Raw genomic sequence first — 72,089 nt, forward strand, 5'->3', positions numbered from 1 at the left:
GTGGAAGAAAACGTATACAGCCGCTCAATCCAAGAAAATGTCTACAACCATCTAGTCAAGGAAGACGTCCACAGTCATCTAATCGAAGACAACACCCACATCCGCTTGGTCAAAAAATACCAAATCCACTAATTAAAGTACCCAGACAAATTAAGGCCACACATTGTATTAGGCCACACATTCAAAACAAACCTGAATCACACCACTATCATCCACATGTACATCTTTCTCCAGACAACCCATATCCATCTCCCTTCATTCCCAGCCTGAAACCTCAGGTGCAACCAACTAGCAAAGTGGTAAGCACCAGAACCCAAGTCTTAAACACAACTCCGTTTGCTGCCATTGCCACCACAACTCCCCACTACACTATCAGCTCCAACACAACCTCAGCTACAACCACAAACAAAATATCATCTGATCTCATCTTCAAAAGTACAACTCCTTCTGATATCACAGTTTCCAGTCCTAAAACCCAAGTTCCAGTTACCATTCCACTCACTGCTGCAACCACGTCTAATGCTCCAACTACCGAGATTTCACCTCCCCTTGTTACTGCCACTACTCTTCCTGCCACCATGCAAACAACTCCTTTTACCATACATACCATACTCAAGATGACCACTGAGTCAGGATATGAAACAACAGAACTTCCCTACAGCAGCACTAACCCTGATAATAACTACATATATGAAACTACAGAATCTTATTACTATGATGAATTTGATGTCTCTAATTCTGAAGTTACAGCATCCACCTATACCACTCCAAAACCTGCCTCTACCACCAACTAAATACCAGTTTTCTAAAGTATATTGCTGTTAACTTCATGATTATATCTTTTTCTTTAAAATAATTTTCCATAGTATTTAAAAAGACAATAAAAATGAAGCAAGTGAAATTATGAAGTATTTTGTGATTTCATTAGAAAAGAACACCCTAGGTAGTCATTCTAAAGTATTACCCTCCTTTTCCACCTCCGCCACTGAGTGCTCTGAGTCCACCAAGTCCTCAGAGAATTAGATAATTTAAAGTACAAATAAAAACACTTCTAGAATCATCTTTAAGACTGAAAGCTTAGCATTGGGTTGAAGAGGGGAAAGAAATTAGTAGACTTTCAGGGATTTCTTTGAAAATTGTAATTTAATTTGCTCTAGTAGAAAAGGATAAAGGAAATATTGTGAACTGCTTAAAGGTATAGTGGCAGTCAGATTAGTATTGAGTCTTATTCCTCTTCAAATTCTTCATCTATTAAAATGATAATAATGCCTTATCTTATAAAATAGTTGAGAAATTCAAAAGAAATGATGAACCTGACATAGGTACCTGGCACCACTTTAGAGTAACCATTTAGAGTAACCACTAAATGGTTGTTATTGTCAGATCATGTGAAGTTATTCTTTACACCTAGACATGAATTGGAACTTTCTCTGCTTTTTTCATTGCACATTAGCTGAGCACTTGGCAGGCATTATTCCTGCAGTGGGACAATGTTGATGTTGGCTTCTTTAGAACCCATTCATTCTGATCTGTCACACCTTGGAAAACCAGGCTACCTTGCTCCATACAAAAAGTCAGGTAGTTCGATTAGGTAGATAGGCTCTTCAGTCCTTATTAGCTCTTGATTTTTATCATTTTCTTTAGTGTGTCTTTCAGAGATTCAATGCAAAATTGGATATTAAAGCAAAATATCACTTAGAGAATACAGATTATATGAATTTAAGCTTCACTTTTGAGACTTATACTCTATCAAATTTGCCCTCTAGGTTGATTCTGCTTTTGAGGAAGGTCAATAAAGTGAAATATTTTGGAAAAGATTTGTGTCATGTTATGTCACATGCTGTGTAAACTGGATGAAATACAGTACAGCAAAAGAAATTTTTCTAAATTTTTACAGAATTTATTTCTGAAAATAGGTGACTAAAATGTCAGTACATACATCAAAAGTACCACCAGGCACTGAAAAAAATCACTGTTGACATCTTTACCTAGTTTCTTCAAAAAATACATGTAAATTCTCCTCTAATTAGAGAGACATTTTTATTTTTGAAAACATGTCTCTCTCCTCTGGGTTATCTGTATTTAAAATGTTCTCTTCTTGGATAGTGCTCATTTAAAGTGGCAAATTATTTTGCTTCCCTTCTAGAGATTGAAGTATTTCTCTTTTTTATGTCAATCAATGAAAGATGTCTAGGACTCCCAAATTATTGATCACCATCTGGGCTTTTATCCCCATATGGATCTATATATGTCCTATTAAAACCAGATCTCTCACCCTCCTGTTGGCCTCTACCTTTCCACTGTGCTCTCTAAACTCAAGTGAAAGTCAGTTGTGAGCACAATACCATGGGTTTTCAGTCTCTATGCAGAAAGTTCCTGTCATCCTATTTCCCTAACTGGGACTAGGTTCCTCGAAGTAGACTTCCCAGCCTTGACTACTTTTTTCTCATACCTCCATGAAGCACAGGACCTGGAGATAGGATATATGGGTACCTCATAGCCATTCCTAGATTATTTCCATTCTCTTTCCCTCAAAAACCCATAATTCCCTTAAAGTGTGTGTCATCAGAGTTTACAAATACTACTCTCCCTTTTTGTAGTTACCTGTTCTGCCTTCAATCACTCTTCCAGTCACTGAACATTTTACTTCCCAGATCACTAACTTTTTCCCCACCATTGCTTTTTCATGCTTGGGGACTCCAACGATCGCATAGGAGATTTGCTTAAAACCTGGCCTCACTTCTTTCACTTCACATCCAATGATTCTTCCCTCCACCCTTTCCCATGGTTAAACCCTGGGAATCAATTACTGGACCTCTGCCAAATTCCCAATTCCAAGCTTTCTATTCTGTAATCACCATCTTCTATCTTTCCAGCTCCAGTACTACCAATCTCAATAATCTTTGGTATATCTGGCCTTTAATCAATTCACCTCCCCAGCTGGGCCAAGCAAGGTCCATCACCTCCCTTCTGTCCCTTTTTCTCTTCTTACATAACTGTAGCCCATTAATATTATATTTTTATTTATACATGCTGAACACCTTCTTTTACGTATATGTATTTTTACATAAAACTCTCACTCTGCACAAGCATAAGGTAAACTTCAACATCACTGCATATGCCCTTTTCTAATTCACAAAATTCCAGGCATATATACATTATAACCAGAGTGTGATGAAACATTAGAATAAAGGACCTAAAAAAATAAAATCTATCAAGATATTCTCTTGTGTCTGTAACTTGAACCTGGTGGTTGTACCAGGCTTATTGCTTAATTTCACTAAAGGTAATATGTCCACAAATGTTGCTGACCCATGGATATCAGTCAAAAAACAAGTATAGTTTTAAACAGGAAAATAATGTGGAGAAAATAAGGCTTGGGGTTAATAATTCTACCACCTGAGTGCATTTTAAGCTATAGTATGGGATGATAGTAAAAGTATTAACCAAACAAGATGAAAAGTAAAGTAAGATTAGAAGAGCGGAAAGAGCACCAAAGCACAAAACAAAGTCTAGAACAAGGAAAATGTCAGAGGAAATTAGCAAGACTGAGGTCAAAGCTGAAGATGAAGAAAGAAGGACAAAAAAAAAAAAAAAACCCTACACCTTTCAGTAAACCCGACAAATGCATGGTAGTTCCCTGATGGATACAAGTGCTCACTTGTGGGAGAGTTTACAAAATTATTTTTAGTATTGATGGTATATCCAAATGGAGATGTTCACGGGAAGCTAAAGAGCTGAAGTTGGAAAGAGAGATAAAGTTTTAGGAAAGAAAATGGAGATTCAATCTGTGTAAAGTACATAAAACCATGAGAACAGATTAGCTCCTTGAGCATTATTTGCAGAACAAAACAGGGATTGTTACTCTCATAGTAACTGTTATTTTCTCACTAGCACTTACCAGAATTATATATATTCTTAATATAATAAAAATATAGTTGTAGATTTTTTGGTATGTTTACTTGCTTTGTCTGTCTCCTTCACCTGTCTATAACCTCCACAAGGACAAAGAACATGTTATTTTCTTCTCTACTACATCCCCAGTGGAGCAGAGCTGAATCTCAAGAAATTTTTGTGGGTAGATAGAATGTAGATAGATGGATCCATGAAGAAACAACATGAGCTTTGTGGGAAACCCCTCCAAAAATTATTTAAGGCAATGAAAAATCAGCTTTCAAATGAATACATACCTAACCTGATCATCCCTTCTTCTCAGTCTTCCTGGGATAGAATGGTACATAAACTCTCCAAGAGAAAATATTGAAACAACTAGGAAATTAGGAAAACAAGATGTGCACTGTTACTCCTTCTACACCCTCTGAATCACCATCTTCTTCATTACGTTTTCCTGCCAGAAGCCAAGACTGTCTCCTTCTCTCTATCTCAGTTCTCAATCAAGATACCCAGCACCTTCTGTGGTTCAGACCCAGGGCCAAAGGAACAGGTCTACCTCAAATAAGCAAGACAAAAAGCCAAAGCCTCATGTTGATGTTGGACTCTTTATGTGATCCATACATTTCACAGAATCACAGAATTCCATGATGAAAGAACATTAAAATACATATTTAGGATTACTCAAATTTACTGTTGAATTTACTTGTTGGAAGAGGTTACCAAGGGGATATGACAACTCGTTGACCCACGAGATGGACGTGGGCCAATTAGAGACGCTTCACCCTCTCCCCTGTCCTTGAAATGTGTTTTCTGCTTGACTTTTCCACACTTGAAGCTGATTCAAGGACACAGCCTTGAGATACTGATGGCTTGCTGCAAACACCTTGACAGTGTACATAGCTAAACCCAGTTAAGATCTCTATAGAAGTTTTTAAGATCCAGGTAGGTTGGCATGGTGATATCCTTGTCTTTCAGCCACCCAAGATAAGTCCCATATGTAAGTTCCCTTATGAACACTGCCACCAGCAGTCTGGAAGTGGCCTGACTTTCTTTGGTTTTTCTTTGCCCTCCATGTATGGGGGCCAGTCTCAGATTTCACCCAGAAAGCTCCCAAGGATGAGAACCCATACTAGTTCAAGAGCACATGTCACACGTGAGTGCACTTTGAAATTAAGTCACTGTTGTAAAAGCAAGAAGAAAATGGCACATTTAAAGATTTAAATCAAGAACACTTTGTCTTTGACCTTCTCCGCCCTATCCCAAAGAAACTAAATGGGCAAATAAAACTCAGATCTCCTTCCTGACACAAAAGAAGACTAATGTCAGTTGAAAGGTTAATAGACTGAAAAGACTGAAAATTCTAAATGAGCCATTTACTATAAAGCATGGGTGTTTATCTAACCTTTGTATTAACATACTCACTGAAGATAATTGAAATGCCAACATTCTTTATTGTCAGTCCTTTAGACCTGTTTTGTCAAAGATAAGGATTGATCTTCCTTTATATGTTAAGGAAAATCAGTATTTGCGCACATCTTTTTAGTTTTCAATTTCCATTATAATTTGGGACACCTCTATCCCACAGTTAAGATACTCTAAGGAAAAAAAAATAAAAATAAAATCTAAAAAAAGATACTCTAAGGAGACAACAGATTACTGTGTTATCATATCAAATTAGTAACCATAAATCTTACCTACACAGGGATTACCAGCACATCATCTTGAACTTCTTAATTAAGCTATTCATAATATGTACTTAAATAGGAAATGTCTAAAATTGTTAAAAGAGTTATTAAGTCAAGGATTTCTTATTTTTAGCAAGGAAAATTTTCTCTCAACCCCCAAAGTTTCAACTGGGTGAAAGAAGTATTAGTAATAAAAGCCATTAGCAATATGTATAGTAGACCCTATCATCAACTGTGTTTTCCCCACCGAGAGTCTGGGCAAATCATGAGGAGAAACATATGGGATTTTGCAAAATGATAGCGTATCTAGCAAATAGAACTTTAAAAACTTTGAGTAGATCATGACCTACCATTTGAATTACCTATTTCAGCAAATTGTACTTAAAATAGTTATTTGTACTTTTGCATCGTTACTTTTTTCTAATAATATTTACCTTTACGTTTAGCCAACCCATTCAACCCACTTTGAAATATGCAGCAGAAAAATTAAAGTCTTTCTGGTCAAATAGGTTGGAATTACCCACTAGTTATTTAATTACTTTGGACAAATTGATTCCTCTGATTCAGAAATCAGAAAAAGAGGATAATAGTACTTAAATATCCTAGAATATACTGACACACAGTAGGTGTTCATTTAATTTTAGATCCCTTCAGCTATATATAAGTAAAGTGTTAATGCTGTTATCTATAGACTTTAATATGAAATCAATGCAAAGCCATACATTTAAAATAATCTGAAAGAAAGAGTCAGGCTTTAGCTATTTCAAATAAGTTTTCCAAGACATGGTAAAATTTAAAAAAGCAAGTTTAAAAATAATATGTGTACCATAATCTTATATTTTGTTAAAATATCAATGTTAATATTGTCAAAGAATTGTAAAATATGTACAAATATATATCAAATTCTTAAAAAATATCCTGAGGCACCTGGGTGGCTCAGTCAGTTGTCTGACTCTTGATCTCAGCTCAGGTCTTGATTTCAGGGTTATGAGTTCAAGCCCCGCTCTGGGCTCCATGCTGGGCATAAAGCTTACTTAAAAAAACATATCCTGAGAAGTGGAGGTGTTTATGGAGGACTTCAACTTTCTACAACATTATATACTTCCCTAATATCCAGATTGTTTTAAAAGTAGTTACTATGAGTTACTATTTTTGTGTTAGAGAAATTAATAATAAAAACAGATTTTAAAATAAAAGCATTTTAAAGAGATTCATTTTTTGCTCATCCATCTATGACCAAAAGAAACTGTATGTAGATTCACAAAAACCAAGTCTCAAGTTAAGCTTCAATTTTTCCAGAAAATCTATTCAACCTTCTAGTTTTAATTTTATCCCTCCCAAGAAATTTCTGAAGCTATCATAAATTCATAGTTGAAGTTCAAGAAACTGCATTTATCCTATCTTTGTCAAAGATCACTTCTTTAAAAGAAATTAAGAAATCACCTAGCTAAGCCATCCTCAGAGAACAGGAAATATAGATAATTCTATGCTCAAACTACACCCTTAGAGGCTCTAGATTCTTACACTTTTTTTTTGTCTATCCTGTGCATGTCCTGAAGTTCTATGTACTATAAGTCAATAAATATTTTGATGGTGATAAGGAAAATTATTATGATGATAATAATGATGATGACTAAAATATCAGAAAACCTGTAAATATTATTATCTTTACTATTTCACCTTTTGTTGGAGGAACCTATCCTCAGATGCTCAGTGAGTTTGTTATCCATGACTTCTGGGTACATCTGGAAAATTAACCCTTGTTTAGTTCAATAGCAAGTACCTTTTAAATTGAACTTGGATGAGGCTGCGGTAGTCTGAGAAGGATGAGGTGGATGAATGAAAAGTTTACTTATTACTGAAGGTCTTTGCATTATATTTTAGAGTGACATTAAGGAACATTTAATTTAGATGATGCTGGTCCAGGTAAGGCAGTCTCCACATTTATCCATGCTAACTATATAAAGGACTAATTCGACATTTTGTATCTGTGTATACATCTAGACTTAGAAAAATATGAACAAGTTCCCAGAAGGTGGATACAATTCCCACTCACCAGCATATTATCATCTGTACATTCTGCCCCTGCTGTGAAAGTCTGTGGGGATGAAGATGGCCTTAACATTCCACTCAGCTTGACTAGACTTTTGACAGATTTTTCTGTCTACAGGCCTTTGGCCTCCCTCTACCTGGAGCATTTACTCTACTACACTTAAAATTGCCAATTCTTTTCCTGCCACTTTGAAAACTAGACAAATTATCTCATGGTCTTTTGCCAGTTTTACAACCCAGGGAATGTCTTTCTCTAGGACCTAGGAAGCATCTCTTTGAAAGGTAATTATCCAGAATTAGAGTAACCTTATCTCCTAATTCTCTATGGGAAAGTAGGAGCCAACCTCCTAAGTACCTAACAAGTCTAACTACCTAATGCCAATGAACAAATACAGATGGTTAATCACATTGACCAATCCTCCCCTGCTTCAATGTCCTCCAATACTTTTCCACTGGCTCACCCCAGGTCTTAAAAACCCTCCCACTCATTGTCTCAGTGGAGTTGAGTTCAATCTGTCCTCCTCTTGCAATACTTTTGAATAAAATATTCCCTGCCTGTTTAACTCTTCCCAGTGCAATCTTTCCTCGACAACCAAGTTCATATCTCTCTTAGAGAAAGCTGCTGCCCTCTCTGCTTACAATCCTGACTGTGCTGACTTCCTCCTATAAGAAACACTGCTTGAACTACACAATGTGTCTGTTGGGTCCTTCTATCCGTATCTCATGACATTTGTTGGTTTTATTTTCAGAAAAATGTAATGCAGGAAAAGTAACATTCAGGAAAAATCCAGTATGTTTAAATCAATCTATATATTTTATATAATACATACAAAAGAGCTATGATTTTGCTCACACTTAAAACTGTGATTTATTAAAAATGTGAAATTCATGTTTCAGTCATTTCTAAAACCTCCTAAAAAGCTAAAAAGCCAACATAGGACCACTGGGTGGCTCAGTGGTTGAACATCTGCCTTTGGCTCAGGTCATGATCCTGAGATCCTGAGATCAAGTCCTGCATCAGGTTCCTTGCAGGGAGCCTGCTTCTCCCTCTGCCTATGTCTCTGCCTCTCTCTGTGTGTCTCTCATGAATAAATTTTAAAAATATTTTTTTAAAAAAGCAATATAAACTGATAAATTATTGAACACTACATTTGAAACTAATGTACTATATGCTGGCTTGAATTTAAAGAAAAAATAAAATAAGATTCACATTTATTAAAAAAAAATTTTTAAAGCCAATCTAAGCTAAAAATAAATCACTCAGGATTACAAAAAAACTAAATTTCAAGTGATCATGTGCTTTGTACTTCTCAAAAAGTACCCCATAGAAAAGTGTCACATGAAAATAAATTTTCCAATCAGATAAATTTGAAGTATGTTAGAGGAGACATATTCATTTATTACAGGACTTCTGGGAGCCTCGGACACACTCCACAGTGCTGTGAACCTCCGGAAGCTTTGTAGTATGCAGCCACTCCTGAGCTTACCCTAACCATGGATCCCTTCTTTACTGAGCATCCTGTGGGAAGAGTAACTATTGACTGAAAAATGAAAAATATTACAATCCGTTCATTGCACACTTCCCATGAGACTAACATTGCAGTGGGCATGTAAAGTTATGTGCTCTGCCCACAAGGAAATTTGCCTGTTTCGAGATACTGAAAAATAAATTTAAAGAGGCTGCTCTTGTGGCTTTTGAGCTTTAAAACCAAAGAGTAATTTGCAGTAGAAAGTCTCTGAACAAATTAATAATTCTAAAATATGTTTGAGTAATCTATCCTTGATATTTTGGTAAATTATCTGGTTTGGGCTTTTAGAATCAAGTTTGTTAACTACTAAGATTTAAAAAATAGAGAGGGACACCTGGGTGGCTCAGTGGCTGAGCATCTGCCTTCAGCCCAGGGTGTGATCCTGGAGTCCCGGGATGGAGACCCACATCCGGCTCCCTGTGTGGAGCCTGTTTCTCCCTCTGCCTATGTCTCTGCCTCTCTCTCTCTTTCTCTCTCTCTCTCTCTTTGCCTCTCATGAATAAATGGATAAAATCTTTTTTTAAAAAAATAATAGATAGGTTAAAAATAATACAGTACATTTCTAATCAAGAAGTTCCAGAAAACCTGATTCGGGGTCAGAAACCATTACAGAATATTGGTAAAAAGATGACTACATTTTCCTTAAAAAGTTAACTCTTTTCAGCATCGTTTTTATGTACAAATAGGCTGATCACTATTCTTTTCATTTCACTTTTTGTAGAGAATTTTATTTCTGACCATTGACAAGAAGGGAACAGGAGGTGTTCAGGGCTTGAGAAAAAGAGCACACCAGCTTCTCACCAAGCAGAGCCTTGACAGAGGCATCCTCTGCTGGCAGGCTTTCTGAAGTGCAGATTCCGGTCTTGGGTGGGTGGTTTGCTTATTGGCTCATTCGCTTTTACTTTATTTGCTATTTTATTTGAGGAGTCGCTGTCTCTCTTTAAACTGTACAATCTAAAAACAAACAAACAAACACTAGAAACCTGCAGTTTAGAAGTGATAACAAACAGCATGCCGCATCATATTTTAAGTCCTTGTGGCACAGGATGTATTTTCGTTTCATTCTTTAATTTGCTAATTGTATGACTAATGTACAGTTGCACCTACAAAGACATAGAAGCGTGTGGTTTTGAAAAAGAGTGTGGATATCATCAGCAGAGGCTTAAACAAAATAAAAAGACATTATCCGGACATGATTTCTGAAGATCAACTGTGTTAGGAGCAAGGTTCTCTTTTCCAGAGTGAAAGCAGAAGGTCACAGATAATCTTCCAAGACAAACAGATCAATTCTAGGAACCATTGGAGGGTAAATAGTCCTTTAGCTTTACCAAGGACAATAAGAAACATCCTGAACAAATGCCACAACTTTGTCAGGTAGCTTTCAAACCAGTCCTAGAGAACACATGGATTTTTTACTGTTTTTCTTCTCGTTTTCTCCACTTTACTCTAGTGTTGGGCATGTATCAGGAACAGTATTCATACGGATTGATAAATTTTATTTCTTCATTGAATTACAAATGTAGAAGGGGAAAGATATGCTACTTTCAACTGGCTACAGTGTGATCCTTAGAGGAAGTAGCATTCCTTTTAGAGAAGGAACTGCTGCTTCTTTTAACACTCTTGATTTTGCAAAGATAGAATTGAGAGCTAATCTGTGTACTGGGATGTGAGCAAAGAGAGGGAAAAATTACATATTAATATATTAGAAACATCAAAATTTTCTGCTACTAGTCAGCAAGAGAGAAAGGTTGGGAACCTGGAGAGGAGTTAGCTAAACTACTCCCAGTATCATCTAACTACCATCTAATCTGTGCATGTTCTCTAGTGAGTTTTTGAGCCCCAGGCAATACAGGAGTCCCCAGTATAACTGACTGGTAATGCTGACAGTTTGTAACCCACACATGCTTAGAACACAGACATCTGCAAACAAAAATTGAAGAGGCAGCAGTGGTAGGGGATGGAGGGAGAGAGCTCTTCACTCTTATAAAGAAGTGACCTATTATTGCTTAAAACCAGCAGCAAGAAGAAAAAAAAAAAAAAAAACAGCAGCAAGGGGACCCAGTGAACATGCCCTTCCCACAGATGCCAATCCACTGTCTGCTTAGCCTTGGGTCTCAGACCCTAAACAGAAGATAAATACTAAATATCTACTATGACCAAGAATAATGGTAAATATTCAGAGCCATAAAAATTTTCAATTCTATAAGGTGAAAACAAAAATGCTTGTTTTATAGAAAAAGTATTTAAGGATTAGCAATATTCCTTAATTTGCCCGAGGCAATCCAGCCAGCAAGTCCCAAAATCAGGATTTGAACACAAATGTGTCCAATCCTGATACCCTATTCTAGTCAGAGGAATATGCAAGTAAGTAGTAGGTCATTAATAAGTAGTACAAGGTCATTAGAAGTGGAGGTTAGTGCTGTGAAGGAAATAAGCAAAGTGGTGTGATGCAAGGTGATGGAAAGCGCTTCCTTAGGCATTAGTGTTCTAAAAAAGGCCTCTCTGAAAAAAAGAAATATAAGCCAAATGGTAAAGATTGAAAAGGAACCAGCCGAGAAAACATCTAGAGATTAAGGATTCGGGAAGATGGAAAAGCAAAGGCAAAAGTTCTGACATGTTTGTGGAAAACAAAAAGGAATTCAAAGTGGCAAGGACATAATGAACCATAAGAAGACTAGTACTAGATGAAATTAACTAAATTATTTTAAGACTTTTTCTAATTTAAAAAATTTTAAACATTTAAAAAGATTTTATAGACCATAGTAACAAGTTTATACTTCACTCAAAATTCAATGAAAGTCTGCTAAGGATTTTAAGTAGGGCAAGACAATATCAACATGTTCTCTAGTAGCTGCATGTAGAAAGAACAGGGGGATCAAAGTGGAAGCAGTGGTTAGTGAAAAAGCTATTGCAGTAGTCTATGCACAGATATTGGTATCTGAGACCAGGAGGCAGAGGTAAGAACCAAGAAATTAGTTTGGGGGTTACCATATCAATTCATGTTAAAGATAACGGTGTCTTAGAGTAAATCAGTAGTTCTTAACTGGGTACAACAAATAATGCCCCCATCAGGAGACACTTAGCAACATCTAGACACATTTTTGTTTCACAACTGAGGGGATGCTACTGACATCTAGTGGGTAGAGGCCAAAGATGCTGCTGAACATCCTACAATGGACAACATTGTGTCCCTTCAAAAAAGAATTATCTAATCCATGACGCCAATGGTGTCAAGGTTGTAAAACATAGAACTAGATGAGACCTGAGGGGGAAGAAGAGGACTACAGGAAAATCGAGAGATTTGGGATATATTTTTGAAGTAGTACTGTTGGTACACAACAAAGTAGGTAAAATAAAGTACAAATCCTAGCTATTTGACCTGGAAAACTGGGTAGGTAATGGTGGCATTTACCAAGATGACAATGATTTGGAAAAAACAGTTTGGGAGGAAAACAGAGGGCAGTCAAGTAGTCAGTTTGAAACATTATGTTCAAGATAACTATAGATATCCAGGTAAAGATCTTATCTAGACCATTAGGTATAAGGGTTTGTGCTCATAGGAAAACTCTAAGCAAAAATATAAAATTGAGAGTTATCAGCATTTGAATTGTATTCAAAGAAATAGAATTGAGTGAGAATACAGGAGGAGGGAGGTGGGAAGAGATGAAAAGAGAAGTGAAGGGAAGACAGTGAAAGAGAAGGCAAGGGAAGAATGCTTAACACTGAGCCTTGAGGCACTCTAACTTTTCTAAAGACAACAAAGAAAATTACAAGGAACAATCAGGGAGACAGCAGAAAAACCAGAAGAATGGTATCATGAAAGCCAAGAGAGGAAAGGAAAGTATTTCAAGAAAGAGGCAATGGTTGATGATACAAATGCCACCAAAAGGCTGAATAAGATGAAGACCAAATACTGCCCCTTAGCACTAGAAGAATAAGGGTCACTGGGAAGAGAGAGAAGTTTCAGTGGAGTGTGGGAATGGAAGCCATTGTGAAATGAGTAAATGGAAAGTGAAGTAACAGAGACAATGTAAACAATTTCTGTGAGAAACAGTCAAGAAATAAGGCAGCAGCTGAATGGAGATGTAGAGTCAAGAGAATTGTGCTATTTCTTAATGTGGACCATGTTAGTATGCTGATAGAAATGATCCAAGAAAGAGAGATGGAGAGGTAGCTGGAAAAGGAAAGTCCTTAAGAAAGTAAAAAAAAAAAAAAAAAAAAAAAAAAAAAAAAAACTAACAACAACAGCAACAAAACCAAACCAAAAGTAGAGGAGTTGTCCATTAGCTGGGGTATTGTAACAAGAATCAAATGAGTCCAGGTGCAGCTGTGTTAAGAAGATAAGAGAGTTCCCCCAAAATGGCTTTTATTTTCTCCATGTTGTTTCAGTCCGGGAAGGTGAGGTTGTCAGCTGGAAGGAGTAGGGAAGAGGAAGAGATCAGAAGCAGGAGAATCCCAAGTGAGGATCCCAGCTAGTCTCCCGCCCGCTCGCCCTAAAGCTGTGACTGCTCAGCAACAGGCCTGCGTCTGCAGTAATGCCAGCTCCCCGCCAGGCACCACCGCGTGAACCACACCACCGGAGCCAAGATGCCGACGGGCACTGGAGAGGATCACACAGCGGAACGATGCCCCGATGGCCCGGACCACCAGTCTCTTGTCAGCATGCTCACTAACACTCCGGACGATCATGGTACGCACTCTCCAGCCTAACATCTGTCTCTTTCCCTTCTCCCCCAACTCTTAGTAAATGACCTTGCCTACATTTCACAGAGCAAAAAAGGACCCATCAAATGGATTCCCTCAATTTACTGCCACCTTGTCTACAAATCTACCCATATCTGTTCCCATCTTCTCCTTTATTTCTGGTCCGATGACCTAGTCAGAAACCAATTCCTCCAAGCGTGCTCTAAAGACAAAAATACCCTGCCTTCCCAGAGCCTTTATTCCTCGTCCTTCACCAGTTGGCAGTGGAAGTTCGCAAAAGGCAGAGTTGTCTACAAACATCACACCACCCTGTGTCCTCCTCGTTATCTCCCACTCTCTTCTCAGCATACTCCAGCTCAGCTTTCACCCCATGATTCCAATTCCTCAGTTCACCATTGACCTACTTGTTGCTGCCTTCAAAGGACATATTGCCGTCACTGCTGTGCATGCCTGTGCATGCCCTCTTAGCCACTCTCCACACTTTGATCACTTTGTCACTTGCAAAACTCTCCTACTTTGCCTTGTATAAAACCATCCTCTCCAAGTTTTTCTCCTAAGAAGCTGCTCCCTCCCAATCTCTTGTACTCTACCTCTGTCCACACTTGATGCCTGGGGCACGACCTAATCTTTGGCCTCATCTGTCTCACTTTACATGACAGGTACCAAACTGACAATCTACCAGCTCAATCCTCACTGTCGGAAGGGGAGGCGGGCGGGGGGTCAGGGGGACCAGGTGACAGGCACTGAGAGGGCACTTGATAGGATGAGCACTGGCTGTTATGCTGCATGTTGGCAAATGGAACTCCAGTAAAAAAATATACAAAAAAAAAAAAAATTCCTGTCTAGCACAGTGTCTGAAAAATAGGAAATACCTAATAGAGATTTTTAAATAATCAGTTATAAGACCAGAACACATTTGGGCTTAAGGTAAGGGGATAGGGACACACAGTGAAACTGTCACTAAAGCAAGCCCCATGGCCAGGGATTCCTCCCCATCCCGTATCGATAATCAATTAACATAAACCATCTAGGCTGAACAATTGATCAGGAAGTGAACAATTGACATTTCAGCACTTCCTCAACATGTGATGATTTAAAAAAACAATTACAGTTATTTGGAGGGGGCACCTGGGTGGCTCAGTGGTTGAGCGTCTGCCTTCGATTCAGGTCATGATCCCGGGGTCCTGGGATCGAGTCCCACATCGAGTCCCCACAGGGAGCCTGCTTCTCCCTCTGCCTGTGTCTCTGCCTCTCTCTGTGCCTCTCATGAATAAATAAATAAAATCTCTTTTAAAAAGTTATTTGGAGTTTTTAATCAAGAAAATCCTACCACTAAATTACATAGACAGATGAGAGCCAGCTTAGACCTCCTAGTAAAATGTGGGTCAAATAAAACACACTGCCATCAGTTTTTTACTTTTTTCTCCTCTAAGATTTAGTGACAGTTTTTTATGTTTACCCTTCTCTCCAATCAATCCTACGACAATCAGCAAAGGAAAGCTAGAACCAAACATAGAGCGTAATCCAATTCACCTGCATTCAGTCCAAATTCATTTCAATGCAAGTCTGATCAAATTTCGGTGTTTTTTTTCCCCCCAACCAACTGAGGAGAATAAAATAGCTCCATCCTAAACTCATTCAGAAATAGTTGGTCAGCCAAGACTTGGCTCTATACAAACTTGTTCGAGGCCAGCTAATCATCAGAGGTCCACCTCATCCAAAAATTCATCCCCAAACAGTTGGCCATTCAAAATCTAGTTCTACACAAATTCATCTGAAATCAACTTGTCAGAAAAGAGTTTCCTGTCCAAAGCTCATCCAAAGGCAGCTGTTTAGACCTGGAACAACACAAATTCGTCTTAGACAAGCTGACCCGCAAAGGATTTTCTTGCCCAAAGAAGTTATTCAGCAAGGAGCTATCTTAAACCAACTCATCTGAAACAAATTAATATATAAAGAGCTGTATCATTCAGAACTCGTCCAAAGAACAGCTGCCTCTCAAATTCATCTAAAACTAACTTATTAGAAAAATGTTACCTTGTCCATAGCAGCTCCAAAAACAGCTGTTTAGTTAAGACCTGGATGTACACAAAACCAGTGAAGAAGACCTAATAAGCAAAGAGCCAACCCATCTAAAATGCATCCAAAAGCAGTTGTTTCATCAGGTGCAGCCTTCCTTATTGTCATCCAAGAACATCTATTAAGCAGAGAATTGTCTTGTTCAAAGTTCTTCTTATGCCAGCTATTTAGTTAGCCACTGTTCTACAAACACTCATATGAAACCCTGTAGTCAATCAAAATCTCATCTATCAAAATATTTTCTAAAATCTGTTATTCATTTAAAAACTCATGAATCTCAATCTTGTCCAAAGCTACCTCAAAAAAATATATATCTGATTTCACCAAACTCCATCCAAATCTGCAAATCAACAGTGGCCTTGGACGAACTCAACCTTATCAAAATGAAATTTTCCCTCCTTGTGATTCTCTATTCAAGCCCACACCCAGATCTAATGTTTTCATTTTCAAGCTCTCACCCTCAAACACAAACTACTACTAAAACTTTCATTGCTCCTCCTACCACTACTTCGGAAGCAACTTCTCCCATCACCACCACATGTGCAATTGAGCTCCAGCTATCATTCCCACACTAACATCTGTTATAACCATAAACCAAACCACTCCATCCTACAACAGCCCAGAAGCTGGCATCTATGACAATTACTTTGAAACAAAACATCTCCCTGTGATTGCATCTAACTTTAAAACAGAATCTCCATGTGGCACCACAAAATCATATACTAATCTCCCATTTGACTTTGAAACTATGTATTTTCCTAATTATTTTGACAAAACTTAAAGCAACTACCCAGTTGGCAATATTGTATGGATTCTGAAACTACATAAATTCCCAACACCCTTCCAGAACCTTAACTAAATCATCACACCATCATCTGAACACCGAAATTATGAATTAATCCATGACATGGGTACTGCATCTCTTATCCCTCCCTTCAGCATCTTCATTTGTTGCCATTTGCAGGACATTCTTTTCCATTTCAGAAAATCATCTATAATCAAGCTTATTTTTTTAAATCCATAAGTATGTGCTCTTAATGTTGAGTTGAAATTTTTCTACATAAACAGAGTACAATGTTACCACAATCTATTGACCTCAACCTTATAGGATATAGAAATTTGATATAACATATTCAGCATTTCTAATGATATTACATACTGAACTTTATTACCTCTGAAAAGGGGGAATCCACTTTGTCAAATAGTTTGGACATATTTTTCTGATGCCTAATCTGAACAAAACTTTAAAAGATTAGTAAAAACATAGTTACATTCTATTTAGTAGAATTTTAGGTAACTTAATTGAGCAGCTGTCCTTCTGACATTCACAAAAATACTCCATAAAAAAGTGGCTTTGCTGCATATTTCCAAGCACATGCCCTAATTTCCTCTGAAAGAATATAAACTAGTCAACAATTATAAAGAATATTGTAAATTTAAAAGTCAAGCAAGTGTTGATTCAATTCAGCGGAGATTAATTTTTCTACCGCATGCGGGATACTTTGCTGGGTGCTGCAATAAGCAAGACACAAAATCTTCTTTGAAATCAAATATCCCAACATGAGCACAAATAGCAATAGCATCAGCCAAAGTAGAATAAAATAAATAAGAAAGTCACAAATTCCCAGAAGTTTTCAGAAAAGGTAAAGGCTGACGCCTAATTAGGGGAAGGTAGAAAGACTTCATGGAAATTGTAGCATATGGAAGGATCTTTAAGGCCGAAGAGAACATTGACAGCAGAGATTAAAAGTGAGACCCCAAGCAGAGGGAATAGCAGGAAGAAATGGAGAGAAACAAGATGAAAATACACTAGGGATGTCTTCTGACCCTTAGTGCATATTTCCATTTCACCTGCGCACTGAACAGTGATCAGACACTTGCTATATTTCCCACAAGAATTCAAGCAGGAATTTTGACTTACTCAGTTTTGTGCCCTAGCTCCTAGTACAATGCTTGGTCCAGCACAATTTAGGTTTGTGTTGAAGAAATATCATTGGAATGACCATGCATCAGGGAGTACTGACTGCAGTTTCCACTTATTCCATTTATCAAATAAATCAATTTTATTTTATTTATTCCACCAAGCTCTGGATGCAGTTAATAGCCATCTTGAATCCTGTTAACACTGTGGTTGAATGATTGAGTGGTGGAAGGAGAAAGAGAAGGTTTCTGGTCTGCCTTACTCTTTCATTGTCAAACAGGGTCTTAGGCTGGGATTCACAGAGACAACCTTGGTTAAGGGTAATTCCAGATCTTCCCACAACCACTGGGTGTGATGGAGTTGGGAAGATAGTACATTACTTGTCTTGAGGAAGCCTAAAAAGCTCAAGGATGACAAATCACTAGACATTTCCACAAAGATTCCTCTAAACCAGAGATTTTTAGGGCACTTTGGTGGCTCAGTCAGTTAAGCATCTGACTCTTGATTTCAGCCCAGGTCATGATCTCAGGGTCTTGAGATCGAACGCTGTGTGGGGCTGGGCATGGAGCTTGCTTAAGATTTCCTCTCTCCCTCTCCCACTGCCCCTCCCATGCTGCCCGTATTCTCTCTCTCTCTCTCTCTCTCTCTCTCAAAAATCATAATAATAAAATAAACCAAAGACTCTATCCTGACCTATCAGGAGACCCATGAAACCCCTAAAGTATTCTGATACATGAGCATATGCGCTTTTCTGAGAAGATAGTGATTCAATCAGATTCAATCAGATTCTCAAAGAAGTCCATAACCTAAAGAAATAAAACTAAAACCAATTAGAAAGATCAAGAAATGTCTAGACCTATAGGTCTAAAAGATGTCATCTGCAGTTCATAAAACACTTTCATGAATCCTGGTATCTTTAGTCATTTTAGAAAAATAAATTACCTCACTGTTTTTGCTGATGTCTCTGTTTTATAATGATTTAGGAATTTTTTCCCTTTTGTACTACATATTTCTTGACACTCAACTCCATAATTAGATTATTGTAAGTTATCTGATTCCAGACTTAAAATTTCTTGTCTAAAAAATTACTCAGCCTTCTGAATTTCCCTTGTTTATTTTGGTCAAGTCTCACAGCTCAGTTTTCGAGCTAGGGCGTGTCCCATTCTCACTCGGGGCTGGAGGCATGTCTGCAATAGGAGCTGTCAATTCCTTGAATCACCTGAAGCCCAGACAGTCACAGTGATTCAGTTCCAATGAGCTGTTCCCTAGCACTGTACTTTAGGCTGGAGATAGAGCACAAGTCTCCTCACCTAAGTCCAGAAATAATAGTGCCATAAAAGTCAACTCTGCCTCCACTAAAGAGAAAAAAAAACTTAAGGAAGCCCCACTTTCCACACATTCATTGAGAATAGTGTCCAGGGAAAGTGGATTCCCTAGTGTCATGGGCTTCTTGAATATTTAATTTTTCCACACAGTGAGGCTACTTGAGTATTTAATGTTTTACCACCTCCACCAAAATGTAAGCTCATGAGGACATGGATTTTTACCCCTCCCATTCACTTTTATTTCCAGGGACTGAAACGTTGCTAGCAGAACATAGGCTGAATTTATGCTGAGTTATGGGTTGGAAGAACAAGTTGATTGGATAAATGAATGAGTGAATGAATGAATGTATTGAAAGCCTCTGAGAACATAAAGTTGCTTCCTTTTCACATCCTTTAGGACTTATGCTCCACTGCTCCTCCCAATCTCATCCCCTTTCCAGGCTATTCTCTGTCTCATCAATTATATTTTTTCTTCAAATCCATTTAAAACCCCATCTCTTCTCTGAAGTTTTCTTTCACCTCAACCTTGCTCCAACTCCCTGTGGCATATATCTCTACCCTTTATTCATGAACATGTGGTGACCATCTGGTTCTTTGTAATGTTATTAACATAGAAGACACCAAACGAATATAAAACAAGGCACTAAGGACTCTCCATCCAATTCAAAAGAAACATACAGTCAGGAAATAATAAGGGAGTCTTATAAGATAATGTCTAATTAAGTGCCAAAATGAGTACTAAAACAAACAAAATGGTACAGAAAGTTAAAGAATTAGGTATCTCTCCAACCCCACCTTCCACTTCCACCTTCACTCCATTTTGTTCCAATGATTTGAAACAATAACATCATCCCTCCATACCTAGACCCTTGGATTGCCTAGATGCTCTGCTTACCTTCTTAATGAATTTTTTAATCCTTCAAAACTCCAGCTTAGGGTCACCTCCTTGCTAAGCTTTTTCTGCCTTCCTGCCTCCAACAAAATTAACCACACTCTCCTTCATACCTGTAAATGATCCTATTACTTCACTTACCAAGTATATACTAGCTAACCTTGGTGTTTCCCCTCCTAGACAGTATTCCCTTTCCTATCTGACAATAACAAAAATGAACTGAATAGTTACAGAAAAGCTTTCTGGAATGTCTCATTGTCTCAGACAATTTTCCATTGATAGTCTTTCTAGACCCCCAAACAAGCCAAACTTAAGATGGCCTTCCATGCAAAATCCTGGCATGACACAATACATCATTGACGTGTACTTAGAAGTTGTTGAAGAGACCCAACCAACCTCCATAGAAACATCATTAAAGAGATGTCATATCTCAAAATCTCCCCGTGCAGCCTGGGGCCCTGAAAACCTATGGTGAGCACTTAGTTGTTCTTTTTTTTTTATGACACGAACCTCAGGAGGCATTTGTGTTTTGTTCAAGTTTCAGTATCTTTTTCCTTGTTGAAAATAAAGCATACCATTCAACATTTCTGGATGGCAATCGACCTTATCTATTGAAATTAAAAACATAAATATCCTTTAATTCAGCACTTCTAGGAATAAAATCTACAGAAATACTCGCACATCTGTGAGACAGGTTTTATAAGGATGTTCATTATTCCACTTTTATAATTATAAAATACAATGGAATGGATTAAATGTCCATCAAAAAGAAATGTTATGTGTCATAACATAACCATTAAATAAATGAAATAAATCTATATGTACTGACATATGAAGTTGTCCATTATTTGTCAAGTAAATAGAGTTGCAAAGCAATGCATAATAGGCCTAATTTTTAACTATGCACAAAGCTACACATCTTGATGTTTGATTTATGTGTTCATACAAACATGACAAAACAGATACATCTGGGAAGTCATTTGGGAAGGAGATGAAGTGAAAGAGGATTGTAATTTTTTATTGTCTGCACTTTTTTTAATTGCACAAGGTATGTATTCTTGAAATACCCTCTATTCAAATGGTAGACATTGGGTAATATGATGTCTGCAGCTAATAACTCACCTAATGAAGTGTTGGGAAATGAAAGAAACCAAATGATTTCACAGACAGCTAAGTCCTGATTGGCCTCTCAGTTGCCAGCCTCCTGGAATTGAGTTTAAATTCCTTCTACAAACTTACAACTCATCAAAGGGTAAAATTATTCACCAAGAAACTGGAGAAATCAACTGGACTTTGAATATCATTTCACCTGTACATTTTGCCAAGTGGAGAGAAAGGTAATGTTAACTGATCATATTTCAAATAGAACTTTTTTAAAAATGTCTCCTCTGAAAAGGGAAAAAATAGAGTGAAAGATTGACACTATTTTGTTACTGTAGGTAGCATTTTGAAACATGAAGACTATGATTCTACTACTTTATCTTCTAGGATCAACTCAGTCATTACCGGTAAGTGCTATCCATCTATTTTATTATCAGTTGGCCTCAGCCGCACCCACTGCTTGTAGACCTGTCTTTCTTCCTGCACTCCATCAACACTGCTTTGTCCTGTGACCCATTCCCTTAGTTTTCTGTTTTTGTTTTCCAAGGTGAAAATGATAAACTAATAAGGTGGCAGTGCATATTTCAACATACTTAGATTTTTTAAAAACATCCACTCTAACATGATAGAATTTCAATTATGTTGGCAGAACAGTGGGGTAGAAACTAGGGGCAGGGGGAAGGAATGCCTTAAATTTTATCTACTCAAAGTGGCTAATTATTTTACTTTCCAAAAAGAATTTAAGACTTTCTTGGTAACCCATTATATTCTCATAACTAAAGAGGTAAACTACATTTTTTGATTTTACTAATTGGAAGCATGAAACATATAGACTATAGAAACTCTAAAAAGATTACCAAATTGTGTGACTATATAAACTCTGAAAAAGGGGATCAAAGTGCACAACACCAGGGGAATATTACAAAGTGGCCAACTTTTTTTACTTAGAACATTAAAAAATATATTCACATATAATAAGTGTTTAAAAGAAAGGAGAACTAGTGTCCGAATACATACTCCAATTGTCCTCCAATATTTTATAGACACAGATGTGGGTGGTTTGGATCTCTAAATGGACTTCCCTTTGACCATTTGAGATGCTTGAGTGTGGACATAGAGAAAAAATTAGATGCAATTTTCTATGAAATAGGAGAACACAAAGAGACCATTTTTTTTTTTTTATTTATGATAGTCACAGAGAGAGAGAGAGAGAGAGAGAGAGGTGGAGACATAGGCAGAGAGAGAAGCAGGCTCCATGCACCAGGAGCCCGATATGGGACTCGATCCTAGGTCTCCAGGATCGCGCCCTGGGCCAAAGGCAGGCGCCAAACCGCTGCGCCACCCAGGGATCCATTTTTTTTTTTTTTTCAAAGAGACCATTCTTAATTGAACTCTCTTGACATGTCTATAGTCATCCACACAATCAACAAATACTTATTGAAATCTCTATGTACCAAATATTGCACTAGCTGCTGAAAATACAATGGTGAGGGGTAAAAGAAAAAAAAAAAAAAGACATGATCCTTCATGGTGTTTGCAACGACTGTAGATACTAATAAAGATTTTTTTAAATAAATGTTGTTATAAATTATAACTATGACTAGTTCTATGAAGGTGAATAGGGTATCTTATGCGGAGGGGATAGAACCAATCTCCTTTTATTTCACTCCAAATATACCAATGTCCTTCTTTAAAGAAGTTGTCTGCAAAAAATTATTTTTGAAACAAGCTAAATTAGCAATTCTTTTGTAAAATACAGATTTTTCACTTCAAACAAATTTACCAAAAAGTTCTTCGAAATAGGGTATCTTTAGTGTATTCAAATTACCATATAATTTGTGAAAACTCAAGATAAATAAAACTTTCCAGGCATACAGCCACTATCATTCAAGGTTGACTGAGGAGTTGTGTGAAGGTTAATGCAGATTGCTAATCACCAATGATATGACAGCAGCTGGCAAGTTAGTGGTGCAGGGGATGCAGGGTGTGATACTGACATGCCTTTAAGGTACAGCAGTGGTATTTATCAAATGAAAAATAGGACACATGGACAAGATATTTTTTATTATTTGTAAATGAGTTTATTGAATATATCATATTTATATAAAAAAATGAACCAAATTTTAAATGTGGACACATAAAAGAGCCTAGTGATTATTTTTAGCAGACCCAAAGCTTGGAAATAGGGTACACATTGGTGATGGAGTAGAATGCATATTCAGGAGAGTGGCTGGGGTAAGTGACTTTGATCAATAAGAAAGTAAACTCAAGCAAAGACTTGAAGCAGGTGAGAGAGTGAGCCAATGTCTAGGGTAAGAATATTCCAGACAGAGGAAACAGACAGAGGTGAGGTTTTGAGGCAAGAGTGAGCCCATCTGCCCAGAGATAGCAAGTATCTTTGATGGCAGCGACAAAGTGAGCAAGAGGAAGTGGGATGGGATGGAAGGTCAGAGAGATAATAGAGGTCCAGGGCATGAGGACTGTGTAGGCCATCATAGAGTCTCTGGCTGTTACTCCAAGTGAAAATGGAAGTCAATGGAGGGGTTGAGCAGAGAAGAGAAAGAACCAGACTATTGTTTTCTTTTTTTTTTTTTTTTAAGATTTTATTTATTTATTCGTGGGAGACACACACACACAGAGAGAGAGAGAGAGAGATTGAGGCAGAGACACAGGCAGAGGGAGAAGCAGGCTCCACACAGGGAACCTGATGTGGGACTCAATCCCAGGACTCCAGGATCACACCCTGGGCTGAAGGCAGGCACTAAACCACGGAACCACCCAGGCATCCCAAGACTATTGTTTTCAAAGGAGCACTCTGGTTGCCATGCTGACAATAGATCGTGGGGAATGAAAAGCATACATACATAATCTTAAACCTTAAAGGGACCGCTAAGGGTAGATAATACCAATCCTACCTCTTACAACAGAAGGGAAAAGTCCATAGTGAAACCAGTCAGTGGCAGCTTCACGATACAGCCAAGTCACTCAAGGGCTGATATAGTGCTGGAGGGCCATACCACTCTGCCCTCTGGGATGCAAGGGCAAACTGGAGTTGACCAGGCCAGGAGGCTTCTACCTGAATGCAGAGAAGCTGATGAAAAAGGATTTATTTATTCGAGGACTAAGAGAACCTGCAGGGATTCTGGTACAGGCTCTGCTACTCACCATATCACCTTGGGCAGGTCACTTTGCTTCTGTGAACCTCAGTTTCCTCATCTATAAAACAAAATGGTACAACTAGATAATACGGATGTCAATGACATTTTCATACCTGCAATTAGGTTATTAATACACTAGGAAAATACCCAGGCCAGGGACGAAATTGAATTTCCATTACAGGAAATGATTTGTCAGGCAGAAGGCAGAAGCAGGAAGCTTCATGACAATGCAGTAGAAGTTATGGCAGTTTACCTTCAAGCATGGGGGAAAAGCAAATACTTACAGAGCTAATGTGCCGACGATGTTTTTCATGTCCTAGAAAAGGAGAAAGGCAATTCCAGAAAAGAGAAGGAAACCTAGGAATTACCACCGTGTGCTCAACCCCACCTTAGACCCCTCCCCACCACATCCCTCTGCTGTGGCATTTTTCCACTCTACAATCCCGTCTCCTGTCATACATGAAACTTTCCAGGGAATTAAAACTACTCCAGAAACACACAAAGCCTAAAAGCAGACATTTCCGCATTTGTGACAACTTTTTACGTCCTGGAAATAAATGTATACAAAACCCCAGACCCATCCCTGCCTCATCTAATATTTGTCATCACAGGCACAGCTCAACCCTGCTTTGGGACTTCCTCCAACGAAACTGATTCCACACCAGGCAACACTGCTAAACCAGCAACAGCCAAATCAGGTAAGCGTCTACAGTGGAGAACATCTGCAGACCAACAAAGGGAGCATGTCAAGACTAGTAAATTTAAAATCAAGATATACACCAAGTCTTATGGCTGAACAAGAGAGGATGACTTTCTCTTGGGAAGAAAAAAAAGAATCAACATGCCTTTTGAAAATTTTGAGCAGGAAAAGCAAAACATCTTCATTCTTTTTCTTTTTGTCTCAGTAATAATTTGGTTTAGCAACCAATAGTAAACTCTGAAAAGCAATAGCTACACCTATAGACAAAGCTTGGTCATCAATGCTCTTGAAATACTGTGACATAATCATATGTGGTAGCTGCCAGAGCCAGCAGGGATTAAGATACTTCTACATAAATAACTGCAGATTTCCTTATAACCTTTTTAAGTTCTTTTGTTACTGATGAGCTGATGTTACCATAAAATCTGTTTCTTCAAAGCATATTGAAAGACTTTTGAAATCTACATTGTCTCTTGGCTACCCCCTTCTTCCCACTCCAACCCTTGTTCTGCTCTAAAGGATCCCTTCTTACCTACCCTAAACTTTGTGAAATAATACAATAACACCAAAGTCTGAAGCTTTTTTTAATTTATGGACACTAGAAAACACTCAAGACAGGACAGCATCTCATTCCTTAAGGAACCTGAAGCTTATACAATTTAGGGATCCTGTTTAAGAAAATGAACACACACACACAAAAAAAAGAACACAAAATTAGATATGTAAAATTACATATGAAAGTGTATGAGATAAGAAATAAGAGCCAATTACACATTTTTAATCTCGACACACTGCTACGATGCCTCTGAGGGCCACGGAAAAGACCAACACTGATAAGAGGTCCCAAAGCTTAACCTCCATTTACCTTCATCCTAAATCCATCTGTGACAGGAGTATAGGTACTTGAGGATATCCACCATTGGCAGCGCGCTGGAAACAGACAAGCTCTGTTCTTACCTCAATTTCAATGCCCTACAGGTCTTCCCCTCTTTAAGTCTAATACCACTGACACAGATGTTCACACTGGCATCAGATCTGCAGCTGGTAAGTACCCTTAAATCATTTTAATATCCACTGTTAAATATAATACCTAATGTTGAGTATATCCACAAACACACACACACACACACACACACACATTCTTTGTGGATAAGTTGAAAAAGTACACAGAAAAGTCAGAGCATGGGATGCTATTCAGTATAACATTAAAAATTCCTCCTAGTAAATGGGCTTTTAGGGGAATTAATCAAATTCTCATATCTTTACTGCTTTAGTTCTTCTTATGCCTTCTTCAAGGTCCTCTGCACATTCCTCTGACATATTTTCCTCACTGGCCTCACAATGTCCACACACCTACACAAACGCTATAACTACTATCATCATCCCAACAAGAGGAAACCAGAAGGGGTAGAAAGATCTTCATCCTTCTCAAGGACTATCTGTATAGTTGACTCTGTCTGGGAGAGGAAACATAATAAATTCCTCTCCTGATTAAGGTGGTCAAATTTAAATACAGTATTTAGGCCATATTCAGACTAGATATTTCATTGTGACCCTCACCATTTTTATGGGACTACCTAAGAAGGAATTAATTTCTTTATAAGAAAGTTAGCAAAAAATCATATGAACCATAGTTATTATAGTCAAAAGGGGAAAGTGAGGATAAAATCATCCAAGTAATCCTCGAGAAAATGCGTTCATATGGGAAAAGTTAGTCCTGCACATTAGGGTTGTACCAGTAGACTAAGTAAGTCCCCAAAGTCTCTACATCTAATTCCCAATGCAATAGTATATCACATACTAGTTTTTATGTGTGAATAGTAAGTGTATACATGTGCCTTGCAAATCCTCCCTTCAAGCATATTTTGCATTTGGTAAATACATTTTAGTTTCTTGAATGCGCAACACATGACACAACACAATGACAATCTCCTCCGTTGTCCTACAGCTAAATCCTGCTGCAGGGATGGCTTCTGGTACCCAGACCCTCCCACTCAGCCTGGGGGTACTGAACACCCAACAGCAGCTGCAACCCCAAGTAAGTTCAAGACAGGAGTTCAGTTCAACTTCAGGGAGTATATTCTATCTAAAGCCTAAAGGGGAGGAAAGAATTTTTTAAGCTTCTTACAAGTTTTACCCAGAAGAGCACCTGGGTAGCTTGGTCAGTTAAGCATCAGACTCTTGGTGTCAGCTCAGGTCATAATCTCAGGGTCCTGGGGTGGAGCCCCACAGCTGGTTTCATACTCAGCATGGGGTCTGCTTGGGATTCTCTCTTTGCCTCTTCTACCCCTGCCCTCTCGTGCACTCCCTCTTTCTCTCCCTCTTTCTCTCTCTCTCTCTCTACCAAATAAATAAATAAATATTTTTTATATATAAAGTTTTTATTTATTTATTCACAAGAGACACAGAGAGAGAGAGAGAGAGGCACAGACACAGGCAAAGGGAGAAGCAGGCTCCACGCAGGGAGCCCGATGTGGGACTCGATCCTGGGTTTCCAGGATCACACCCTGGGCTGAAGGCGGTGCTAAACTGCTGAGCCACCCAGACTGCCCAATAAATAATTCTTTAAAAAAAAAAGTTTACTCAGAAATTTACAGAGGGATGTTCAATTAAACATAGAACATTTTTGGCAATTTGCTCCTTGATGAAAACTTACCAAGAAAGCTGAGCACACCACCCTATAACCTCTCTAAAATACATCTATAATGAGTAACAGGAAAATGTGAGGCACTGGGGAAAACTGAAAAGTAAACAAATATAAAGGAGGAAATCGAGAGATAACAGAATTCTTTTCTAGCTTGCTCTTTTCTATAGAAGACTTTCTGGATGACCAGAATCATCCCAAAGAAAAAAATAAAGAGATGAATTTGCATCAAGTCTAATCTTTTTCTGTGCTTGTTCCATGCCCAAGTCCCCAGTGACTTTCTAGTTCCTTCTCCCCTCCCATCATTACTGGCTTTCAGGAAACCCTCCCCCCGAAAAACCCTCTGTCACTAAGATTTAAATGGCATACGTAGAGCATCACTCTTACCAGAAGTGTTGTGTTTTAACAAAAGAAAAAGCCCAAGATTTACCTTCTTGAAACTTCTCTAAATACCTTAGTGACTGGAGAAATACGTAATGATCTCTTTACAGCTAGACTAAATTGTTTAGAGGTAACTTATTCTCTGTAACAGATTAATCCAGCCCCTGTCTTTCCCACATAATGATCTAATTTTTTGTAGAAGTGTCTTTATGTATTATATATATTGTGTGTTAATTATAGAGAATTGAGAAAATTTAGAAAACCAAAAAGAAAAATAACCCACCCGTAATCCTACCAGCCAAAACTAAACACAGCTAGCATCCTAGGGTATGTCCTTCCAGTTGTTTTTCTACACATATAAGTACATTTTTTAAAGAAAATATATTCTTACTATGTCTAGTGTTCTATAATCTAATTTTTTCACTTATGTATTTTGAATAGTTTTTGTATTTTGAAATATTCACTTATAAAATTGTTTTGATTGTTTAATGTTCTATCATACTGCAAAAATTTGGTTTTTTTAATCAAAATTTTTGCTTCTGTAAAGAGTATTACAGTGAAGACACTTTAACTAAGTCTTTAACCATATCAATGATTATTTCCTTAGAACCAGTTCTTAGGAATAGTATTTGTGGGTCTAAAGATACACAAAAGTGCAAGACTTCTAGTACATGTTCCCAAATTATGAAACATAAATACAGCGATGAGCCAATATATTCTAATCATCTTCCTACCTCTCTGGACACCTCCAAGTCATATTCAGAGCAAGCGTGTATTAATTAGTAAATGTAATCAAAGCTGGGTGTAATTGACAAAATAATTTGAAGTTGCTTAATTTAAATTCTATATCATATGCAACTGATACTTTTCTCTGTATTTTCATTGTCCAAAATAACAGTACAAGAAACCCTATGTTGCTTCATTTATTCCTCTTTGTGAAATTCTGTGACATAACTAATTTTCACATTTCTTTTTTAATATTGAGATGGATATAAATCAGCACTTACTTCTTACAGATATATTAGAGCCTTCACTCAAAGTATTTGCCGCTTATTTATATCTTAATAATAAAAGTGATCCTCTGAAAAAGACTAGAAACACAAGCAAGTAAAATGAGACTCTCTTTAAACACGACCCTGATGTAATCCATATGCTAACCCTCCAGCTTCAGTTTCAATTGTTGCCCAGCTCTAACCTTGAAGTCCAATTTGGCACATCTTCATATTCACCGAAGAATATCCACTGCAGTCAAAGGCTTTAGTAGGCACTGCAGATGATCCTGAAGGTTCAGCAGGGAGGGTGTGACATTGCATGCTCCCCAATATGCAATAATATAAATCAATCACCATACTTAGTAGGGATTCTTCAATGTCTTCAGGATATGCCACCACCAAGTGTCCCCGTATGTGACCTCCCGTGCAGCCCCAGCCCTTCCAATCCTGAGTCTCCCTATGCAGCGTGACCTACATCCTCTGCCAGAAACCTGGGCACCTGTCCACAGCTCTTATTTATCAACATGAGGCCAACATGATTAAGGATGAACTCTAAAACCACAAAACTCTGGCCAAATCCCAGCTCCCTAGTTATACGTGTGTGGTCAAGTTACTTCACTCTGCGGCTCATTTTCCTCATGATTTAAAACAGGGATTAAAGTAGAACCTATTTCGAGGGCTGTTAAAAGGATTACATAAACAAATAAACATAAAGCACTTAAAATAGTACCTACCACACGAAAACACTCAGTGTTAGCTATTTTATTTCAAACAATTCCTCCACCAAAAACTAATACAATTTTTTTCTCTTTACTGTTTTATTGGTGAACTAAATTATCTTTTATGACACTTCATATTCACACATCTGTGGTTTCCTATTTGTATCTTTTTGTTCCTTCTAATTGGCCTTTAAAGAAGAAATCTCAATTATGCTTTTTTCCAAATCCTCAGTACCCCTTCCCTTCAACCCATTTTCCCATCGCCATTCTGAAGAATAGTTGGGCTTTTTTTTGTCAGTAGCCAAGGATCTGACTGACAGTAAGGCTTTTTCTTAAATGTATATCCTAAATGTGTGTGTGTACCTTTTGGCATTATGGGTATTACTGTACAAACTATCCTGAGAAATAACAAAGTTAAGAGTCTACTTCATAAGACTTCCACATCTTTTGGGTTGGTTAGTGTCAAAATTCCATTTGGATAACTTTCATGACTCTATGTGAATTTCTATAAAAATAAAAATAAATTTTAAAACCCTAGTTCTCTGTACAAATTCGAGATTAGTTCTTAGAGTATCAGAGCATGCCAACACCTCACCCCAATCTTTTCAACTAAAACTTCATAAAATTTATGTGGTTATCAGTGACCTGTGAAGTAGTTCTCACTTACTTCTAAGAACTCTGCCAGTATCTAGATGATAGAATGATATTAACTGTAATTTTCTACCAGTGCTCTATTTTAACAGCAAAATATCCATCCAGATTACCATTATGAGACTAAACACATATGCTTCATTAAATCTTTGTATTTTAAAAATCCATTTTTAATGTGTCTTCTGAGATGTCATATAAAAGAAACATATGCATTCTACTATTCTTATTGCTTGTACAGTTTGGAGATAGCTTGAGACCAAAATTATTTTTTGCCTATTCTATTCAGTAACTAAATGTGCTGCCTTGGACTGATTTCTAAATCTCTCTGGGTCTAATCTGCTTTTTTCAAATTGGTTGACTTCCAATTCCCAATTAACTCTATGAGTTTCTACCTATGACTGTAGCTGATATATTGGTAACAAATATTTATTCAATGAATATTGTATACTTTTAAGAAAATCTCAGCATTTATATCATCTGCTAGAACTTATCTTTGAATATAATTTCAATTGAATTTTTCACTCTTTTTCAGATGTTGCCAGTTATTGTAGCACACCTTGGAGCCCATGTAAGATTATTCTATAACGTAATTTTTATTTTATATCATCTTAGTTTGACATACGTCATCCTGCCTCAATTCACCAGATAGTTGCCAAATTTCTTATTTACTTTGCACTGTATAAACACTGGTTATGATGAGCTAACCCTTATTGAGCATTTATTATACACAGACACTGTTCTAGGTATTTTATTATTTGTTATATACTATCTCAGTATTCATACCAACCTTTGAAGATAATATTTTTATTTCTAATTTGAAGAACAATTGGAAATACAGTTCTTCAGTTACAATCACACAGTAAATGTCATGGATGAACTAGTCAGCCCTTTAAACCATACAGCTAAGAAAAAAATTAATTAATGGGATTGATCTAATGATTAATGATTTGGGGGATTTCTTTTTCAATCTCAAATTTACTTATTAACTATGTATCTTTTCCCTAAAAATAATACAAACACCTTCCTTTCTCCTTATTTTCCTTTATGAAAGGTAATACTACTTGAGATCACTGATAAAATTACCAAGGGTCAAGATCATACAGGACCCACATCAGGTGGTAGCTTTAAATTCTGAAAGCAGAATCAGATAGAAAGTCTGTATCAATTTTTAATTCCACATCTGGGAACACAACCCAATGAAATAATCTGAAATATAGCAAAGGTCTATTTACAAATATATTAATCAAAATAATAATATGTGTGATAGAGAAAAAACTCGGGTGCAACTTAAATTTAAACAAAAGGAAAATGATCGAGTAGGTGGTGCAACGTAAAAGCAAATACTTTGTGACCATTCAAAAAGTGCATTTATTTGAATCTGTCACTGGTAAGGTTAAATAATAGTTGGTGTATTATTAAAAGAAAAAATAAGACCCAAATTACATAAAGAGCTTATATAAAATAAAAAATAAAAAAGAGCTTATATAAATTATATAAATAACTTCTATTATATAAAAAAGAAATGTGTGAAAAACATGTAGAAGAAAATCCATCAGGCTCTGTATGACAGGATAGTATTTTTTTCTTTGTTGCTTTCTGCATTTTCCAAGTTTCCTCCAATGTACATATATTACTTAATAGTAGAAAAATATATGTTTTAAAATTCAGAAAAAAAAATTCAGAAGACTTCACATCACTCAGATCTTAGGTATTAGCAGTCCAATATCATAAAGTGACTTGAATTATCTGAAACAAGTCATAAAGGCAATTAAAATACTGTTGAAAATTTTTAAATCTCTTTACAAATTTTAAAATATTTTAAGTTTTTAAATTATATTATACATACCTTACCTCAAATATATTAAACTTTGTCTAACAACTTGTGTTATTATTTTCCTTTTAGGGTGCTATCCTGAGCTCAGAGGAATTGGTAAAAAAAAAAAAAATTAAATTACTAGCATTTCAAATTCTTCTCATGCTATCACAATCCTGCTTTCTGTCACCATACAATCTCTTTTTACCACTAACCTTAAATCTGGTGTATATTATCGTAAAATGAACATTTTTTACAGATCCTTGCATTGAGATACCTTTGTCTAGCTGAGGATTTCACTATCCTTCTCCAACTACTTTTCCATTAATTTGACTTAGCTTTTGTTTTCCATATGTTGATATTAGATTCAATTCTATCCAGAAATTCAATGCATATTTTTAACTTTATATGATTAAAATCTAGGATTATCAATGATCAAAAAACATGCAATGTTGAATAATATACTTATTGGTATTTGTTGCAGGAAAAAATTAATTTCTTGGCTTAAATTTTTAATATTTATGGGAAAAGTTCTAGCATTTTATCCTGATGGATGAACTCTTCCCTATACACATAAATAACTAGAAGGCTGAACCTAAATAATACTCATCTTACCATTATTAGATACTTCTGTATCTTTCCCCATAAGTCATTTTTAGAAAAAAATGAATTAATGTGATATCTAAACATGACACTGAAGAGTTGAGGCATTATCTGGGAAGACAGGTTTTCTTTTAAATCTTTCTATTATGAAAAAGGTAGAGATTTACTAGATTGTTCACAAATAAAATCAAATAATGGGGCTGTTTTTCAACAATGATACATGAAAGCCCACATTTACCATTAATAAGCCAATTTTAAGAGACACCTTCTAGATCTTTTATATATATTGCCTTTAATCCTCACCAAATTACAAAGTACAGATATTTTTTAAATAAACTTTATGCCCAGTGTGGGGCTTGATCTTGACCCCAAGATCAAGAGTTGCATGTTCTGCAAACTGAGTCACCCAGGCACCCCACAAAGCACAGATTTTTTAACCCAGGTATATAGATAACAAAACTGAGGCTCAGAGAACTTAAGCTATGTTGGTCCCAAGGTCAAGAAGTAGTAGATTCAGATCAAAAGTCATTTTTCTATCTGCTATACCAGTGGTTTTCAAACTTTTTAAAGTAAAACCCACAGTAATAGCTGTATCTTTAATGCAGCTAACACACACACACACACACACATACACACTTCATGAAATAGTATTTACCCTTACTGTATGGAATGCACTTGGTAACTTATAGTCTATTCTTTGTGTCTTATTGTTTAATGATAGGCCTTACCACCTTCTTTATTTCAAATCTATAGATGCCATGACCCCCAGCTTGAAAACACTGTGTTCCACTCCTGTCTCTTTTCTGGCATAAGCCTAATTTTGCCTTCAGTACCTGGTAAATCTAAGACAGTGTTTTCCAAACGTCAGTCTTGGATCACCAGATCAAGACAATTCAGGGTGCTGATAAAAATGTAGATTTCTGGATTCTGCCCTAGATCAGATCAATCAGAATCTCTAACAATGGAGCCTGGGAATTTAAACAAACTTCTCAAGAGGCTCTTACACAAACTAACAATTAGGAACTATGCCCAAAGAAACTAGCCTATATCTTAATTATGAGCCCTCAAGCCTTCCTATTCTATGTCAACATCACTGGAACTGAGGAGTTTCAGAGAACAAGTTCCTGCCTGAACTTTCTCCAAATCAAGTTCATACTAAACTATTTCTTCTTAGGAGGAACTTATTACAGTAATATTTTCCAGGAAAAATAAATAAATATAGGCAGCAACAATGTTTATATCCAGTACGCAAATCACTGACAAACCTACACAGAAGAGTTCCTTTAAGTAACCTCAAGGAATACACAAGTTGCTGAACTGACAAGAGAAGTATTTCTGACTGAATATTCAATGCCCTCAAAAAAATCAAAAGAAACTTGAAAAGATGGAAACCATAAGATGAAGATTGATTGACTAATTAATTTTTCCCATTAATTTTTTGTCTCTTAAATTCTTTAAAAACTTCTGGGCAAAAGAGAGACTATAATTTAGGTCAGTAGCAGGGATATAGCCCAGCATAATTGTATGGATTTTCTACCTTAGTTCTACCTTCATGTACACCTGAGATGAACACATTATTCATTATTCCTTTTCCCATGACTGGCTTGGTTCTGATTTATCCTTTCTGAGGAAAATAAAATACAGCATGGAATTAGTCATGAAACCATCACCAGGCTCGATCAGGAGAGGGAAGCATTTCTTCTGAGAAATGCCTAATCTTTATTATTTTCTCTGACTCTACTACCCTTTCCATCTTGCATTCCTGCCCCAACTCACTGCCCTTGAAGGAGAAAAGGCTGGTTGACCAGCCTTAAAATGTGTCCTTTTGTTTCCCTTTTCCTTTCCTCATTCCAGCCAGGGTCCCCACAAATCTTCACAGGCCTCATTTTTCAGCCACTGTTTCCTGGAGCCATCCTGCCTACCAGTCCAGCTAATCCAGATGCCCAGAATGGAATCCTTCCTGCAGGGCAAGCAGGAGGGAATCCTGCCATCCAGGGAACCCCGGAGAGCTTCTCCACAACTCCCAGCGACACAGATGATGACTTTGGAGTGACCGCCCCTGCAGGCATCCAAAGGGGCACACACACTACCCAGGAAACCACCAGTGGGCCACCAAATGGTAAATTTTCTGAGCCAGGAAAATGCTGCAGGAGTCACCGCAGAGTGGGAACAGGGTTCTTAGTCTTGCCTTGACAAATACAGATCCTAAAAAAATCAGGGCTCCCTTTTACCTCATACAAATGATTCCAGCAATGTGAGGGAATATTTTTACTGGGCCACCAATCCTGTTGTATCAACCCAGAAAGGAGACATTTAATTGCTGGCATTTAATAGAAAATATTTAGTAGAAAATAACATATTTTCTATCTTAGGTTGGACCTGGAAGTCTTTGGAAAGAGACTGTGCTCTCCCTTTCTTATCTCTCTCTCTGACCCCCAAACATAGACAGGTCTACAACAGACACAGTTAATCAATCATTGTACTCTTGTCCACTCACTGATCATGGATGATACACAGAAACTTCTTAACATAGCATTACAAGCAGCCACTAGTAATAGCTGCAAAACTAAGCTCATTAAGCGTCAACAAGCAGAGATAATCATTTAACATGTAGGGATGTCTAGAACCCAATGTCCTTGGAAATAACAAAAGAATGATTTGACATTGATACTCTTGCTCCTAGAAAAGAAATTTGATCTCAAGTAACAATGCTTAAATCTGATATGATATGCTTTTACCTACCTTTAAAAAGTGTTTTATTTTCTTCCAGGAACTCAGTAAGCTGTTTTGAATTTTTTCAACTAAGCTGCCTTAAATGTGGTGATACATGCAAATAGATTGAAACACACTAGAGACTGTCAGAAGAAACTCTTAGTTTACCTAACTTTCTTGAAATTTCAGAAAACATATTTCTCAGAATATGTTCAGAAGAGAATAATGACTTCTGAAAAAAAAATTGAATGGATACATTTGCCTTTGAAATGTAACACTATGCCACCTCGGACCTGGAAGTTATACATATTAAACGGATTTTGAAACTGACCCTTTTTCTTCTTTGGGGATGGAAGGGTGGACCCTTTCAGAAATTACATTACCTCAGGACACTTAGATCATGCTGCAGATGGAAGACTTTCTTCGGAGTAGGGATACTACAGTCATGGAGGGGATATTCAGCAATATAAGGATAAGTTCTGATTTTTTTTTTTTTAGGAAGACTCTTTTTTTTAAAGATTTTATTTATTTATTCATGAGAGACACAGAGAGAGAGGCAGAGACATAGGCAGAGGGAGAAGCAGGCTCCCCGCTGAGCAGGGAGGCTGACAGGGGCTTGATCCAGGACCCTGGGATCATGACCTGAGCTGAAGGCAGATGATTAACCACTGAGCCACCCAGATGCCCCTGGGAAATCTTTTTCTAGCACTTTTAATTAGTATCACATGACACTAATAGAAAAATAGTTTTGGAAAATTGAATCCCGATTTCTTGTCCTTTGGCTGTGAAAATCAATTTCATAAATATTTACCATAGTTTTTTCTTTTTCAGTGGGAATTTATGAAATTTATTCTTTACATATGTACTGCATTAGCAAATATATTCCTGGCAGAAAAGATCTACCCTTTAAACAAGACACCAATGAAAACTGAAATCTCCGCTTGCAACTTTACTCTCTGGTAGAATTTTCCACAGACCAGCTTCTGGCTTTAAACAGTATATAGAGCTTTTTCCTCTACCATTACCACATATTTCTGCTTCCAAGCACCACAAGACAAGTTCGTATTTCAATACCAATTCTTGCCTTTCACTGTGGTGTCCCAACATTTGATGGGGTGAGTCACTGGGGCAGTAGGGCAGGACTATTCCCAAGAGCCATTTCTGAAATGAAACAACCAGAGCAACTTCATATTCACAAACCACATAAATATACCCCATTATACCCAAATTCAGTGTATCCCCAAATCAACCTTTCGGGGCAGATCCCAAAAATGCCTGTGATCATTTCAATGCCATTTGACACAAGACGGAATAAGATGAAAGGAAAATCGAGGTGGAGAGAGTCAGATGTTTTCACTGGTTGTGGCTAAAATATCTCACTATTTTAAGAGCCGTAAAACATAAGACCCTGTGAGCAAATTACCGGCATCTTCTTAGGGCCTTGGAAGGGAACTATACAAGTGAAGAGCACTGGAGCGTAAATTTAAACTTCATTAGCTTCATCATAAATCCATCTCTGCCTTCCCACCTTTATCCAGATCTAAACATGCTCTCTGCCCTTCCTTACCCGGTATTTTGTGAGATTTTTTTTTACATTAATCTTATTTATGTCCTTATATTAAAAGGGCAAAAATGTCATAATAATATCTATCTTGTTCTAAGTGACAAATTGTTCTTGGAGCACAAAGAAGGGGGAAATAATATATCCTGAAGGCATTCTATGTGGAAAGTACAAAATATTTTTAGAAAATTGAATTCTAATTTACTCTTCACATGCTAATGGATACCAAAGTCTAAAGAAATACCATCTAGTAGAAATATATCATGAATCATATATGTAATTTAAAATTTTCTAGTAGCCACATGAAAGAGGCAAAAAGAAATAAATGAAATTAATTTTGACAATACATTTTATTTAACTCAATGTATATAAAATGTTATAATTTGACATGTGTACGATATTTAAAAATTAATTATGTTTTAGATTCTTTTGGGAGGTTCTAAACCTTTACATTTTTTTCACGTTTTAAAACTTCATTTGCATATTTTAAAAATCGTGCATTCCAGTAATCAAAATCATTTGGACAAAAAAACGGCACTCCGATTAAACTGCATTTTAACAGCCTGCGGGATGCTCTAGATCTCACCGTCCTCCCATCCCACCCAGCTTCTTCCTTCACCAACATGCAAGTCATTTTCCTTCCCTGCCAGCCAGACAGACAGGCAGATGGGAAGGGCAGGCGCCTTCGTCGTCAGTAGTTCTCCATTCTTTGATGTGAAAAGGGGCAGCACAGTCATTTAAACTTGACCCAGGGGATCCCTGGGTGGCTCAGTGGTTTGGCGCCTGCCTCCGGCCCAGGGCGAGATCCTGGAGACCCGGGATTGAATCCCACGTCGGGCTCCTGGTGCATGGAGCCTGCTTCTCCCTCTAACTGGGTCTCTGCCTCTCTCTCTCTCTCTCTCTCTCTCTGTGTGGACTATCATAAATAAATAAAAAATAAAAAGTAAATAAATAAACTTGATCCAACCGCTTTGCATCTTACAAAGGTAAACAGCTAAAAGAGGCAAAACAAGAAGGCAATACTGTGCGGTTGGCGCAGCCTCACTGCGGTGGTCCTGCTTGCTTCTCCGGTTCAGTCGCTTCTTTCGAGGGCAGCGGATTTTTCTCTTGCGTTCCTGTCTTCTTCCATTTCGACTCCTCGAATCTCTCGATCTCAGCCACATCGGGTTTGGCAGACACGGTTGCAGAGCAAGCCGGGCGAGGCGCGAGCGAGCTGGAGAGAGGAGAGGGATCCGCTCTGCGCTGCGGTCCCTGCCGAACTGGCTCTGAATCTCTAGAATCAGAGGAGTGTTTCCGTTTGTATCTCAGTTTGAACCAGTTACACTCCAGGTGCGGTGCTAGAACTATGATATCCATATTCAAAAAAACAAAAAAAGAATTTAGACACTGACCTTACAACTTTTACAGAAGTTAACTCAAAATGCACAACTATAAAATTCCTATAATATAACACAGCAGAAAATCTAGACGACTTTGCATAGGGTGATGACTTTGTAGATACAATACCAGAAGGACTATATGAGAGAAACACCAGGAAGTTGGACTTTCATTAAAATTAAAATTTTCTGCTCTGCAAAAGACAATATTAGGAGAATGAAAAGACTGGGAGAAAATAGTAGCAGAATTGAAAAAGGACAGTTATCCAAAATATCCAAACTACTTATAAAATTCAACAGTAAGACGACAATCCAATTTTTTAAAGGACAAAAAAATCTGAACAGATATCTCACGAAAAAAAGCTATACAGATAGCAAATAATTATATGAAAAAGAGAAAAAGCTCAACATCATATGCGTGAAATTACAAATTCAAAAAACAATAAGAGACTACGATGTGCCCATTAGAAAGGCTAAAATCCACAATACGGGTAATACCAAATGCTGACAAATGTGTGCAATAACAAGATCTCATTTCATTGCTGGTGAGAGTGCAAAATGGCATAACCACTTTGGAAGACAGGCTAGTGATTTCTTCCAAAACTTCACATACTCTTAAATGATCCAGCAGTTGCACTCCTTGGTATTTACTTAAGTGAGTCAAAAACTTAAGAAACTTCATACACATTTTTATAGTAGCTCTACTCATAATTGCCAAACTTACAAACAACCAAGATGTCTTTCAGTAGATGACTGATAAACTGTGGAATATCCATATAATGAAGTGTTCATTCAGCTATTAAGCCATGAAAAGTTAAGCTTTTGAAGGAAACTTCTATGCATATTGCTAAGTAAAAGAAACCAACCTGAGAAGAATACATAGTATATGGTTCCTACTAGCTGACATTTTGAAACAGGCAAAATAATGGAAACAGTAAGATTGGATTGCAGAAGTTCAGAGAGACGGAGAGATTAATAGGTGGAGCACAGAGGATTTTTTAGGACAACGAAAAAAACCTCTGTATCATACTGAGATGATAAATAAATGTCATTAGACATTTGTCAAAACCCATGGAATTTATAACATAAAAAGTGAACCCTAATGTAAACTATGGTATATAGTTAATAAAAATGTATCAGTGTTAGAGAGGCCCTGGGTGACTCAGCCAGTTAAGCATCTGACTCTTGATTTTAGCTCAGGTCCTGATCTCAGGATCATGAGATTAAGCCCGACATTGGGCTCTGCACTGAGTGTGAAGTGGGTTTGAGATTCCCTTCTTCTCCCTTTGCCCCTCCTCCAATGTATTGGCATGTGTGCACGTGCGGCATGCTCTCTCTCAAAATCTCCCTTCTCTCAAAATCCTCTTTAAAGAGTATCAAATAAATAAATTTACAAAATATCAGTATTCAATCATCAATTGAAACAAATGCACCCACCAATGTAAGATATCAGTAACAAGATTCATGGTTGGCGAAGGGGAAAGAGGACAACGGGAACTTTCTGCACTTTCTGCTCAATTTTCCTGTAAACCTACAACTTCTTTAAAAAGGGTCTGTTAATTTTTTTAAGATACCCAAAAAAGCATTTGTTGGTGTTTTAAAATATTAGACCACAAGGCTTATAAATTCATAGTTTGCTAGAAATGATCAAGCCAAGAGATAGCAAATACCTCCCCCTAGTGGTCCTGAGGCAGAAAAACTAAAAGTGTATCAATCAAATAAAGGCAAGGAAAAAAGAATAGCCCTATTAGGAGAAAAAGGCACTTTTAGAAACAAATTTAGTCTCAAATCTGATAGATATCCATAAAATCCAAGTTAGAACTCACATAGGAAGAATGTTGAGGAAAGGTCAACATCTAAGGAAAATCAGAAAGTGTATAAGCAAAGGAAGTGATTGATGCCTTATACCATAGGAGTGACCTGGAAAGGAGGAAACAAAATTCCATAACTCCTCCAACTTTCTAAGTACTCCCTTGGGTAAAAAGACCCATACAGTCAGGAATGAAATCACACTAAAAGAGCCATAAAATGCAGCCTCATTCTCCCAATGAAATATTGGCAGACCTCACCAATTTGTAAACATTCAATCTAAGATGTTAGGAGCCACATTCAGGAAACTTAACAGAATTAAGCAAACATAAGTTGAACTTTTAATTATTAATATATCTAAAACTTTAAATTTGTAACACTAAAACTATGTACCTAGCATGAAATGAAAGTGGTAGATTTTAAACCACACAAGACAAATAATTACAATTATTAATTTCAGGAAAAAAATTAAGAAAGAGGCAAACCAAGAAACAGACCCTTAACTATAAGAGAACAAACTGATGGTTACCAGAGGGTCGGTGAGTGTGGGGATGGGTTACACAGGTGATGGGGATTAAGGAAAGTGCTGTGATGAGCACCAGGTGATGTATGGAAGTAGCAAATCACTATTTTATACACCTGAAACTAATATTATATATATGGTAACTAACTGGAATTTAAATAAAACTTAAAAAAAAATTTAAATTAAAAAAGAAAGACCAACTAGTTTGAATTAAACTTCCTTTAAATCTATAACCACAAGAAAACAACACATATAAGAACATCTTATATTCCTTCTGGAATCTACTAAACATTTTTAGAACCTAAGAGCCTATACCATTTTATTTTGGTGTCCCTGTGCATCTGAGACTAGGACAATTTGAGAAGTCATAGAAAACAATCCTGGAAGAAAGTTAGGACATATAAGATCACTTTCTGTGCAGATAATGCCCTCCTTCCCATTACCATTTCAGGTGGATAGCCGTCACTGGTTTGGTGGACATGTACATGTTGCAGATTGCATCCTCAGTACCCTGGGAGCAACTTCCTGAAAGGCAATATGTATTTCTTAAAACTTTTCATGTCACCCTAATTCTAAGCTTCTGACCTATGTTCTATTTATTAGGTCTTTTTTTCTTTTTCAGCTGTGTCTAATCTGCAGCTAAACCTGTCTACTGTTTTCTAATTTGGTTTACTGGCATTTTCAATTCTAGAATTTCCGTTTGGTTCTTTTTGAAATCTGCTATACTCTATCTATAGTTTCTTGGTCCCCGACCAGTTTTTCAAGCTTTGCTTTTATCTCTTTGAATATAGTTTCAGTTTTTTCAAAGCAAAGTATAATCCTAGTTATCTTGATTCTAATTTGGTCTCTCCTGTTTTGTTTTTCTTCTCTTTCTTACTCATGTGATCTTGCCTCCTATTGAATCAAGTTATCTTTGATAGCAGGTCAAATGTTGTCACTAAAAATCTTTGTAGAAACAAAGCCAGAGAATATTTTTGTTTGTTTCTGCTAGGAGCCCAGAGGAACATCAGTTTATATCATCTTCACTCAATTTGAGAGTTTGAGATTTTTCTGGTCCACTCAGATAATAGAAAGCCTGACTGCAATTGTTCCAGGACTTACTTCATTCTGGTGCACCCCTAACAACAGCAGACAGTAGCTCCCCAGGGCTCCCATCTTTGGTGGGTCCTAGATTTTGACTGCTGTCCCCCTAGCCTAGCCAATCTATTAAACATGTAGGTCAGCCAAGTCCAAATTTGCCACCAGCCCCAGGGCAAAAATGGCTCTGAATGCTGGACTCCCCTCTTTAGATTTCTTTTTTTTTAAGATATTATTTATTTATTCATGAGAGACACAGATTGAGAGAGAGAGAGAGAGAGAGAGAGAGAGGCAGAGACCCAGGCAGAGGGAGAAGCAGGCTCTATGCAGGGAGCCTAATGCGAGATTCAATCCCAGGTCTCAAGCCCTGAGCCAAAGGCAGGCGCTAAACCGCTGAGCCAACCAGGGATCCCCCCCTCTTTAGATTTCCATCCATCTCCTGGATCTTGGCCTACTAATTCCTTACTATGTGATTAACTCTTGGATGGTTTAAATTTTTTTCAATATATCATTCGTGGTTTTAGTTTTCTCAAGCAGAGAGAATCTGCCTAAATGACTTAATCTACCATTACTGAAACAAGAAATCCATTTCTAATCTTTATTTCTAACCCATTCCACAGTATCTTCAGCAGAGGGCAGATCTACTAACAATCAAAAGGTGTATACTGCTTGTCTACACACTTAATGCAATCTCTATCAAAATATCACCAGCATTTTTCATAGAGCTAGAACAAACAATCCTAAAATTTGTATGGAATCACAAATGACCCTGAATAGTCAAAGCAATGCTGAAATAGAAAAGCAAATCTAGAGGCATCATGATTCTGGATTTCAAGCTATATTATAAAGCTGTAGTCATCAAGACAGTATGGTACTGGCACAAAAGCAGACACACAGATCAATGGAACAAATAGAAACCCAGAAGTGCACCCACAACTATATGGTTAACTAATCCTCAACAAAGCAGGAAAGAATATCCAAAGGAGAAAAGATAGTCTCTTCAACAAACAGTAATGGGAGGGGCATCTGGGTCGCTCAGAGGTTAAGCATCTGCCTTCAGCTCAGGTTGTGATCCCTGGGTCCCAGGATCAAGTCCCGCATCCAGCTCTGTGAGGAACCTACTTCTCCCTCTGCCTGTGTCTGCCTCTCTCTCTGTGTCTCTCATGAATAAATAAATATATTTTAAAAAGAGCAAAAGTTAGTCACTTAAATTTTACCATTCATATAATAATACTCCCATTAACACTGATGAATATTTTCTAGTTACTTTTTTCTGTGCATATTTTGTGTATTTTTTTTTCACAAAGTTGAGTTTTCACCATAGTAACATATAGTATTAATGCAACATGCTTTTTCCCCTTAATTATATATCATAAATATTTTCCCTTCACATTATTTTGCCCCCAAAACCCCATAGTTTTACTGTCTAAATTGTATTCCGCCTTATTAGCGAACCATAATTCATACAATCAATCCCTTAACATTTTTTTTTAAGATTTTATTTATTTCAGAGAGAGAGGGAGATAGTGAGAGAGAGCATGAGCAGGGAGGAGAGGGAGAAGCAGGCTCCCCACTGAGCAGGGACCTCAACTTGGGGCTCGATCCCAAGACCCTGGGATCAGAAGGCTGAAGCTTAACCAACTGAGCCACCTAGGCACCTCCAATCCCTTAACATTCTTAAAGCGGTTTTGTACTTTAAGAAAATCTTTAAGTATCTCTATTATTCACACAAAAAGTGAAATCGGAATTCCCTATGACTGTGAGAACATTTTGCTCCTTTTCCCTACCTGACATTAGTTATCAGTGGGATGATATTTGGCATTTTTTCCTTTATCCTGCCCCCATGGCTGTGATATTATATATGTGAGCAATAACAGAGAAGGGATTTGGTAAGAGAAGGAAGGAAATGAGGGAGAGAGTTTTAGAAGTAATATCAACTGAAAGCTAGGATGTGGTTCTTTTGGCAGTGTGAAAGGTCTCACTAGCTCATAACCTCCACCATGGTATGAGAAACCCCCCTCCCCCCCGCCCCCATAAGCCCTATCCAGTGAGCAATCAATTGGACTAACAAATGGCTCTGGAACCTTGGGACCAAAAAAAAAAAAAAAAAAAAAAGGGTGGATCCCTAGATTAAAAGAATCCAGAGACCATAAAGAAAATTTAGGTCCTAATGAAAAGTTTGTTTTTTCTCCTACAAAGTATAAAGCAGTATGGAATCATAAACAGTTATTTCCATGAAAAATGGAGGGACTCTTGTCTGTGAGTAACAGATAGGGTTGACCGCACCCAGGGCCCTTCTGTAGAGGTGTGGGTTGTAAGACTTGACACTGACCTGAAGGACTGTCCCTTACATTCTTGTGGATACTGTGTATGTGCGTCCTCAGCTGACGTCAGATTACTCAGTAACATGCTGTCTCCCCCCACCACCTCCGGGGGATGTAGTTGTGGGGTTGCAGAGAAAAAACTCACAATGTATAATAACTATAGACACGTTTCTTTATCATTACTCAAATCAGACTTTGTGTCAGCAAGATTCTCCTAGTTAATTATCAATCATTTCCCCCTCCACGCCCCGTCTGCCCCACGCACTGTAATTGCAGTCTGATTTGCTTCTCAAAGGAATGTCTCACCAGACTAATTGAAGCCAGTTGCACCAGTGCAATCCTCAGAAACATGCTTAGGGAAGCTTTCAAACCCATGCCAGGCAAGTGGCTACTAGATGAGTCTGCTGGAAATTCTGAGCTTACACATAACTTATCTGATCAAATCTCTAAACCATTATGAAAGCATGGACATTTAAGCTTGTTTTAATCATAACGAATTATTCTAAGTGCTTTAAAGAAGTCAAATAATGGGGACTCTGTAAAATTCAGAGTACATACATGACATACACAAAAAGGAAACCACCTTATTTCACATTCTGCTTTCTTGCACCCTCTATTTTTGTTAACGGTACCACCATATTGCAGATCACCACGGCTTATAACTATTAAGACCTTTATGTTTCCATCTTCTCCTGCCAATCACATCCAATCAGATGCCAGTGCTCTCCACATCCAAAACCTGCTTGTAAAATCATAAAGAAGATTAGATGAGATCACCTATTTAGAAAACACTCAGCAAACTCTCTGGCATATTGTAAGAATGCAACAAAGGGGGGGTGCTTGAATAGCTCAGTTGATTGAGCATCAGACAGACTCTTGATTTCTGTTCAGGTCATGATCCCAGGGTCGTGAGATCAAGAGCCCTGCATCGAGCTCTGCTCTCAGAGCTAGTCTGCTTGGGATTCTCTCTCTCCCTTTCCCTGTGCCCCTTCCTCCACTCATGATCTCTAAATAAATAAAGGAAGAAAATCTTTTTTAAAAAAAGAATGCAAAAAAAGGCTGGATATTATCATCATTATTACTATTATTATTATCGCATAAGGATTACCCAGTTTTCTGACCTGTAACGGCAAAAGAATTTGACTTTCCATTTTCACTTTTGGAGAGTGTAGAAAAGCTTCGCTTTCCCAGTTATTGGCTGAGTGCCAGCCAATAACTAACTGTGGCCTTGGAACTTAGTGAACATCCCAGAGTTTCTATTTGAAATTTATAAAACTGGGATGCTAATAATGATTACCTTTCAGCTTGCAGCTTACAGTTGGTGAGTATAAAGTGAGATATAAATATAAAACTTTCTTCAAAATATAAGGAAATATATAAACATGTGCTTTTTAAAAAAAATTTAAAGATTTTATTTATTCATTCATGAGAGACACAGAGAGAGAGAGAGAGAGGCAGAGACACAGGCAGAGAGAGAAGTAGGTTCCACACAGGGAGCCCAATGCAGGACTCGATCCGGGTCTCCAGGATCACAACCTGGGCCGAAGGCGGTGCTAAACCGCTGAGCCACCCAGGCTGCCCTAAACATGTGCTGTTATTTCCATCCACTTTTTTAAACTATAAAATGAAAATAAGCAGACTGGACTATGTGATGTTCAAGATGTAACTCTATTGATTGTGAAGAGATGTTCCAGAAATGCCTATGCCAAGAGAGATTTAGTATATTAAGTAGTTTTCATTCCCTAGGAACAGTGCTTTGCAGACCCGACCATGAAGGAGAGGCTATATACAGCCAAGGCCTCTGTGTTCTGTAATAGAAATGATCACTGGGCAGCCCCAGTGGCTCAGCTTCCCCTTACTAAATATTTGGGGGAAAAAAAAAAAAAAAAATATTTGGGGGAGATGACTTTAGGCTACCCAAATATCCTGTTTCTCCTTAAATTTTTAGCACTAATTGTCACATCCATCCGTGGATCTTTCCAAAAGGCAAAGATTACTGTGAGATTCTAATGGTGAATTTCCTTTTCCCTCATTTCTTCTCCTTTTTTTTAATTGGAATTCTTACCTAAGGGAAAGTTGTCCCTTTCCTTTCCCAAATAAACTTTATTTGGTTTGTCACCAAGAGCAGTCATTCTTCCACTCCTCACATGGTTTACGATCCAAATGTCCTGGCTACCTTACAGAATTATCATAAGAAATGAATATGATAGAACATGATAAGTACTGAATGGATGTGAGTTCCTTTCCTTCCACTACCCTTTGCTTAAAGAATGCCTAGATGGCCACAATGTCTGAGCCATGCAGTTAGCACTCAATCAGCCAGAATGAACTTTGTAGACATGTAACCAGATCAAATAGATTATAAGGCCCAAGATGAGCAGATTTCCTTATGGTCACATAGACTCATAGTCCTAGTAGAGTATACTACATAAAGATAATCCAAAAATGTATTAAATCAATGGATGATGGGTATTTGATGGCTGTTAAGAGGAGAGATATAAATACCCATGGCCCCTAAATAAGGATTAGTTTAAATATTCTTCAGGACATTTTTTTCCTGTCTCTCTTTGGTGCAATTGCTTCTAGATAAATTTAAATTTCAATGCCAACCGATCTCTACCTAATAATTCATTCAGGTCCCTCATTAAGGTATCAGTTTTTTCGTATATCCAAACATCTGAGAACATAGCCCTAATTTTAAAACAGGCAAATGATGGAAACAGACAATTTATAAAGATGATCTATCAGTGGACAAAAAACATATGAAAGATAAAACCTCAAAAGTAGAACTTCTGCAGGTTCAAGTAAAAACAAGTTACTGTTTTTGCCTTATCCGATTAAGAAAATATATTACATCAGTGCATCTCAATGGTGATGTGAGTTCAAATCAGCAGAGGATTTTGTTAAAATTCAGATCCTGATTCACTGGGGCAGAGAAAGAGCCAGAGTCTGCATTTCTTATTACTTCCAAGTGATGCCAATGTTGCTGAACCTGGGGACCACACTTTGAATACTCAGCAATCTCCAACTATAATGATGAGGATTGGTGAAAATATCTGGTGCCATATGTAACTGATTCTGTTTTAAATCAGTACAACCTTTTGGAAAGTAGTTTGGCTGTGTAACTTACAGCAATGCTTCCCAGTCCTGGCTGTACATTAAAATTTCCTGGCAAACTTTACAAACTATATATGCCCAGATCCCATTCCAGAATAATTAAATCAAAATCTCTGGGAGTGCAGCCTAGTAATGAATATTTTCTTTTTAAAAAAGATTTATTTATTTGTTTGTTTGTTTGCTTGTTTGTTTATTTATTTGAGCAGGGAGGGCCAGAGAGAGAGAATCTTCAAGCAGACTCCCTGCTGAGCACTGAGCCCAACTCAGTATCTGATCCTATAACCCTGAGATCACGACCTGAGCCAAAATCAAGAGTTGGAAGCTTAACCAATTGAGCCATGCAGGTGCCCCAGTAGTGAGTATTTTCAGTCAAAAGATAATATTTTACTGAATGAATAAAATTGTGATTATATGGATAATTAATGGAATGTATGTGTTAAAAATATGATGTAGGAAAATGCTGACAATATAATATTGAATTTTTTTTCATCTTTATGGAGGTGAATTAACCCATCGAACTGTAAGATATTTAAAGTGTACACTGTGGTGATTTAGTGGACATATACATTGTGAAAGAAGTCCCCCCACCTAGTTAATTAACACATCCATCACCTCACATGTTTCTCTTTCTCTTTCTCTTTCTTTCTCTTCTTTCTTTCTTTTTTCTTTGTTGAGAATAGTTAGATTTTACTTTCTTAGCAAATTTCAACTATACAATACAGTGTTATTAACTATAATCACCATGTTTTACATTAGATCATCAGATCTTACCCATATAACAGCTGGAAATTTGAACCCTTTTACCAAGCTCTCCTATTTCCTCCTACCCCTACTGGCAACTACTTTTCTACTCTCTGTTTCTGTGAGTTTGACTTTTTTCTTTTTAAGACTCTACATGTAAGTGATACAGTGCAGTATTTGTCTTTCTCTGTCTGGCTTATTTCACTTAGCATAATGCCCTCCAGTTCATTCATGTTGTTGCAAAAAAGATTTCCTTATTTCTTATGGCTGAATAATATTCCATTGTGTGTGTGTGTGTGCGCATCTCACATCTTCCTTATTCATCCATCCAATATAATACTAACTGAATTATAGTATAATTTTAATTATTGACATTAACTCAATAGTTTAATTATCTAATGCCTGTATGTGCCAGGCGGTATTCTAGTAGGTGCTTGGAATAGTTCAGTAAATAATACAAAAATCCCTTTCCTTAAGAAGCCTACATTCTATGTATTATGTATACAAAGATAAAAGTGGGGACAGCTAAATGTGACTCAAAATTAGTTGTAAGCAATCTTTACTTTCTCCTTTAAACTTTCATGTTTCAAAATCAGAAAAGAATAGGTATTTTCCTCTAATATATTATCCACATGGTATCAAGACTATTTAGTACTCTAAGAGTGAAATGTCATTGAAAGACTTATCCCCCCTTGGGACGCCTGGGTGGCTCAGTGGTTGAGCGTCTCCCTTCAGCTCAGGGTGTGATCCCAGGTCTGGGATTTGAGTCCCACATCAGGCTCCCTGCAAGGAGCCTGCTTCTCTGTCTGTCTGTGTCTCTCCCTCTCTCTCTGTGTGTCACTCATGAATAAATAAATAAAATCTTTTAAAAAAATTATCCTCCCTTGACAATTTCAAACTCATGTTTCCTTTTTTTGGCAATTGCTTTTCCATGGCCAGAAATGTCCCCCTTTCCACATTCTATTCTGATCCTGACATGGACCTTGGACTCCCTCTGCTGGCCGGATGGCATCAGAGACGAAGACTGAACTGTGAACAAACCTGGAAAAATCACATGTACAGTAATCACCATATAGGATTCTCCCTCATTCACTCAATCCAAAGACACTGATTGAATGCCTATTAGGTACCAGCGAGGTGCCAGAAAAACAAAAGAAATAAGATACAACCCCGGTCCCTGAAACTCTCCTATACTTTTCTCCAGAAAGTTACCAATCCCAGGAGATTTCTTGTGCATAGATTCAAGAAAAATCATCCACTCTCTGCCTAGAAAGGATGATTGGTATGTATTCATGCTGGGCTATGAAAACAACTTACATTTCTGTGAAGATCACGGACATCCTTCTACAATATACTCTGGAATGCACTGAAATACCTAAGCTTCAATTTCCCTAAACCATAGCAGTCACCATAAAGAGACCTAGACACTAAAGGAAGTGATCCCAAACCATGGAAGTCTAGGGTAAAAATAGGGTCAGTTGTCCCAAGAAAAGTTGAGTATGTTTTTTCCTTAACTTAGACATAAAGATTTGCATCGTCGCAAAACTATAAAATCTCACAAAACGAAAATTCCAGCACTCTGTTCTTACCCTTTTCATTACATGACTAGTAGCTATCGATTTAATGTGGTGAGCAGACATGATATCCTAGGAATGACATTCCCGAAATGACTATTCCCTACAACTGATGTTATAGCCACAGATGCCCATGGCAAACAGTTGGGAGTTGAGCTCTCCTTAAACATCTATTAGTGAGTCAATACAACTTGCAAACTCACTGTTTTTTATCCAAGGAGTTTGATCCTTCTGAGCTGTGATAATATAATAATTACAAAGACATGAAAAACTATGATAAATGATAAAGGCCTTAGAACATTCCAATAACTTTTCAAGACTTTTTGAATAAAATCTGTAGCCTGAATTTAAAAGTCTCTACCAGTTGGCTCTACCCAACAGAAAGCCTTCTTCTTCTCCTTCAAATCCACTCTACTACATTAGTTTTAAGTATAACTTAATTCAGCCTAAGCCTTTTTCATTCTTGTATAGTAACAGAATCTTGTAACGGAGGTGGGAAAGCCCTGTGGGTGTATTTCGGCAGTTTTTGCAGGCATTTTTAACTGTCATCCAATAGAAACTGCTGCTGATGTGTAGTGTCCAGGGACAGCTCTGCTAAATGTTCTGCAGTATACAAGGATGTGCCAAACAAGGAAGATTTGGTTCATATACTACAGGACTTTCAAACGCCCCACCAGATTTCCATGGAAGTAAATAAAACAGTTTGTATATATGAGCTTAGGAGTCAACTCTTTGATATGGAACACAATGGATTTTTTGTACAATATTAACATACACAGAGTATGTTAGGCCAGCACCTTCCTTTTAATCATAAAAATAGTATACTTTGTTTTTGTATAAATTTTTCCCGGGGATCCCTGGGTGGCTCAGCGGTTTGGCACCTGCCTTTGGCCCAGGGCGCGGTCCTGGAGTCCCGGGATCGAGTCCCACGTCGGGCTCCCGGCATGGAGCCTGCTTCTCCCTCCTCCTGTGTCTCTGCTTCTCTCTCTCTCTCTCTCTGTCTATCATAAATAAATAAATAAATCTTTAAAAAAAATTTTTTTCCCAAAGTTGCTGACCATTATGGAAAATCTTGTCTCCAAATGCAAGCACCACTCAGGGCATTGAACCCACACTTGTACCATCTACATTTGTAGCTTGTGCTTGCAAATATTTTTTAGTGAAGATGTGAGATAAGTATTAACATTAATTGAAATACATGAAAAGTACATTTTATTAATAGTTCTATTACTTTAATTTTGTGGCATAATGGTTTCTTGTTACATATGTTATGAAAATTACAACTTGAACGTTTTTGAAATGCTAGCTATTCTCCAATCTCACTTTCTTTTTTCAACGTCACAACACATCTGTATTGTCCCTTAAATTGCTATTTCTTTGTTCAGTAGATCTCTAGTTTTCTGCTGACTATCAAAGCATATGGTCTCTTTGGTCCCTTTGGATATTCAAGACAGAATGTACACCTCAATGTGTCGTTTCATGATAGAATTGATTTACTGCAATATTCCATCTTGCCTCCATCCCATGGGACACAGGGAATTATTTTGACACACATTTCTAAATAAGGTCCAGCTCATTTACAAGAATACCATACTTCCTCATTTTCTCACATCAACAATCTGTAATTTGTCTTGACATGTTATCCCTGCTGCAATTAAGGTTATATCTCTCTTTCTCTTACCACATATAGACAGGTCTAGTCTGTCATTACCTACCCTCGCACTAGTTTTTATTCTATGTCTACTGTACCTCTGCTCTTTCATTTTCCTCTCCCTCTTGTTCAGCATCGCTTCTAATTTTACTTCTTCTAACTTCTACCTTAGTCATTACAAGTGGTTACCAACAGTGCTCGCTTCAGCAGCACATATACAAGTGGTTACAAACATCTGACTACTTCATTTTGGCTGCTTGTGTAGTTGTGCTTAAGGACTGAATACTGAAATGCACACTACTTATACTTTTCTTTCTCCTTTAAAGTGAGTAAGAACATTATATTTATATTTAATATAATTTCATTTTTTAACTGTGTAGGCATGTAGGCTATGGAATGAATTTAATTTCAGAAAAGCAAATATTTATTAGAAGAAGAAGCTTCAGGTCTGAAGAGAACAACAGGGTATGCTATTTGCCACCCCTGACCCTTAGATGCCTTATCCCTCCTCTCCGTCCTGTGGTCCTATCTGTTCTTCAGGGCTCATTCAACTAGACTGGTAGCTTCTAGAAGGCAAAATTATTTGCCTTTCTCTACCCCTCCAGCACATATTTTGCACAAAGTTTGAGCTCAATAAATTCAGGTTGGGTAAATAAACCAACTTTTAAACTGTACATGATAGCGTAGCTCTTGGCACATCCTTCTACTATAACACTTACCAGACCAGGGCAACCCGGGTGGCTCAGTGGTTTGGCGCCTGCCTTGAGCCCAGGGCCTGATCCTGGAGACCCGGGATTGAGTCCCATGTTGGGCTCCCTGTATGGGGCCTGCTTCTCCCTCGGCCTGTGTCTCTGCCTCTCTCTTTCTCTCCCTCTCTCTCTCTCTCTCTCTCTCATGAATAAATAAATAAAATCTTAAAAAAAAAAAAAAAACACTTACCAGACCAAATCCATTCTTTATGTTTGACTCTCACAAACTGTTAGCTCCTTGAGGAAAGGGACCGTGATTAGTCACTTTTGTCATTTCAGCATCAGAACACACTGACTAGTTCATAGAAATCATCCAGTGAATGTTTGCAAACGACCAAACAAATACATTAATTAAATCCATGAAACAGAGCCAATGTAACTGAAGATTATGTAGAAACAACTGGATGGAATGAATGCGGTTGAGGTCACTGCCGCAGAGGAAATCCCAGAATGGAGTTCCCAGAATTTTACTTTCAGATTCAGTATCATTTTGTCATGATATCATGCCTAATTTTCAATCCTTAGTAGAAATTTCCTCTACAAGGGAATTCTTTGAAGGGAATCTGGAAGAAAATAGAGGTTAAAAAAAAAAAAAAGATAAATCCTATGCCAGGGTTAGAAAGCTTTCATCCAACCGAGACACCTGCACCCCGATGTTTCTAGCAGCAATGTCCACAATAGCCAAACTGTGGAAGGAGCCTCGGTGTCCGTCGAAAGATGATGGATAAAGAAGCTGTGGTCTATGTATACAATGGAATATTCCTCGGCCATTAGAAACGACAAATACCCACCATTTGCTTCGAAGTGGATGGAACTGGAGGGTATTATGCTGAGTGAAATGAGTCAATCGGAGAAGGACAAACATTATATGGTCTCATTCATTTGGGGAATATAAAAAGTAATGCAATGGTTTAAAGGGGAAAGGAGAGAAAATGAGTGGGAAATATCAGTGAGGGAGACAGAAGATGAGAGACTCCTAACTCTGGTAAACGAACTAGGGGTGGTGGAAGGGGAGGTGGGCGGGGGATGGGGTGACTGGGTGATGGGCACTGAGGGGGGCACTTGACGGGATGAGCACTGGGTGTTATGCTGTAAGTTGGTGAATCAAACTCCAATAAAAAAATATGCAAAAAAAAAAAAAAAAAGAAAGCTTTCATCTTCATTTGAATATGAGAAAGATGTATTTAACAGAGTTTCTAAGTCTAAATCTTGTAGTGTTAAAAATAATCCTAAGGGGCACTGGGTGGCTCAGTCCACTAAGCATCCAACTCTTGGTTTCAGCTCAGGCCATGATCTCAGGGTCCTGGGATGGAGCCCCACATGCGGCTCCATGCTCAACAGAGAGTCTGCTTGAGATTCTCTCCCTCTGCTCTTCCCTCTGCTCTCTCTCTCTCTCTTAAATGAATAAATAAATAAATAAATAAATAAATAAATAAATAAATCTTTTAAAATAATAATGTCTGAACAAGTTTATTCTGAAAGTCATAACCACTTCTGGAAGCTTCAAAATGTCTGCCAGGCCTACATCCCCTTCTAAAAGTTTCCTTAATTCTGCTTCACATCTTTCACCCTGCATTCCTGGACACCACTCATTGGACTAGGGATGGGTACTTTTTCTGTCCAGCAGTCTATGGAGGTGACCAGAGTCAAAAGCTCTGCCCAGGGCAGATCTCCTACGTGGACAGATGACTAATTGAATCAGGTCCTGTCAGGAAATCTAAACTGGAGATTTCGGAAGAGGCAGTTAGTAGCAGCTGGATCATTCAGAGCACCACAGACAATAGCTCCACATGGGTGACTGCCACTAAAAGAGAAAGCCAGGGTGGGGTGCCCGCAAAGTCTTGAAGCTGCCAGCATATGCCAGAGTAATTGCAGGGTATAGGAGGACATCCCATCTCCGTGATCCCTGAAAATGCATCTGTTCCTACTTTGCCTTTGTTAATTAAGAAGCATATTTCATCCTTACAGTTTATAATAGTATAGACCACATTACACTGTAAACTCTGTGAGAGAGTAGAAAGACAATTTAGCTACAGTTCTCCTGCATGCTGCAGTGAAAAGCTCTTAAGATTGAGAGCAGACGCCGAAAACCACGACGCCTTCTTAAGCAAGGCCGGTAACATACATGAGTGAAGCCAACCAGGTGTAAGACAAAGCAGGAGGATGCTTGCTTGCCCTCTTGCACCCCAGCTTTGGTCATAGTTATCATTCAGAAGGATAGACACTGTTTGCTGGAACTTCCAACAACACACATCCACCCAGGACATTCCAAGAGCTTATTAATATTCTTTATTGTTGTTTTATATCATTTATGTTATAAATGATAAGTGTTAGCAGCAGCCACACTTCTATAGGAATCATCTGGAGAAATGAAACTACTTAGCAAATTTACATTTTCTAATTCCTAAATATATATTTATCTCACAAATGTTTTCAGGTCATGCTTTTGGAAAAATGCTGCTCCAGTTTTTTCACTGGTCTCTTAATTGAATCACAAGAACCCTAAAATTTAAGGTATGCTGACTCTACTGGTTTACTCTCTGTTAATGATAATTTCTTTGTTTTTTGGGGGAAAGATAGTCTACCCATTTCTTGGGTTTTTCTAGCCTATATTTTCCCTGGGTAATTACCCCCAGAGACATCTTCAGACATTGCCTATCAGACAGAAATGTGGATTGAATATAATGTGATCTTCTCCAAGATGGTTCAGGCCTTTAATCAGAGACGGCCAGTTCTAACCAGTTCTTCCAAAACAAATCAGTAAGTTTTCTTGCCTTTGAAGGACTGGTACAAATGATGAAGTTTAGGTAAGAAATAAGCAAGGCGACCGTACCTAAAAAAGCAGTATGGCAACACAACATACAATGCAGAACACTTATACCGTAACTTGCAACTCCACACTTCAGTGTGGTAGCAACTGTCTCTTTTTTTCCCAAAGATTGTATTTATCTGAGAGAGAGCACATGCACACATGAGCAGGGGGAGAGGTGCAGGGCGAGGGAGAAGCAGACTTCCTGCTGCGCAGGGAGCCCGACATGGGGTTCAATCCCAGGACTCCGGGATCATGACCTGAGCTGAGCTGAAGGCAGACGCTTAACCAACTGAGCCACTCAGGCGCCCCAGAAACTGTCTTGTTTTGTTTTGTTTTGTTTCCTTTAAAAAAAAAATTTAGAGGACCTCAATACCAAAATGGAAGTAATTCAATCAAGAGTGTAGGCTTCCTTCTGTTTCAACAACAATGAATTAATATTGTGAATTAACATTATGAATTAATATACAACATATTCAGAGTACATTAAGGTCTCAAAGTAAATAATGCTCCATTAATCTAACCTGCTGAGATCCAGTTTCTTACGGAGCAACAGCATGATGTAGGAACAAGGAGATAATACCATATACAAATTTGGAAGTGAGACTGAGCTGGACGCAAATTCTGACATGCTTATCAGATATATATCTTTGGAAATCGCCTTAACCTCTCAGAGCCTGTGATATCATCTCTAAGGGGGGGGATAGTAAGGCTTACTTTATAAAGTTGATATGAGAATTACATGAATAACCTAGGAAAGAACCTGTCCACTATCTATTATTGAGCAGACATTTAATAAATGGCATTTTTTCTTGTTTCTCTCCCATCTTCCCCCAGAGCAATGCAAGGGTCAACCCAGTTGCACACAGATAGAAGAAGACAGAAGGAGAAGTGACTTGAACGTCCTTAGACACGATACTGAGGATGAAGGGTCTTTGCCCTTATGACTTGCTGCCCCTTCCTCTGAGGCAGATCTGTCTGCAGTCACCAGAGTGGCCAGATACTAGTTTATTTATTCACCAAGTCACTTATTTAACAAATACCAAGCCCTATTAAGTCAGGCTACATGTTTACGGTGGGAAAGCGGTGGGCTTTGGACTCGGACTAAATTAGAAATTTGGTTCTACAGTCTACCTGCATAGCCCTGAGCTCCTTGATGCTTATTTCTATATCTAAACAAGGATCATAAGAGTACCTGTCTTCTCAAGTTGTCACAAAGAACAAATATAATAATATAGGGAAAGTATGAGGCACAGAGTGAAAGTACAATTTAACAGGTAGTCTTCCCCTGCCCCCCTCATTCGATGCTAGATTTTATTACATCCTGGAAAACACAGTGCAACCAGTCAGGGATAAATATCTCCTGCTGGTTTAAAGAGCAAATACATGTGATTCATCATGTGTACTTTCTCTATATTATTTTTTGCTTGTTTTGTATCTCTCTGCACTTCTGTGTTTCAACCAGAAATGCTGAGACAACAGAAGGAAAGCAACAGGATCTTGATCTTGTCTGAATACGAAATCCTGGCTGCTTTCTGGCAAAAGTCAGTCTTATACTTGCGGGTCAACTGGTTTCAAGTCCTGTGTTTTTATGAATATCAAACATTACCTTGCTATATCTAAAATTCAATAAAATCCTCCAATCCTGACTCTTATAGTCAGGAAACTTTTTTTTTTTAATTTCAATGACGTTTAACCCAACATTTCACACATGCTGTGAAATACAGTGTCTCAAGGTCAGAATAAGATTCCTGAATCACTGGGACACCTGGGTGGCTCAGTAGTTGAGCATCCATCTTTGGCTCAGGTCATGATCCCGGGGACCTGGGATCAAGTCCCACATGGGGTTCTCCCTCATGGAGCCTGCTTCTCCCTCTGCCTATGTCTCTGCCTCTCTCTGTCTCTCATGAATAAAAAAGTAAAATCTTAAAAAAAAAAAAAAAAGATTTCTGAATCACTACTCTAATCCATGTGTGTCTAGAAATAATTGAAGTCACTTTTCAGAAATTTACTTCTCCTTGGGGTAACTGGGTGACAGGCACTGAGGAGAGCACTTGCTGGGATGAGCACTGGGTGTTACACTATATGTTGGCAAATCGAACCTCAATAAAATAAAATAAATAAACAAATAAATTTTAAAAATAATTTTACTTCTCTTTAACTTAAAATTAAATCTAAATAAGTAATTATGTGAAACACAAGTTTTCGTATATATTATATAACCAGTAATGCTCCGTTCCTTGGGCTTATCAGGGAATGAGCTATCTCATATAAGTGCATTTTCAAATAAACAAAATTTACAGTGGACTCGCTTCCTGCTCCACTTCACCTCAACTTATTTAGAAAGGAATTCTGGAAAACAGAGAAGAAAATGGAGAAATGGGGGAGGAGGGGCAAAGTTCTGCATTTCAGATTCAAGGCAGTGTTAGAGAGGCTGAAATTAGAGGTGTTTTCAGCTGGAAATTTTTGTGGCCTTTATTCTATAGTTATTTACTTAAAACTGAAAGATTTTTAAGAATTTGGTCTTAGGTGTCTCTGGGGCAAGTATAGGCCTTTAGCATTTGTCAATAAAGGGACTCAAAGAAAACAGGGAATTCACTGATACACTTGCTTTAGGTTCCAATTTTAAAGGAAGGGGCTATAGGGACACCTGGGTGGCTCAGTGGTTGAGTGTATGCCTTTGGCTCAGGTCATGATCCGGGGTCCTGGGCTCAAATTCTGCATTGGGCTCCCTCGAGAAAGCCTGCTTCTCCCTCTGCCTATGTCTCTGCCTCTGTGTGTGTGTGTGTGTGTCTCTCTTGAATAAATATAATCTTTAAAAAAAAAAAAGAAAAAAGAAAGGGAGGGGGAATAAGAAGAGTCTCATCATTTTCTTCTGGTTTGTTAAGCCAGCCAGGGAAGGAAAAGAGATAACTCAGGGCCAGAGCTCTTTTTATCTACCAAAACATTGCTTGTGCTCATCCTCAAAATTGATAAGGATAAAGAACTCCAAAACATTCCATTATTTTAGAGACCAAACATCTATAATTCTACCTCTCTGCTTCCTAGATTAAAAGATTAAAAACACCATCTAACCTAATTGTGACAGCAAGTGACTATTACACATCTGTTCTAACAGGGGCTTCTCGGACATTAACAAACAGTAGATTCAGGCTGTGTTTTTTATGTATCGTTTTGTTTTTTATCTTCATTCTTGTTCTCAACTATTATTTCTGGTCACTATAAGTGTTTCTAAAACTAGAAATATTTCTCTGTCCTTTTTTAATGATATGAATGTGTTAAAATGATGACATTTATTTGAACTATAACTCAAATTAGGATAAAGAGGAGGTAACAAAATTTCTTGTAAGTATATGGACTTTAGCTCTAGGTGCTCTCTATTTTTGGTGGCTTTGAATAATTTTTTGCTTATTTCTGAGTTCTTGAATATGTTATAGATAGCTGCAAAGATAAATGACACTTGAATTAGTGAGGTATAAATCCCCTGGATAAATATTATGCTCCCCTTTGCTTGATTCCTTTCATTCTCTCACACCTTACAAATACTCAGTAAACTCTGTAAGGTTTACCTTGAAAAATATCCAGAGTCTAACCATGTTTCGCTACTGTTATGACCCAAGCCGCTACCATCTCTGGCCTGGATTATTATTATCTCTCCTACCCTGTCTTTGTGCCTCCACCTTTGGCCTCTTCAGTGTATTGAACCTGGCCAGAATAGTCCCATTATGATGTCAGATAATAATGGGCCCCTCTTCTGCTCAAATGAGATCCTACATGATTTTCCCTCTTATAACTCTTTCTCATTCATCCTTTTCAACCAACATTGACCTCTGTCACCAATCTTTAAACACAGCCAGAACAATTGCTCTGTGCACAGGCTGTTCCTCTGCCTACAATGGACTTCTACCTCATTTCTTTCTCAGATGGCCTCTTCACACTGAGACCTTCCATGGCCACCCTACCTAAAATTTCAACACACTACCAACAATTCCTGTGCTCCTTTCCTGCTTAATCCTTTCTCCTTGGAATTTATCAGATTATATTTTTACCTATTCTTCTTGTTTATTGGCGATTTCGCCCACTAGCAGATGAGCTCCATGAGGGGTTTGTGTTGGATTTTGTACCTGAGTACCTAGAACAGTGCCTGGTACACATTAGATTTGAATGTGTAAGTGAGCAATTTCAACTTCTCATTTGGAATTCAAATTTCCAATCAATAATTCATTTTATATATTCAGCTCTTTATCACTGAGAAATTTTAAATGTTTTGGTGCAGTTTGGCTCCAGCATCAAACAGATTTGGATTGAACCCAAACTGCCACTTACTAGCTGTGTGACTTTAGGCAAATTACTTAATCTTGCTCAACTCAGTTTCTTCATCTACAAAATGTTGACAGTAATAGCACCTGCCTCGTGGAGTTGTTATAAGTACAAATGAAATAAATGTCCAGGACCTTGAACATAGAAAAGACTTAATAAAGATAATCTATTATTTTCATATACATTAATTTTTAATGTATGTATCCAAATATCAGATTTTTACTCTGTAAGAATGTTTCTATAGTTAAGACACTCCCATTCTAATAACCTCCTTATAAGACATCCCTTTAATATTTATGCTATATCAGGAATAATTTGCATTAATTGCATGCTTACAATGTACCAGACACAGTTCATTTACTCCTATGTAGACTCCTTTACTGACAGTCTTTTACAGAGGAGGAAACTGGGGTACCGAATGCGGAAGTAACTTATCTAAAACATACAGCTAAAGAATCATGAGGCTCTACCCCAGCCTGACCACCCCAGGCCCCCAAGTACACATTCTTAGGAATTCAGCACTTCGTAACTCATCTTCTCTTACATGATAATACTTTTCATAAAGCTCATGCTAATTCATGTATCAATGTCGAGTATGGTTTCTCTAAGTATACTGTAGAATTTTGAGGAACAGGAGCTTAGGAGTCTCTTTATTGTCATTAAATTTAATATGTCAGTCTGTTCATAGCCTTTAATATGCTCTTTAACAAACTCAGCAACTAAAAGACTAACACAGAACATGTTTCCTGACTTGCTTTCCAATGATCTATACCAGAGTAAAAAAAAAAAAAAAAAAAAATTATTCGGACAGGGTAAAAAAATTCTTCAGGCAGGATAGAAAAAAAAAATTCCATTTCTGCTGTAAAATCGACTCTGATGTCATCATACAGGTCAAGTTTTGAAGACCTGAAGTCATTCTATATTGGCTTCTGGTCAACACTCTCATTCATCCAAAAGTCCTTCTGAAGTGCTTTTATAATGGCTGTCAACTGCCAGATAATAATACAAAAGAGAAATAAATGAGTCATCATTTTAATATACAAAGCAAGCAGGTGTGTTACTTGGCAAGGTGCCAAGGACTACTGTATCATTACACATATTTCTGCTTTATTAAATTCCTTAGTTTGTAAAGGGCCAATGCCAAATTTATTCCCTGTCAGAGTTTCCAGGTATGTGACTTTGGAATCCACCATGCAAAGGAAAAGAAATGGAAAATGAGCTCGACTTAACACTAATAAGTATATATGAAGTAAACTAGTTACTGTGAAATATAAAGCCTTTATAGGGAGGCATTTTGACATATACTTTTAAATGTCTATCAAAAAATTTATATCAAACATGGTAAGAGGTTAATTTGTATTTGTTATATAAGGTGTTTTATAATAAATGCTCAATGATACATAGAAACACATATAAGTTGATAAGAATATTAATTTCCCTCTGGCTAATAAGCAAAAACCTGAACAATACAAAAGTGGAAATATAGTAGTAAATAAATAGGTGAGAAAAATATTTAAACTTGGTAGTGATCAAATAAATATAAATTAAAACACCAAGTCATGGGCAGCCTGGGTGGCTCAGCGGTTTAGCGCCACCTTCAGCCCATGGCATGAGCCTGGAGACCCGGGATGGAGTCGCACGTAGGACTCCCTGCATGGAGCCTGCTTCTCCCTCTGCCTGTGTCTCTGCCTCTCTCTCTCTCTCTCTCTCTCTGTCTCTCGTGAATAAATAAAATCTTTAAAAATAAATAAATAAATAAATAAATAAATAAATAAATAAATAAATAAATAAATAAAACAAAATAAAAAATAAAACATCAAGTCATCATCACAAGAAAAAATTTTGTAACTCTGGTGATAGATGTCAACTAAACTTATCGTGGTTATCACTTGCAAAGTCAAATCATTACATATTATACCTTAAAATAATATAATGTCCGTTGTCAATTATACCTCAATCAACAACAACACAAAGAGCAAAAAAGAGAAAAACACACACACACACACAAACCCACAAAACACTGTACTATTAAATTATGGGAAAAATTAATCAGTTGAACAAATTCTGACAAGTGAACTGCTATACATAAATTGTTGGTAATATATCAACATGAATAATTCAGCAATACTTACCAAGAGTCATACAAATATGCAAGCTTTTAACAAGGAATCATATTCATGGCAAGTTATGTTAAATTAATTCAAAATATAATTTTTTAAAATATCAACTAATTAAAATATTTATGGTGAAAATTAGAAACAATCAAAGATCAAAAATAGGAGTTTTGAGCATCAGTTTGAAGAGCTATTTCTCAGGCAATTTAAGATATAAGATTATCCCCATAGCTAATTAGTATTTATAGAGCATAAAGCCTAACATAAAACTATACTTACATGATAATCATAATGATGCTAAATATGAATCCAACATGGCACAAAAACAGACACATAGATCAATGGAACAGAATAGAGAACCCAGAAATGGGCCCTCAACTCTATGGTCAACTAATATTCGACAAAGCAGGAAAGACTGTCCACTGGGAAAAAGGACAGTCTCTTCAATACATGGTGCTGGGAAAATTGGACATCCACATGCAGAAGAATGAAACTGGACCATTCTCTTACACCATACACAAAGATAAACTCAAAATGGATGAAAGATCTAAATGTGAGACAAGATTCCATCAAAATCCTTGAGGAGAACACAGGCAACACCCTTTTGAACTTAGTCACAGCAACTTCTTGCAAGATACATCTATAAAGGCAAGGGAAACAAAAGCAAAAATGAACTATTGGGACTTAAGATAAAAAGCTTCCACACAGCAAAAGAAACAGGCCAACAAAACTAAAAGACAACCTAGAGAATGGGAGAAGATATTTGCAAATGACGTATCAGATAAAGGGCTAGTATCCAAGATCTATAAAGAACTTATTAAACTCAACACCAAAGAAACAAACAATCCAATCATGAAGTGGCCAGAAGACATGAACAGAAATTTCACAGAGAAAGACATAGACATGGCCAACAAGCACATGAGAAATTGTTCTGCATCACTTGCCATCAGGGAAATGCAAATCAAAACCACAATGAGATACCACCTCACACCAATGAGAATGGTGAAAATTAACAAGGCAGGAAACAACAAATGTTGGAGAGGATGCGGAGAAAGGGGAACCCTCTTGCACTGTTGGTGGGAATGTGAACTGGTGCAGCCACTCTGGAAAACTGGGTAGAGGTTCCTCAAAGAGTTAAAAATAGAGCTTACCCTATGACCCAGCAATTGCTCTGCTGGGGATTTACCCCAAAGATACAGATGCAGTGAAATGCCAGGACACCTGCACCCCAATGTTTATAGCAGCAATGTCCAGTAGCCAAACTGTGGAAGGAGCCACGATGTCCTTCAACAGATGAATGGATAAAGAAGATGTGGTCTGTATATGCAATGGAATACTAGCCATCAGAAAGGATGAATACCTACCATTTACATCGACGTGGATGGAACTGGAGGGTATTATGCTGAGTGAAGTAAGTCAATTGGAGAAGGACAATCATCATATGGTTTCACTCATTGTGGAATATAAGAAATAGTGAAAGGGATTATAGGGGAAAGGAGGGAAAATGAGTGGGAAAAATGAGAGAGGGTGACAAAAACATGAGACTACTAACTCTGGGAACCGAACATGGGGTAATGGAAGGGGAGGTGGGCAGAGGGATGGGGTGACTGGGTGACGGTCACCGAGGACGGCACTTGAAGGGATGAGCACCGGATGTCATACTATATGTTGGCAAATCGAACTTCAATAAAAAAACATTTTAAAAAATATGAATCCAACATGTGTAGATACTGTCAGGAAAAAAATGAAATCAGTTGGTGAGGTAGTTAAATCCTATCTAATATGTCTTTCTTTTATATTTATATAATTTTTACCATCATCATGTTATTTTTCTGGTTATTATTCTTGATTATGAAATAGAGGCCACTAAAAATATGAATTTCAAAGATTGCAGCTTTCAAAATAACTTTGACTATATTATTAGCAGGCAAAAATAATTCAAATTTTATTCCTATGCTGTAAGACTATATGGTAACAAAGTATCAATAGATTTCACAAAAATTTGTTATCCGTATTTTGTGAGATTAAAAAGCAGATATAAACTTTAGCCCAAACCAACATGATAATGGGCTCTACAAAACGCTAAGTAATAACACTCAGGAGCATGGTCTTTGGAGATGGACTGCCAGCTATGCTACTAACTCTGAAGAACATAGTACCTTCCTAAATCCCAGTTTTCAGAGTATTTATCTCATGAGGTGGCTCATGAAGATGAACTAACATAAAGTATATAAAGCATAGTATGTACCACATGGTAAGTGGTCAAGGAAATAAGCTATTAATATTATATATAGTAGATTTAGCATAAGACCCATGAAACCTTTATTATTCCTTATGTTATTTTAATATACAAAAATCATCATTAAAAATTGGCCTTCCCTGACCTGACCATACTCTTTGACCTTGTTCCTTTCCAGTAAAGCTTAATGCATGACACTCCATCAGATTCTTTCCCAAGAAAACTTAATACTTATCAATTCACTCAGTCATCAGCTACTAATTGAGCATTTGGACAAATATCCTTCCTTCAAGGCTCAGCATGAACCTATGCCCATCATGCCTGACCCCAAAACCCCAAAGAATTTCTCCAACCTCAAAAATATTATAGCATTATTTTATAGCAGAGTTTCCCAACCTCACCACTACTGACACTTCAAACTGGATAACTGTCTTTGTGAGGAGTATCCTGTACATTATAGGATGTTTAGCAGCATGTCTGGTCTCTACTTACTAGATGCCAAAAGCAAACCACCTCCTCCCCTGCCAGCTAACTGTAACAACCAGAAATATCCCTTTATCCCCCAGACATTTTTAAATGTTCCCTGTTAGGGCAAAATCATCCGTGTTTGAGAATCATTGTTCTGTAGCATTCTTATTTTAGCAGTTAATCCATGTAGGAATATACTTTTTGATATTATATATGCTTTTTAATTAAACTATTGCTGGTTTGCTGTATTTTAATTAATTATTTTTTACGTATCTCTCTTCTTTGAGTAAATAACTGATAGGCATACTGTACTGTTCTTCTTTGTGTTTTCCAATGATTGATTGGTCAGTAACATATGCTATTGGATGACTGATTCACTTTGGCATGGTGCGTAAGAGTGAAATGCCTGTGTCTAAATTCTGGCCCCACCAGATGGACTGGTGTCCACTGACTGTCCACTCACTGACTGTCGCCTTGGGCAGCTTAGCTCAAATCTCTAGAGATCAGTTTTATTATGTATAAAAAAGAGAGAATACTATCTTCTTCATAAATTCATTGTGAGAATTAAATAAATGAATATACATAAAACACTAAAATAATGTCTGCCCACAGTAAATATGATTCAAATATTACCTATTATAATGTACATATGACATCAAAGGATGCAACTTAGTGCATGAATGATTTTTGTTCCCACAGGAATGTTTTATATGGTTAAAAAAAAATTTGGGAATCTATCCAAAAAATTAAAGGATCACATGCAAAGTAAAGTGTTAGGACCTATAACAAGCAATTTGTCACAATGTAGTGTATGAATGAGTGCCAAATGACTGACAAAATACTTGGAATCAGAGAAAATCAAAGTGGAGTGGAATGGAGGGGGAGAAATCACAAAACAGGAAAATTTGACTGGAACTTTGTAAAACAAGCTGTGAAGAGATAAGAAGAGAGTTTAGGAGAGAGAAAGATTCAATCAAAATCTCAAGAGGAGAAAAACCTTGGCATATTCTGGATGGAGTGAGTCTGGCTGGACTTGTGAATCTGGCTGGAGCAGAATGTTGAAAAGGACTATATGTTGAAAAAATGCTCAACATCACTTAGCGTCAGGGAAATGCAAATCAAAACCACAATGAGATACCACCTCACACCTGTCAAAATGGCTAAAATTAACAAGCCAGGAAATGACAGATGTTGGTGAGGATGTGGAGAAAGGGGAACCCTCTTACACTGTGGATAGGAATACAAGTTGGTGCAGCCACTCTAGAAAAAAGTATGGAGGTTCCTCAAAAAGTTGAAAATAGAGCTACCCTGCAACTCAGCAATTACACTAGGTATTTACCCCAAATATACAAATGTAGTGATCCAAAGGGGCACCTGCACGTCAAAGTTTATAGCAGCAATGTCCACAATAGCCAAACTATGGAAAGTGCCCAGATGTCCATGGACAGATGAATTTATAAAGAAGATGTGGTGTAGATATACACTAGAATACTACTTAACAAACAAGAAAATGAAATCTTGCTCTTTGCAATGACATGGAAGGAACTAGAGGGTATTGTGCCAAGCAAAATAAGTCAGTCAGAGAAAAACAATTACATAATCTCACTCATGTGTGGAATTTAAGAAACAAAACAAAGGATCATATGAGATTGGGGTGGGAGATAAAATACGACAAAATTAGAGAGGGAGACAAACCATAAGAGACTCTTAACCATAGGAAACAAAGTTAGGGTTGCTGGAGGGGAGGCTGGTGGGGGGATGGAGTAACTGGGTGAGGGACATTAAGGAGGACATGTGATGTAATGAGCACTGGGTGTTACATAAGATTGATGAATCACTGAACTCTACTTCTGAAACTAATAATATATGTTAATTAATTGAATTTAAATTTAAATTTAAAAAAGAAAATGACCATGTGTGAGAACAAAGCAAAATTCAAAGTCCATGTTTTGTCTTATGCAATTGACATGCTCATTAGCAATCAAAATCATTCTTAAAATAGTCACAGCCAAGGCCCACAATCCAACATGAAACAGATTTGCAGCATATGTTTCTTTTTCAACAAGAACAAATAATAATTCATGATTGTTGAATATTTTCTGCATACCAGATAGTGTTTGCTTGTCTTACATTCCTTAGTATGCTTGTCTTAAATAAATTAAGTTAATGCCATCCTATGGTAGACCACATTTCACAGATTAAATAATTACTTGAGAATACTATATATATTCAGGTAGAGTATCTCTCCCAAAGTCACATGATCAATGTCACAGAAGAGTTTAAAAGCTGTGCTGCAGCTACTGTACTGACATTTTCCATAGGATCTTCTTTCTCTGGCTTTCTCTTTGTAACTTTTTCTGTAGTACATGTCCCTTTATATATCTCAGATCTTGTCATTCTGAGCTTTCTTGTTTTTGCTCTACACTGGACATAGCATTTTTTTAATTGGTGCTCTCATTTTTCTTTATAAACGTCTGGTATTGATCAGTATAACATAGCTTCCATCAGCTGCAGCACTTCCTTAATGTCTATAATCACTGCCACTCATTCATATGTTAATTCTAATTTCCAAATTTCTTTGTACTTAAAATATTTTTCATAGAATGCATTAGGATTATATTTTATATTTGTCAACTTTCTCAATAACATAAATCAAAAATAAAAAAACTATTTGCTAGCTGCAAAATGAACTGGTTACAACAGTCATGATTACTATACCAATGTACAGTCTCATGTAAAATGGGAAATAAGATCGGAAATGTGAATTGAAATGTTAATTTGACTGTCTAGTTATAGAGGGTGAACTTTACAGCTTTACGGATCTTTAGAAAGTTTTTGAGTGGAGCTGGGAAATGCTAAAATCAATATTTTAGGAAGCTAAATTGGATATGCAGGAAATTGGAGGAGAAAAAACTAGCAGGTAAACATCTGGAAGACAGTAATCCAGGACTGACTGTAAAAGTCATTTTTAAAAGGTAAAAGTAACATCATTTGTAGTATATTAGATACTTGGCTTAAAGGAAAGCAGACTATAAGAATTCTACCAAAACATTATTATTAGCACTTTATGGTCATGCTCATAAACTATAGAAGACATACACACACATATTCCATTTCCCTAGTTAACCGAAAACTAGGAAGCTTAATCCCATGGATTCAGCATCAACCTCTATACAGAGGAAATGCCTTCCATCAGGTCCCTTCTCTACTCTCCTTGGAGCTCATAGACCTAACTGCCTTTGCTTCTCCTCCTTTAACACACACACACACACACACACACACACACACACAGTGTCTTTGTGGTGCCATGTTTCATGTGGCTTCTCTCATACTAAGAACAATCAGCTATTTATTGAGCACCCACTGCATGGCACCTGCTGTGTCTTTATCATCTCACCAAATCTTCAAAACAAACCTATAGTAGTAAATGATCATCCTTATATGAAGAAGGAAGGAAGGAAGAGATGAGGGCTCAGAGAGATTAAAGGACTTGATGAAGCACCAGAACTGGAATTAAGAGAAATGGGGAAGTTGGAGTAAAAAAAAATACTTTTATTTCAGTAACATTTTGCTATTTACAAAACATATTCATATTCCTTATTTCTTTGCATCCTAAAAATAATTCTGTTACCAACAGGAAATGGAGCTTTCAGGGACAATTTCTTAGATAACATTATTTGAAGATGTCAGGCCTACACTTAGGTATGAAGACATCTTTCTCCCAAAATACCAGCTTCCTTGGTGTTCCCTGTAATTGGCAACACCCCTACTTCCCTAAAGAGTATACTGACTCATCCCTTCTTAAGAAACTAATCTTAAATTCTTATCCTCACCACATCTGAAATCACATCTTTGGAAAGATAAGGAGGGACAGAGAAATAACAAAAGCACTTAAAATTCAATCCATATCCAAGACATTCTTATCCGTTCATGGAGAGAAAACTCATCCATGTTGATGTTAGCCTTTTAAGTAACACAAATATGACTAACCTGGCTTGGTCCTAAATGTGTAAAAGTGGGTCTATCTAAGGAGTGAGATGAGGCCCGTTGACTTGATTGATTCATGGAGAATGTTTTTATTTATATCCCTCTCCCCACAGAGAACACGCACTAAAGATTTACCTGAAGTGGTCCTCTCAGCGGGTCCAATTTAAAATCCCTTACAAAAGCTTGGCTAAACACCAGTCTATTATCTTCAGATGTAAAACTATCTAGGAAATTCTGAAGAAAAAATTATAACATATTCTTTATCCATCTAATATTTTCAGCTCAGAACATTATTTTTTGTTTCTTTCTGGACTATGTGTATTTAGGGTAAGGGAGGGGAGATACTTTTACTGCAACAAATATGAGGGTGAACATTTTGAGAATATCGGCACTGGGCTAGCTTTATCTGCAGATAAAAACCTGCACAAAACAGATCATGGTTAATTTTACACCTATTTTACATATATTTCCTTCAGCTCACCAAAATGATTGTCTTCAGAACTTATGTCCATTATTCCTTTACTGTCTTCCCTGAAATTGAGTTCTCTGAATAAATACAAGGGTTGGTTTACAATTAAAAATAATGAGACTCCACAGGGCCAACGTCCTTGCATGCAATAAAAGGGTGTGGGCTAATTATAGGAGCAGAGTTTATTTTTTTTTCCCCGTTTTGCTTCACTTTGATTGGTGGATTGGCACTTTAAATAAAGGTTTCTGGTCTTCTCTGAATGAGAGATACAGAGCAAGTCCTAGGCATAGTCCAGAAAAAAATTTAATCTTCTTTTCTTAGAACTGTCTTGATTGGCATCACCAGGCCCTGAGAACACAGTGCATGTCAGCATTGAAGGTAAAATGTGATTTTATGATTTCCATGTGATTCCTATACGTTCTTTTTTTCTATCTCCAGGCATCTTCTTCTATAAAGAGGATTTTTATTTGTCACCAGAAGCTGAATAATACTTTATTGTAAACCATTAGCATGTTCCAGAGAAGACATGTCTAATACCCTACCAGCTAAAGAAAAGAAGACTAATCTGTAGACTTTTTTATTATTATTTGTGATTATTAGTAACAGTACCTAATTTAGAAAGGTATTAAAAGATGAGCAAATCTCTTGACTAGTCAGATTTCTGTTCATGTAAGAGTAAAGAGGCTTTTCAAGTTATGGAATAAACTTAAAGAGATAATTCATTTTAGAAAGAGGAACACTTGGGGCACCTGAGTGGCTCAGTCGGTTCAGCATCTGCCTTAGGCTCAGGTCATGATCTTGGGTTCTGGGATCAAGCCCTGCATCAAGTTGTCTGCTCAGCCACGAGCCTGCCTCGTCCTTTCCCTCTGTCTCTCCCCTGCTTGTTCTCTCTCTCTCTCTCAAGTACATAAAATCTTTTTTAAAAAAATTTAAAAATTTAAAATATAAAGACAGAAGAAAACTCAGTTTTGAGACATATTTCCCACTAATACCAAAGACAATTAAAATATTCAGTTCATTCTTATTTTTAAAAATGTAGGTTTGAGCATGTTTATCTGGGTAACTGAAACCTAGAATCATATACTCCAATATACCTGCAAATAAAGGTTTGCTATAAAATAATTGTTGGTTGTATTATATTTCAAATGCATTTAGAAATTTACTCTGAGAGAAAGTAATGTGAATGATATTTAATAGACCAAATTTTTACATATTGGAAAGGATTTTCAAATTCATAGTTCATTTACAAAACGTAATACAACATTTAAAGACCACAGCACAGAAGTTGTTCCTACATGTTCATTTAGGTTGTGGCTCCATTGGAAAAAAAAAAAAAAAAAAGTACTTAGATGTTTTTTAATTGTCAATTCATTCCAAAAACTAGTAAATACAAATAAGTTGTTTTGAAACATTTAGTTGTGTTTTGTTTTTGCTCTTTGAAACTGATCGTTTGCAAGAACAGAGATGTGGCTCATTTGAAATATTGTCTTCTGGCTGTTCTGAAATAAAAATTGATCTTATTTAATTCTCCAACCTAATTCTGTTTCAGATCCCACTTTTCAAGATGAAGGACCTAGTACTGATCTTATGTCTCCTGAAAATGAGTTCTGCAGTGCCGGTAAGTCAGAGTTTTGTAGATTGTACCCTAAAAGAGACATTGTTGGATACTGAACAATACTGAAGGATATAGGCTGAAGTCCATGCATGGACTCATTTTGAATTGATCCCGCGGTAGACTTCCTACTGAGTCAAACGTAATAGTCATCCAGAAATCAGTCTTACTATCCAAAAGCAACAAGCCAAATATATAACTTTTCTATTCAAAAAGATATTAAAGTATTCCAAAGGCAATTTTGCAGCCTTATTCCATCATTCAAGGATAAAGGACTTACGTGGCCTCCACAACATCATGACACAATTTTATTATCAACCACTTGTGACCTTTATGTAATTGAAATAGAGAAGTTTCTCCACAAAGGTTAAGTACATTTTCTTCATTTTAAGAAGAATATTTAGCCAAGTTATGATGGTTATAAAACAGAGCTAAGTAATTCCATTTGAAGACAGTAACTAACCAACAGATTTGCCTGATCAGAAGAGATTATGTGGCTGAGAGCTGAAGTTTCTTAAATCAAAACATGCCATGGCAATGGGGCTAATTCTATGTTATAGGCCTACACGGTTCACTGTATCACATATTGATATGATCTCAGATGACTACAATCCTCAAAATACTGTACTCCAGCCAATAAGCTATGTTTCTGTTTCCATGAAGATTTTATTCAGCTGCTATGTGCATTTGGCAAATATGCCTTAGCACCTGCCACGTATCCAGCGATGTGCTGGGCATTGGGGGCATGAAGGTAAATATGACATGGTCTCTTGTCTAGAGGAACTCATAGTTTAGACCCAAACAAACCTTAAAATACTTCCCTGAGAAAAAAAGTTTAGCTTACGTGGGTTTTTTAAAGTTAAATGTTTCGGAGGAGGGGGAGGAAACTGATTACAAGGATAAAAATCTCAATTCTACAAATAAGAAGAGTTCTATTCCATTACTCAACATAAACTTCAAGTGAAAGAAAAACTGAAGTGGCCACCCTAGCTTACCTTTGTATGATACTGACATTGGGGTCAGCCTCAGCCATCCACTATCTGTCTAATACTTTGACACTCTTGGAACCTATGCTAGTCCACGCCTGTGTCAGTCAGGTCCACCCTGAGGAATACAATTGCTTAGGATTGCCACCTGACTGCTCGTCAAATTAAATGTTCTTCTCCTTTTACTTCTTTGTTGGAAATGTATCCTCTGTCCATTTACATTCATGTAAATATTGTTTATTTTTTTATAAATTTATTTTTTATTGGTGTTCAATTTGCCAACATATAGAATAACACCCAGCAAAAGATACAGTCGACAAAACTCAAAGACAACCTACAGAATGGGAGAAGATATTTGCAAATGACGTATCAGAGAAAGGGCTAGTTTCCAAGATCTATAAAGAATTTAGTAAATATTGTTTAGATGAGGACTTGGAGCAAATGGAAAGCAAAGTGTACTTTGTCCTGGAGGTGGATGTGTCCAAGATACCCTATTTGTGTACTGGCCAGTGGCAGGAAAGAAGGTTTTAATCTCACAGTTTCCTCAAATGCTGAACAACTTGCTGACTGCCCCCCCCACACACACACACACCCTTCACTCTTCATGTCTACACAACTAATCTTTTCCTCTGCTTGGAGTATTTGCTACACATTTATAATTCCTTTCCAGCTATCCATTTCTAAAACTGAATTATTTGGAAAAATTTGCACCATGATTCAGAGGGTGAGATTTTACCCGTATAAAAAAGCAGAAAGTAGAGGGTAGATAACATACTCAGGAAACTGTTCCTGAGCTTCTTACTCATAAAAAATAAATAGTCCCAATATATTTAGTGGACACTCCAATATTTGTGATATAAATGAAGGAAGGAAGGCATTAAGAACCAGTGACCCCAATAGTAAGGATTTCCAAAGAACCAGAGACCCTCAAAACGTACTCTAATTCTTATTCTTCCATTCTTCATGTTTTTCTACTGGTATTTGTGCCATTAATAAGGATTGCTTTAGAAAGAAAAATATCTTAACTT

General features: G+C 37.3%; 3 protein-coding genes and 1 long non-coding RNA gene across 5 annotated transcripts in view; 3 read left to right on the forward strand and 1 right to left on the reverse strand.

Moving 5' to 3' along the window:
* Positions 1–904, forward strand: part of LOC111098636 (immunoglobulin A1 protease autotransporter-like) — a 10,233-nt gene extending 9,329 nt beyond the window's left edge. The window contains exon 3 of the mRNA XM_038556269.1: positions 1–904. This exon is cut by the window's left edge and continues 706 nt beyond it. Coding sequence (XP_038412197.1) covers positions 1–794 — 794 coding nt within the window. The 3' untranslated portion in view covers positions 795–904.
* A 23,175-nt stretch (positions 905–24,079) lies between these two features.
* AMTN (amelotin) lies at positions 24,080–35,864 on the forward strand. Of its 2 annotated transcripts, none has more exons than XM_038555125.1 (8): positions 24,080–24,327; positions 24,952–25,038; positions 26,019–26,084; positions 26,989–27,078; positions 30,960–30,995; positions 32,331–32,357; positions 34,698–34,962; positions 35,614–35,864. In XM_038555125.1, exons 1-8 carry the CDS (start codon positions 24,277–24,279, stop codon positions 35,622–35,624), a joined length of 633 nt encoding a protein of 210 aa, XP_038411053.1. In that variant the 5' UTR covers positions 24,080–24,276; the 3' UTR covers positions 35,625–35,864. The 2 variants fall into 2 exon arrangements, with proteins under 2 accessions (XP_038411053.1, XP_038411054.1); XM_038555126.1 differs by having other exon boundaries at positions 24,084–24,364.
* Positions 35,865–37,973: 2,109 nt separating this feature from the next.
* Positions 37,974–41,350, reverse strand: LOC119865057. The gene is made up of 3 exons (XR_005368403.1): positions 41,268–41,350; positions 38,140–38,389; positions 37,974–38,032 (listed from the first exon to the last, which is right to left on the reverse strand). It is a non-coding gene; the product is annotated as an uncharacterized LOC119865057 (long non-coding RNA).
* Positions 41,351–68,735: 27,385 nt separating this feature from the next.
* The window catches only part of AMBN (ameloblastin), a 13,037-nt gene continuing 9,683 nt past the window's right edge, over positions 68,736–72,089 (forward strand). The window contains exons 1-2 of the mRNA XM_038555127.1: positions 68,736–68,841; positions 70,013–70,081. Coding sequence (XP_038411055.1) covers positions 68,827–68,841; positions 70,013–70,081 — 84 coding nt within the window. The 5' untranslated portion in view covers positions 68,736–68,826. The remainder of the gene's footprint in view (positions 68,842–70,012; positions 70,082–72,089) is intronic.

This window comes from Canis lupus, chromosome 13, assembly GCF_011100685.1.
Source record: "Canis lupus familiaris isolate Mischka breed German Shepherd chromosome 13, alternate assembly UU_Cfam_GSD_1.0, whole genome shotgun sequence".
NCBI classification, from domain to species: domain Eukaryota; kingdom Metazoa; phylum Chordata; class Mammalia; order Carnivora; family Canidae; genus Canis; species Canis lupus.

Excerpts from the sequence above, each read along its gene's own strand:
- AMTN (XM_038555125.1), top strand. The coding sequence starts at position 24,277 with ATGAAAAAGGATTTATTTATTCGAGGACTAAGAGAACCTGCAGGGATT. Across the intron at positions 24,328-24,951 it reads GAGAACCTGCAGGGATTCTG|GCACAGCTCAACCCTGCTTT; the intron begins GTACAGGCTCTG and ends TTGTCATCACAG. Across the intron at positions 27,079-30,959 it reads AACAGCAGCTGCAACCCCAA|ATGTTGCCAGTTATTGTAGC; the intron begins GTAAGTTCAAGA and ends ACTCTTTTTCAG.